The sequence below is a fragment of the Callithrix jacchus genome, chromosome 5 (genome assembly GCF_049354715.1).
Source record: "Callithrix jacchus isolate 240 chromosome 5, calJac240_pri, whole genome shotgun sequence".
NCBI lineage: Eukaryota > Metazoa > Chordata > Mammalia > Primates > Cebidae > Callithrix > Callithrix jacchus.
The window spans coordinates 9,166,567-9,237,946 of record NC_133506.1 but is presented as its reverse complement, the minus strand read 5'-3'; the positions used below and the strand labels follow the sequence as shown (position 1 = coordinate 9,237,946).

General features: G+C 44.0%; 2 protein-coding genes across 4 annotated transcripts; both read left to right on the top strand.

Moving 5' to 3' along the window:
• The first annotated feature begins 23,482 nt into the window (after positions 1-23,482).
• Positions 23,483-37,506, top strand: SIRPB2 (signal regulatory protein beta 2). 2 transcript variants are annotated; one of them, XM_003732800.6, is made up of 5 exons: positions 23,483-23,628; positions 31,348-31,713; positions 32,798-33,139; positions 34,001-34,066; positions 35,049-37,506. In XM_003732800.6, exons 1-5 carry the CDS (start codon positions 23,544-23,546, stop codon positions 35,183-35,185), a joined length of 996 nt encoding a protein of 331 aa, XP_003732848.5. In that variant the 5' UTR covers positions 23,483-23,543; the 3' UTR covers positions 35,186-37,506. The 2 variants fall into 2 exon arrangements, with proteins under 2 accessions (XP_003732848.5, XP_008993878.4); XM_008995630.5 differs by having other exon boundaries at positions 34,001-35,187.
• Positions 37,507-43,629: 6,123 nt separating this feature from the next.
• On the top strand, positions 43,630-66,385 carry NSFL1C (NSFL1 cofactor). 2 transcript variants are annotated; one of them, XM_035298231.3, is made up of 10 exons: positions 43,630-43,754; positions 46,045-46,142; positions 50,578-50,652; positions 53,097-53,129; positions 53,706-53,871; positions 54,515-54,607; positions 55,663-55,772; positions 56,162-56,299; positions 62,731-62,895; positions 64,646-66,385. In XM_035298231.3, exons 1-10 carry the CDS (start codon positions 43,650-43,652, stop codon positions 64,806-64,808), a joined length of 1,146 nt encoding a protein of 381 aa, XP_035154122.1. In that variant the 5' UTR covers positions 43,630-43,649; the 3' UTR covers positions 64,809-66,385. The 2 variants fall into 2 exon arrangements, with proteins under 2 accessions (XP_035154122.1, XP_002747486.1); XM_002747440.6 differs by lacking the exon at positions 53,097-53,129.
• The last annotated feature ends 4,995 nt before the right edge of the window (positions 66,386-71,380 follow it).

Here is a 71,380-nt window from a genome sequence, read left to right as displayed (position 1 = left end):
TCAAGTCTTCAAACTATGCATTTTATATGCATGAGTTATATCTCAACAAAGTTAGAAAAGAAAAAAGATGTTTGCATTAACCACACAAAACACACCAATTCCCCGTGTGACTTATCCCTATACATTTCTAATACTCTTCCATTAGTAAAATGTAGGATGAGAGAAAAGAACGTTTCATGAAAACCGTTTGGAACTCTCATTTTTCTCCCGGAGTCCGCGATGGAATTGCTCTCAGACTTGGCAAGAAAAAGCAAAAAAGTCATACAGAGGCAAAGTTCGGACTTACTTATTATTTACTTACCTGGTTCTCAGAACCCAAAGCTCAAAATCCCATCTTGTAGTTTCTATGATGCTTTATTAAAGGTAGTATTGGACTCATCCCTATACAAGAGTTTTTTGTTTATTTTTGTTTGTTTTACCATATTCATTCTCTGTGCACAGAGTGTGAGCTAGTGGATATTTTTTTCTCCAGAAGCCTCCAGCCAAATTCCCTACACATCTGATTGCCCAGACTCTCAAGATGTGTCCCAGCCTCAACCAATCATTGGCCAGGGTATTGGTTGCCATAACTGTCTTGGACCAATGAAGATTCATCTCCTGAGGCTGAGGGAGGGCCTAGGTTTCCCTGAAACCATTGCTGGGTAGAATGGCTATTCTGTTAGCAAGGCAGGAGGTGCATTTGGCTGTGCAGAGACCCAGGCAAGGGTATCTTCCACAGTGGGTGGTGAATTCAGTGAGCTATGGAAAACTGCACCCTACTAGGATGCAAAGCTCTAGACATTTCCAGGCCTGCAAGGTGCTGAATTCATGCCAGAGAAGTTTTGGCTTCAGGAACTAGAGCTTTGGGAGCCTCATAAAATATTCCGAAGAAAGAGCTTGTCATAAAGAGACTGGAGCAGGCAGCAGAACCAGCCAACTTCAAATGGCCCAGTTAGGCTTGGACAGAAAGCAATGGCCATAGTGACCCATAAACACTGAGAACCAGAAGTCATGCCATTTGTCTTGAAAGGCAATAGCCCCGGTGCCCTGATCCAACCTAAGAGTGGAGTGGGGAGCTAGGGAAAATAGCTACTATTAACTTTCTCTCTAACCATGGTAGGGGCACCTGCTCGAATTGGATTTAATAGGATTAAGAAAAAAATCTTGGTTGGGCATGGTGGCTCACACCTGTAATCCCAGCACTTTGGGAAGCCAAGACAGGCAGATCACCTGAGGTTGGGAGTTCAAGACCATCTTGGCCAACATGGTGAAACTCCGTCTCTACTGAAAATACAAAAATTAGCCGGGCATAGTGGCATGCGCCTGTAGTCCCAGTTATTCAGGAGGCTGAGGCAGGAGCATAGCTTGAACCCGGGAGGCAGATGTTGCAGTGAGCAGAGATAGTGCCACTGTACACCAGCCTGGGCGAGAGAGTGATTCTCCATCTCAGAAGAAAAGAAAAGAAAAGAAAAAATTTTAAGATTACATACTTATTACAAAGGAAAAAAGAACATGTTGGAAATGCCTGGAAGACACCCTAGGTAATCAAAGTGATCATGATTAGTAATGGGACCAATTGTGAGCCTTCTGATTGGAAGCAATGAGAACACAGCATCACCTGTAGAGATATTCCTGCCGAAGATGCCAAAACCTGACTCTCATCATGCATGAGGAAGCATCAGAAAAATTCAAAATGAGGGACATTTTGCAGAATAACTGGCCTATATTTTTAAAAAGTGTCAGAGTCATCAAATAAAGGAAAGGGGATTTTTTTCTATATGAAAGAAAATGAGAGAGATATGGCAAATAAGTGGAACTAGATTCTATAAAAGCACCTTATTGAGACAAGTAGCAAAACTTGTAGGGAATCTGAAGATAGGATGGTAATAATATATCTATGTAAGTTTCTGATTTTGATGGTCTGGTGGTCATGCAGGAAAATGTCCTTATTTGTAGAAAATACGCACTGAGATATTCAGGGGTGTCTTAGTCCATTTGGGCTGCTATAACAAAATGCCATTGGCTGTGTAATTTATAAACAACAAAAGCTCATTCTCACATTTCTGGAGGCTGGGAAGTCCGAGATTAAGGCACCAGCAGCTTCACTGTCTGATGAGGGTTTGCTCTCTCTTCTAAGATGCCACCTTGCTCTGTGTCCTCACATGGCAGAGAGGATAAACGCTATGTCCTCACATGGCCAAAGATGGCTAAGGAGCTCTCTTGAGCCTTTTTTTTAAGGGTACTAATCCCATCCATGAGGTGGCGCTCTCATGAGGTAATCACTTTCCAAAGGCCCTACCTCTTCATACCATCACATTGGATATTAGATGCTAACACATGGATTTGGGGAGATACTGACATCCAAGCCATAACAAGGGACAATAAAACAATATGTCAGCAATTTATTCACAGATGTTTCTGAAAAGAAGTTTTTTATTCCCGTACTTGTAACTTTTCTATAAGATGGAGATTGTTTCAAAAAATTTTAATTAAGTAATATTCAGGTATGATGGAGCAATTCATATCGTTGCAAAGCAGATAGACAGCTAACACACTGAAAGCTTGCTGTGTGCCAGACTGTTCTGAGTACTTTCCGTGTTATAAACTGCTTTACTTTCATAGCAACAGAGGAGGTATAACCTATAATTACCTTAATTTTGCAAATGAGAAAAATGAGACACAAAATTTTGTTGACTTGTCCAACGTTGCACAGCTCCTGGCTGGGATTTGAACCCAGGCAGTCTGGTTCAAACTCCCTTGTTCCTAACTACCACACACTCTCTTCTGATCTTTTGTCCACTTCAATAGCCTTATATACCATTGAAATATAGCTCAAGGACCTAAATTTATTTCTCCAGCTGGGACCTCCCTCATAAATTTCATGTCCATCTGTCTACTCAATAGCTCCATTTGTCTGCCCAATAATATCTCAAAGGTTACATCCCAAAATCTGGCCTTCTGCTTATCCCCCAGAAATCTGCTTCACCCACAGACTCCGCCATTCTGGTTCATAAGAACTCCATCTCTCCAGCTGATAAAGCCAAAAACTTAGGAGGCATCCTTGATTCCTCTCCTCTCTCATCCCATACGCTTTATGTCAGGAAATTATGTTAGCTTTAAAATATATTCAAAATTTGACCTTTTCACCATCCCCATTGCCAAAATTCACCCTGAGTCCTCTCGCTCCTGGATTGCTGCAATTAGCCCTTCACTGGTCTCCCTATAGCCAGCAAAGGAATCCTTTCAAACAAAGGCCAAATCGTGTGCCTCCTCTTCTAAAAACCTTGCTCTAGCTGCTCATCTCACTGAGAATAAAAGCCAAAATTCTTACCTTGGCCCCCACAGCTCCTTGCCACCTTTATACCCCAACCCCCTTTCCCTGCTCTATGTTTTTTTCTATAGGCCTTATCACTTTCTAAGATACTATATCATTTACTCATTTGCTTTCTTTATTATTGGGTATTACCTGCCTCTCCCATTGGCATGTATACTTCAGTTAACAAAGACAGTGAGTTTTGTCTGTCTTATTCACTGATGTATCCTAAGCACCAAGAATAGTGGTGCTATTCAATATTTGTTGAATGAATGAATGACTACACCCTACAATCTCTCATATTGGGGTGAGAGAGGAAATGAAGAGAAGAATGAATGGAGAGCAGGAGACAGAGGGGAAGGAAGAAGAGAGAGCCCCTAGGTCGAGGGCTGCAGAGAAAACTCCTTAGTCCTGCCAGCTCTAATGGCTGCCCCCATGATCTGTGGCTAGAAGTTATCACAATATTTATGAAAACCATTCTTTGGGAAATTAGCGATGAATACTGGATAGGAAGGAGGAGTCATGCGATTGTTCTGACCTCAAACTCGGGGCTAATCAATGTCTGTCATTTCCCTAACTCCTGAAAGATGCATTCTCTGACGTCACATGCCATTACCGGGTTCGAGGGAGGGAACGTGAAGAAAGAGTTGCCCTTTGCTTCACCTGTTCTGAGGAACAGGGTTGAAATTCTCTGTCTTCTCTCTGGCTCCAAGCACTCTCCTGCCCTCCTATCCCTTCTTAGGATAAATCTAGTTATTAGAGTCTGCGGCCCCAGACAACTTGACTGGCCATATCCAGTCCACCCACCTCAGTGGCCCCTGGCCACCTCTACTGCCGACCTTACTCTTGGAACCCTCCTGTGTGTATAAAGCACACAGAATAAGGTGCTGGGAGGCTCAACCCAAAGGCCACTAACATGGCAGACCAAGACAAGAGGGAGAAAGGAAAACCCTATCAAAAGTATACAATCTCTCCCAGTTTCTAGGCAAGTTTACCCAATCCTATTGAACAATCTCCCTGTGTGTTCCTGTCTCTGTTGCCAGTTTATTGAACACGCTGGACCCCGTAGGATTCAAGCAGAAAGCTGCTTCATTCTTCCTCAACGCTGCCCTTTCAAATCTGTTGAATTATTTCTCCTAAGAGGCAATATGGTACCTATTGTTCAGGTAGTAAAAATTGCAATCTCTCATTCAATACAAGTGATGGTGGGCTTCTTGGCTATTTTCCACCTCGCTCTTCCATTCTCCCTTTCTCTCACTGCCACCTCTGGAGCAGAGGAAAGGGGAAACTAAGGACTAAGGCTGGGGTAATTGATGACTTGCCCATATTCTTGCTACCTCATGAGGCCAAGGACAGGATTTAAACCCAGATCCACCTGACGAGAAGCAGAGGTCTTTCTGCTCCACAGCAGCTATAACATGCTTATCTCTCTTGCCCTCTCTATAACACACACTTACCATAACACACTTCTCTCTCTCTCTCTCTCTCTCTCTCACACACACACACACACACACACACACAGGGTGGGTGGGTGTTTAGGTCCTTCCTAGCTAGATATTCTGCTGCCAAAATAATGATGCCTGAATATTTGATGAGAACAAAAGCATTATATACACAGGCATGTCAAAGGGAAGGCTAAAAATATTTAATCTGGCCAGCCCAGTTCTATAACAGACAAAAAAGAAATAGTTGGAATCCAGGTGTTCTGGGCGCTTTAGGGAAGTGTTGCTTCCCAGGATGATGGGAGGCTACCAGATCAATGCCCATGAAACAACACAGCTCAAGTCAATAACATCATGTGGAAAATTGGACAGAAGAGGACTTGCTTCCTTACTGATAAGAGACCTAAGACTAAGGCCAACCTTGACCAAGGGATACAACCAGGGTGATTGAAAAAAGTCCAACTGCCAGAGGAGCCAGGCTATGTAAGACCTGGGGTGGAAGACAGGTCCCTGGAGCAAGACAGAGAGATCTAGTTCCAATTTCTAGTCCTGACAAGGGGAATCTGTGTCACTGTGCTGAGCAGCTGGGAACTGCTCAGCTACGTTGAGTAGTGAAGTAAGAAGTGAAGTCTTTTTTTTTATTGCATTTTAGGTTTTGGGGTACATGTGCAGAACATGCAAGATAGTTGCATAGGTACACACATGGCAGTGTGTTTTGCTGCCTTCCTCCCCTTCACCTACATTTGGCATTTCTCCCCAGACTATCCCTCTCCAGCTCCCCTCCCCACTGTCCCTCCCCTATTCCCCCCAATAGACCCCAATGTGTAGTACTCCCTTCCCTGTGTCCATGTGTTCTCATTTTTCATCACCTGCCTATGAGTGAGAATATGCAGTATTTCATTTTCTGTTCTTGTGTCAGATGATGTTCTCCAGATTCATCCATGTCCCTACAAAGGACACGGACTCATCATTTTTGATTGCTGCATAATATTCCATGGTGTATATGTGCCACATTTTCCCAGTCCAGTCTATCATCAATGGGCATTTGGGTTGGTTCCAGGTCTTTGCTATTGTAAACAGTGCTGCAATGAACGTTCGTGTGCATGTGTCCTTATAGTAGAATGATTTATAGTCCTTTGGATATATACCCAGTAATGGGATTGCTGGGTCAAATGGAATTTCTATTTCTAAGGCCTTGAGGAATCGCCACACTGTCTTCCACAATGGTTGAACTAATTTACACTCCCACCATCAGTGTAAAAGTGTTCCTATTTCTCCACATCCTCTCCGGCATCTGTTGTCTCCAGATTTTTTAATGATCGCCATTCTAACTGGCGTGAGATGGTATCTCAATGTGGTTTTGATTTGCATCTCTCTAATGACCAGTGATGATGATCATTTTTTCATATGTTTGTTGGCCTCATGTATGTCTTCTTTTGTAAAGTGTCTGTTCATATCCTTTGCCCATTTTTTAATGGGCTTGTTTATTTTTTTCCTGTAGATCTGTTTGAGTTCTTTGTAAATTCTGGATATCAGCCCTTTGTCAGATGGGTAAACTGCAAAAATTTTTTCCCATTCTGTTGGTTGCCGATTCACTCTAGTGACTGTTTCTTTTGCCGTGCAGAAGCTGTGGAGTTTGATTAGGTCCCATTTGTCTATTTTGGCTTTTGTTGCCAATGCTTTTGGTGTTTTGGTCATGAAGTCCTTGCCTACTCCTATGTCCTGAATAGTTTTGCCTAGATTTCCTTCTGGGGTTTTTATGGTGCCAGGTCTTATGTTTAAGTCTTTAATCCAACTGGAGTTAATTTTAGTGTAAGGTGTCAGGAAGGAGTCCAGTTTCTGCTTTCTGCACATGGCTAGCCAGTTTTCCCAACACAATTTATTAAATAGGGAGTCCTTTCCCCATTGCTTGTTTTTGTCAGGTTTATCAAAGATTGTATGGTTGTAGATATTTTGTGTTGCGTCTGATGCCTCTGTTCTGTTCCATTGGTCTATATCTCTGTTTTGGTACCAGTACCATGCAGTTGTGATTACTGTAGCCTTGTAGTATAGTTTGAAGTCCGGTAGTGTGATGCCTCCCGCTGTGTTCTTTTTGCTTAGAATTGACTGGGCTATGTGGGCTCTCTTTTGGTTCCATATGAAGTTCATGGTGGTTTTTTCCAGTTCTGTGAAGAAAGTCAATGGTAGCTTGATGGGGATAGCATTGAGTCTGTAAATTACTTTGGGCAGTATAGCCATTTTCACAATATTGATTCTTCCTAACCATGAACATGGAATGTTTCTCCATCTGTTTGTGTTCTCTCTTATTTCGTTGAGCAGTGGTTTGTAGTTTTCCTTGAAGAGGTCCCTTACGTTCCTTTTGAGTTGTATTCCAAGGTATTTTATTCTTTTTGTAGCAATTGTGAATGGCAGTTCGTTCTTGATTTGGCTCTCTTTAAGTCTGTTATTGGTGTATAGGAATGCTTGTGATTTGTGCACATTGATTTTATATCCTGAGACTTTGCTGAAGTTGCTTATCAGTTTCAGGAGTTTTTGGGCTGAGGCGATGGGGTCTTTAGGTATACCATCATGTCGTCTGCAAATAGAGACAATTTGGCTTCCACCTTTCCTATTTGAATACCCTTTATTTCTTTTTCTTGCCTGATTGCTCTGGCTAGAACTTCCAGTACTATACTGAATAGGAGTGGTGAAAGAGGGCATCCTTGTCTAGTGCCAGATTTCAAAGGGAATGCTTCCAGTTTTTGCCCATTCAGTATGATATTGGCTGTTGCTTTGTCGTAAATAGCTTTTATTACTTTGAGATACATTCCATCAATACCGAGTTTATTGAGGGTTTTTAGCATAAAGGGCTGTTGAATTTTGTCAAAGGCCTTCTCTGCGTCAATTGAGATAATCATGTGGTTTTTGTTTTTGGTTTTGTTTATGTGGTGAATTACGTTGATAGACTTGCGTATGTTGAACCAGCCTTGCATCCCTGGGATGAATCCTACTTGATCATGATGGATAAGTTTTTTGATGTGCTGTTGCAATCGGCTTGCTAGTATTTTATTGAAGATTTTTGCATCTATGTTCATCATGGATATTGGCCTGAAGTTTTCTTTTATTGTTGGGTCTCTGCCGGGTTTTGGTATCAGGATGATATTAGTCTCATAAAATGATTTGGGAAGGATTCCCTCTTTTTGGATTATTTGGAATAGTTTCAGAAGGAATGGTACCAGCTCCTCTTTGTGTGTCTGGTAGAATTCGGCTGTGAACCCATCTGGACCTGGACTTTTTTTGTGAGGTAGGCTCTTAATTGCTGCCTCGACTTCTGACCTTGTTATTGGTCTATTCATAGTTTCAGCTTCCTCCTGGTTTAGGCTTGGGAGGACACAGGTGTCCAGGAATTTGTCCATTTCTTCCAGCTTTACTAGTTTATGTGCATAGAGTTGTTTGTAATATTCTCTGATGATGGTTTGAATTTCTGTGGAATCTGTGGTGATTTTCCCTTTATTGTTTTTTATTGCATCTATTTGGTTGTTCTCTTTTCTTTTTTATCAGTCTGGCTAGTGGTCTGTCTACTTTGTTGATCTTTTCAAAAAACCAGCTCTTGGATTTATTGATTTTTTGAAGGGTTTTTCGTGTCTCTGTCTCCTTCATTTCAGCTCTGATCTTAGTTATTTCTTGTCTTCTGCTAGGTTTTGAGTTTTTTTTATCTTGCTCCTCTAGCTCTTTCAATCTTGACAATAGGGTGTCAGTTTTGGATCTCTCCACTCTTCTCATGTGGGCACTTATTGCTATATATTTTCCTCTGGAGACTGCTTTAAATGTGTCCCAGAGATTCTGGTATGCTGTGTCTTCGTTCTCGTTGGTTTCTAAGAACTTCTTTATTTTTGCCTTCATTTCATTGTTTATCCAGTCAACATTCAAGAGCCAGTTGTTCAGTTTCCATGAAGCTGTGCGGTTCTGAGTTAGTTTCTGAATTTTGAGTTCTAACTTGATTGCACCATGGTCTGAGAGGCTGTTTGTTATTATGTCAGTTGTTTTGCATTTGCTGAGGAGTGCTTTACTTCCAATTATGTGGTCAGTTTTAGAGTAGGTGTGATGTGGTGCTGAGAAGAATGTATATTCTGTGGATTTGGGCTGGAGAGTTCTGTAAATGTCTATCAGGTTTGCTTGTTCCAGGTCTGAGTTCAAGTCCTGGATATCCTTGTTAATTTTCTGTCTGGTTGATCTGTCTAATATTGACAGTGGAGTGTTAAAGTCTCCCACTATTATTGTGTGGGAGTCTAAGTCTCTTTATAAGTCATTACGAACTTGTCTTATATATCTGGGTGCTCCTGTACTGGGTCCATATATATTTAGAATTGTTATCTCTTCTTGTTGTATCAATCCTTTTACCATTATGTAATGATCTTCTTTATCTCTTTTGATCTTTGTTGCTTTAAAGTCTATTTTATCAGAGACGAAAATTGTAACTTCTGCTTTTTTTTAATCTCCATTTGCTTGGTAAATCTTCCTCCATCCGTTTATTTTGAGCCTGTGTGTATCCTTGCATGTTAGATGGGTTTCCTGGATACAGCACACCGATGGGTTTTGGTTTTTTATCCAATTTGCCAGTCTGTGTCTTTTGACTGGTGCATTTAGCCCATTTACATTTAGGGTTAATATTGTTATGTGTGAATTTGATACTGCCATTTTGATGCTAGCTGGCTGTTTTGCCCATTAGTTGATGAAGATTCTTCATTTTGTTGATGCTCTTTAGCATTCAGCATGTTTTTGGAATGGCTGGTACTGGTTGTCCCTTTCTATGTGTAGTGCCTCTTTCAGGAGCTTTTGTAAAGCAGGCCTGGTGGTGACAAACTCTCTGAGTGCTTGCTTGTTTGCAAAGGATTTTATTTTTCCTTCACTTATGAAGCTCAGTTTGGCTGGATATGAAATTCTGGGTTGAAAGTTCTTTTCTTTAAGGATGTTGAATATTGGCCCCCACTCTCTTCTGGCTTGTAGAGTTTTTGCTGAGAGATCTGCTGTGAGTCTGATGGGCTTTTCTTTGTGGTTGATCTGACCTTTCTCTCTGGCTGCCCTTAGCATTTTCTCCTTCATTTCAACCCTGGTGAATCTGACGATCATGTGCCTTGGGGTTGCTCTTTTTGCGGAATATCTTTGTGGTGTTCTCTGTATTTCCTGGACTTGAATATTGGCCTGCCTTGCTAGGTTGGGGAAATTTTCCTAGATAATATCCTGAAGAGTATTTTCCAGCTTGGATTCATTCTCTTCGTCACATTCTGGTATACCTGTCAAACGTAGGTTAGGTCTCTTCACACAGTCCCACATTTTTTGGAGACTCTGTTCATTCCTTTTTGCGTTTTTTTCTCTAATCTTGGTTTTCCATTTTATTTCATTGAGTTGATCTTCGACTTCTGATATTCTTTCTTCTGCTTGGTCAATTCGGCTGTTGAAACTTGTGCATGCTTCGTGAAGTTCTCGTGTTGTGTTTTTCAGCTCCTTCAATTCATTCATATTCCTCTCTAAGCTGTCCATTCTTATCATTTCCTCCAATCTTTTTTCAAATCTTTTTTCAAGGTTCTTAGTTTCTTTACATTGATTTAGAACATGTTCTTTTAGCTCACAGAAGTTTCTCATTATCCACCTTCTGAAGTCTGATTCTGTCATTTAGTCACACTCATTCTCCGTCCAGCTTTGTTCCCTTGCTGGTGAGGAGTTTTGGTCCTTCGTAGGAGGCGAGGTATTTTGGTTTCGGGTGTTTTCCTCCTTTTTGCACTGGTTTCTTCCCGTTTCTTCTTCCACTATCTTTGTCCCAGAATGATGCCCAAATGTCAGTCTGATCAGTCCTCTTTGAGGTGACTCTTTGGATATACAGGGGTCAGGGAGCTGCTTGAGGAGATGGTCTGTACTGTATAGGAGCTCAAGTGCTGAGCTGTGAGCCCTGTTGTTCATTCAGGGCTGTTAGGCAGGTATGTTTAAGTCTGCTGCAGCAGAACTTATAAAACCCCTTTTTTTCCTCAGATGCTGTCTCAGGGAGTTAGGGCTTTCTTTATATGTATCCGTTGTACTGTCCTGCCCAGCTAGGAGGCACTCTAGTCACTATTTGCCTGCTGAGGCTCTGCCCTGCTACCATGGGGTCTGCCCTGTTGCCGTGGGCTCCTCCCTGTTGCCATGGGCTCCACCTTGCTGCCGTGGGCTCCGCCCTGCTGTTGTGGGCTCCGCCCTGTTGCCATGGGCTCCGCTGCACCACAAATTACACAAATTACAGGAAGTGTAATTCCCTGTAGTCCTGTTTATAGGGGTGTGGTTAAAACTGTTGTAGTGATGGTGGCCCGCCTCTGTATTGGCGGAGTCTCTCTTATGGCGGGTTGCCTCGGCAACGGCAGGCTGTGTCAGCAATGGGAGTGTACCTCAGCAGTGGCGGAATGCCTTGGTAATGGCAGATGCCCCTCACCCACTGAGCTGCACTGTCCTGGGTTCAGCTGTGCCCGCATTGAAACTCTCAACCCTGAGCATTTTGAATCACTGTTTTATTTGTCCCTGTGGGGGTGGGACCCGCCGAGCCTGATTACCTGGCTCCCTGCCTCAGAGGCCTTTTTTTTTTTTTGAAGTTGAACCATTGACTCTCTCCCAGGTGTTTCAGTCGCCTGCTGATAGGGCACTGGGATCTGTGTGATATCCCATGCAGCAACCCATTCCACCAGCTCAAATGTCATTTCCCGGGAATCTCCTGGTCTGGCTCACTGTCCAAGTCCCATTTAATCAGATGGATATGCTAATCTGCCCTCCCAAATCTCGGATTGCCGGTTTAACAGGGCGCCCAGACCAGTGCGTTTTGTGCTGAGTGCCATTGCACTGCGGCACTGGCCAAAATGGCCGCACCAGCCGAAACAGCTGTGCTGGTGTCCCATGTCTCTCCTACACCTGGGAATTTCCCTGTTCTGTGGGCAACAAAGATCCATCTGGAAATGTGGCTTGGACTCACCCTGTGCGTCTTCACTGAGAGCTACAATCCTGAGTTGCTCCTACCATGCCATCTTCTTTTTCTCCTCTCAGAAGTGAAGTCTTCATTTAATAAAAGTACCCAGCATGGCCCTGAGAAAGTGCAGTATTTTGTTGGGAAAAAAAATACTTTGGTAAATATTATAAGGTTTTCAATATCAATAATAATCATGCAAATTGGGAAGAAACCCCAACTCCTGACTTCTCCTTGGGAAGAAAAAGGAGTGGAACATTGATCCAATGTTTTGACTTTGTGGGGTGCTGCCCAAGGACTAGTTTCCATCTTGCCTGAATCTAAATACTGACAGGAATGAGGGCCAGGTTTGAGCCACTGAAAACGAAGATTATCAGCATGGCTTGGTCCAACACCAAAATATGCAGTATTACAGATGAATAATAGGTGGCGCTATTGGTTTGGTCTAGCACCAGTCTGCAGTATCACAGACAGAAACTAGGTGAACTTCAGCACCATGGCTTACCACAGCACCAGCCAGCCCACAGCATCATAGGCAGACACTAGAGGGAGCTCCTGAATGAAAAAAAAAAACCTCTTCAGTTAGCTGAGTACACACCGAACGGGTACATTCCCAGAAGAGGCCTGACAGGTCTCCAGATTCTCTAGCCAAGATGATTGGAGAAAGTCCTCCCTGTAGAAACAGACCACAAAGACTGGGAGAGGTAGCTGAGTTTTCAAATGCCAAAGTACCAAGAGAAGATAAGAGGACATATAAAGGAACAGGAAAACCCTATTCAAAGAAATACATTACATCTCTAGAAACTGACACTGAAGAAATACATGAATTATCTGACAAAAAATGCAAAATAATTGTCAAAAGAATGTCCAAGAATTAAAAGAGAGTACAGACAACTAAATGAAATCAGGAAAACAATGAATGAACTAAAGGAAAACATCCAAAAAGAGATAGAAACTATGAAGAAGAACCACACAGAAGTTCTGGAACTGAAGACTACAATAACTAAATTTGAAGATCCACTAGAGGCACTGAACAACAGATGTTACCAAGCAGAAGAAAGAATAACAAATTCAAAGACAGGACTTTTGAAATTACTGAGAAAGAGAAGAAAAAAAGGAACTAAGAAAAGTAAATGGAGCATAAGAAACTTATGGGACACTATGTGGAACATTATGGAATGACATACACATTACCAGAATCTAAGAGAGATAAGAAAATGAGAAGGCACCACAGAGGCTATTCAAAAATATAATGGCTGAAAACTTTCCAAATCTGAGGGGAAAACAATAGACATATAAATTCAAAAAGCTCAACAAACTCCAGCTAGGATAAATCTAAAAGCATTTACACCAAGACACAATTAAACTGTCAAAAATGAAAAAGAGGCTGAAGTGGGAGGATAGCTTGAGCCCAGGAATTTGTGGTTACAGCAAGATGTGATCACACCACTGCACTCCAGCCTGGGTAACAGAGGGAAACTTTGTTTCAAAAAAAAAGTGACAAAGAGAGAATCTTGAAAGCACCAAGAGAAAAGCAACTTGTCACATACAAAGGAGCTCCTATTAAATAATCAGCTAAATAAAGTACCCTTGTAGGCTCGAAGGAGTGGGATATGAGGAGAAAAAAAACCTGCCAACGAAGAATACTATGTAGGCCTAAACTGCCTTCAAAATGAAGAAGAAATTAAGACTTTCTCAGATAAACAAGGCTGAGGGAATTCATCACTATTAGACCTGCCCTGAAAGAAATGCTGAAAGGAGTCCTTCACGTTGAAGTGAAAACAAGACGAACAGCAACACAAAGCCATACAAAAGTATCAATCTACCAGGTAAAGGTAAACATAGAGACAAATATAAAATCTGGAAGTATTGTAACAGGTATATAAATGATTTTTGAATTTGGTATAGAATTTTAAAAGCAAAAGCATAGGAAGTAACTAAAAATCTATGCTGATGAAAATACAATATAAAAAGAGGGAATTTCTTTTATCATAGTAACATAAAGGGGGCAGAGATGTAAAAAATTAGAGTTTTTATATGCAATTTAAGTCAAGTTGTTAACAGTTTAAAATAGCTTGATAAAGCTTTAAGACTCTGTGTAGTTGCAATGGTTATGACAAATAAAATATGCACAGAATGCCAATGCTCTTCAACTTATAATGGGGTAACATACCAATAAACCCATCAGAAATTAAAAATGTTATAAGTCGAAATTGCATTTAATGCCGACTGCACAGCTCACAAAAGAGACCTCTTCCCTCAACTTGAGAGGACAGGGAAGAATGAGGAGTGCTTTGTCTTGCATCTTGGATATCAGCTCAGCCACAGCAGGACAGGGCACCGTGAGGCCCCCTTTTCAAGTCCTAGCTACAGGATGATATTTCTTGACACACTCTGGGCCACAAGGGAACCCACTGCCTTAAAGGAAAGAACCCAGCCCTGGCAACATGTATTACTTGCTAACTGAAGAGACGTTTTTCCTGAATAATCAGCAGCAATACCCAGGTACTATGTTGAGGGACTCGGGTGAGACTTTCTGGCTTCAGGTGAGACTCAGCACGTTCCCAGCTGTGGTGGCTATGAGGCAAGTTTCCTTCCACTTGAGAAAAACAGAAGGAAAAAACATGGGGGACTTAGTCTTGTACCTTAGATACCAGTACAGCCACAGTGGAGTGAAACATTAAGTGGGTTCTTGGAGTCCCCAATTCCAGGACTTCACTAATGAATGGCATTTCTGGACCTGTCCTGAGCCAGAGGGAAGCCCACTGCCTTGAAGGCTGAGTTCCAGACCAGGCAGCATTCACTACAAGCTGACTGAAGAGCCCTTGGGCTTTAAAGGAACATTGGTGGTAGTCTGGAAATACTCCCTATAGGCTTGTGGAGGTGTTAGTCAAGGGATGAGACTCCTCTGCATGGAAAAGAGAAAAGACTGGGAGTGATTGCATCTTGTGGTTTGGGTGCTAGCTCAGCCACAGTACAATAGAATACCAGGTAAATGTCTAAGGTTTCTGACTCTAGTTCTTGGATCCCAGATGGTACCTCTGGACATGCCCAGAGCCCAAGGGGAACTTGCCATTCTGAAAGAAAGAACACAAGTCTGGCTGGCTTTGCCACCTTCTGATTATAGAGCCCCAACGCATTGAATGAACATAGGGCCATAGCTAGGGAGTGGTTTCAGCAGACCTTGAGACTCAATACTGTTCTGGCTTCAGGTCTGACCCAGCACAGTCCTAGTGGTAGCGGTCACAACCTGCTTGTGTCACTCCACTCCCAGCTCCAGGTGACCCAAAATAGAAATAGAGAGACATCATTCATTTGGGAGAAGTAAGGGAAGAGAACTATAGTCTCTGCCTGATAATCCAGAGAATTCATTTAGATCTTGTTGAAAATAAGTCATCAAGACAGTATCTCTATGGATCTGCAAGAACCAGAGTGTTACTGGGCTTGGAGTGCCTCTTAAAACAGAAATAGATGAGATCACAACACCAGGTCTTTTTGAATATCTGGAAAGCCTTCCCGAGAAGGATGAATACAAACAAGCTCAGACTGAGAAGACTATAATAAATACCCAACTCTTCAATGCCCAGACACCGAAGATGCATCTGCCAGGATCAACACCATCCAGGAAAACGTGACCTCACCAAATGAACTAAATAAGGAAATAGGGACCAATCCTGGAGAAAGGAGAAACATGACCTTTCTGACGGATAATCAAAATAGCTGTTTCGGAGAAACTCAGAGAAATTCAAGACAACACAGAGAATGAGTTCAGAATTCTGTTGATAAATTTAACAGAGACTGAAATAGTTAAAAAGAATCAAGCAGAAATCTGGAGCTGAAAAATGCCATTAGCATATCGAAGAATGCATCTGTGTCTTTTAATAGCAGAATTGATCGAGTAGAAGAAGACATGCTATTTGAAAATAAACTGTCAGAAGAGAACAAAAAAAAAAAAAGAATAGAAAATAATAATAAAGCATGCCTACATGACCTAGAATATAGCATCCAAAGGGAACATATAAGAGTTATTGGCCCTAAAGAGGAGGTAAAGAAGGAGATAAGGTAGAAACATTGTTCAAAGGGTTAATAACAGAGAACACCCCAAACCTAGAGAAAAACATCAATATACAAGTACAAGAAGGTGACAGAACACCAAGAAGATTTAACCCAAAGAAGAATACCTCATCTTCTTTTAATAAATTATTTAATAATCAAACTCCCAAAGACAGTTTTGGATAAATTATCAATCAAATTTATCCAAAGATAAAGAAAGGATCCTAAAAGCAGCAAGAGAAAAGAAACAAATGGCATTCAATAGAACTCCAATAGATCCAGCACCAGACTTTTCAGGAGAAACCTAACAGGCTGGGAGGCAGTGACATGACATATTTAAAGTGCTGAAGGAAAAAAAAAAACTTTTACTCTAGAATAGTACGTCTGGTAACAATATCCTTCAAATATGAAGGAGAAATAAAGACTTTCCCAGACAAAAAGAAGCTGAGGGAATTCATCAATACCACCCCTGTCCTACAAGAAATGCTAAAAGAGTATTTCAACCAGAAAGAAAAGGATGTTCATGATCAATAAGGAATCATCTGAAAGTACAGATCTCAGTGGCAATAGTAAGTACACAGAAAACACTGAAAATCATAGCACTGTAACTGTGGTATATACCTAACTCTTCAATGTCCAGACACTGAAGATTGCTTAAGATCTACTTAAGATTGTTCTCTGATCTTAAGTAGAAAGACTAAATGATTAACCAATTAAAAATAATAAGTACAACAACTTTTCAAGACACAGTAAAACAAAATGTAATTAGAAGCAACAAAAAGTTAAAAATAAGGTGGGGCAAGTTAAGGCACAAAGTCTTGATTAGTTTCTTTCTGTTTGTTTATGCAAATAGTGTTGTTATTAACTTTAAAAATGGGTTGTAAAATGGTATTTACAAGCCTCATGGAAACCTCAAATCAAAAAAATACAACAGATGCACAAAAAATAAAAAGCAAGAAACTAAACCATATAACCAGAGAAAATCATCTTCACTTAAGAAAAGACAGGAAGGAAAGAAGAAAGAGAAAACTGCAAAATAACCAGAAAACAAATAACAAAATGGCAGGAGTAAGTCCTTACTTATCAATAATAGCATTTAATGTAAATGGACTTAACTCTCCAATCAAAAGATACGGAGTGGCTGAATGGATTTAAAAAAAAAAAAAAAAGGCCTGCCAGGCATGGTGGCTCATGCCTGTAATCCCAGAACTTTGGGAGGCCAAAGCAGATGCATCACTTGAGACCAGTCTGGCCAACATGGTGAAACCCCATTTCTACTAAAAATGCAAAATTAGCCAGGTGTGGTGGCAGGCACCTGTAATCCCAGCTACTCAAGAGCTGATTATAGAGCCCCAAGGCATTGAGGCAGGAGAATTGCTTGAACCTAGAAGGCAGAGGTTGCAGTGAGCCAAGATCACACCACTGCACTCCAGCCTGCTGGATGACGGAGTGAGACAATGCCTCAAAAAAAAAAAAAAAAAAAAAAAAAAGCCCAATGATTTGTTGCCTACAAGAAACCCATTTCACCTATAAAGACATGTGTAGACTTAAAAGACGAAGAATGTCACTATGTAATGATAAAGGGGTCAATACAACAAGAAGATATAACAAATTTTAAATGCATGTACACCCAACACTGGAGCACCCAGATATATAAAGCAAATATTACTAAAGCTAAAGATGGAGATAGGCCCCTATGCAATAATAGCTGAAGACACGAAAACCACACTTTCAGCACTGGACAGATTTTCCAGACAAAAAATCAGCAATGAAACATCAGACATAATGTACACTATAAGACAAAATGTCTATAAGACAAAATGGATTTAATAGATATTTACAGAGCATTCTATCCAACAGCTGCAGAATACTCTTTTTTTTTCCTCAACACACGGGTCATTCTCAAGAATGGACCACATGTTAGGTCACAACACAAGTCTTAAAACATTCAAAAAATTGAAATAATATCAAGTAGCTTTTCTGACCACAATGGAGCAAAACTAGAAATTAATAACAGAGGAATATTGGAAACTATACAAATACATGGAAGTTAAATAATATGCTCCAGAATAACCAGTGAGTCAATGAAGAAATTAAGAAGGGAATTGAAAAATGCATTGAAACAAATGATAATTGAAACATAACATACAAAAATTTGATACGGCAAAAGCAGTATTAAGAGGAAAGTTTCACACCTGTAATCCCAGCACTTTGAGAGGCCAAGACTAGTGAATCACGAGGCCAGGAGATCAAGACCATCCTGGCAAACATGGTGAAACCTGTCTCTACTAAAAATACAAAAATTACCTGGGTGTGGTGGCATATGCCTGCAATTCCAGCTACTCAGGAGTCTGAGGCAGAAGAATCGCTTGAACCAGGGAGTTGGAGGTTGCAGTGAGCCAAGATCCTGCCACTGCACTCCAACCTGGTGACAGAGTGAGACTCCATCAAAAAAAAACAAAAAAGAGGAAAGTTTATAGCTATTAGTACCTACATCAAAAAAGAAGAAAAGCTTCAAATAAGCAACCTAATGATGCATCTCAAAGAACTGAAAAAGCAAGAGCAAACCAAACCCAAAATCAGTAGAAGAAAAGATCACAGAAGAAACAAATGAAATGGAAATAAAACAACACAAAGGACCAATGAAACAAAAAGTTGGCTTTTTGAAGTTAAACAAAATTTACAAACCTTTATCCAGACTGAGAAAAAAAAAGAGAGAAGATCCAAATAAATAAAATCAGAGATGAAAAAGGAGACATCAAAACTGATACAGCAGAAATTCCAGGGATCATTAGGGTCTTCTACGAGCGACTTTATGCCAATAAATTGAAAAATCTGCAAAGAATAAACAAATTCCTAGACACATACAACCTACCAAGATTGAACTATGAAGAAATTCAAGACCTGAACAGACCAATAGCAAGTGACGAGATTGAAGCTGTAATAAAAAGTCTCCCAGTAAAGAAAAGCTCAGGACCCAGGGGCTTCACTGCTGAATTTTACCAATCATTTAAAAGAGAACTTATTCCAATTCTACTGAAACTATTCCAGAAAATAGAGGAGGAGGGAATACTTCCAAACTCATTCTATGAGAACAGTATTACCCTGATACCAAAAACACATAGAAAAAGGAAAACTGAAGGCCAATATCTCCAATGAATATTGCTGTAAAAATTCTCAACAAAATATTAGCAAACTGAATTCAACAATACATTAAAAAGTTAATTCATCATGACGGAGTGGGATTTATCCCTGGGATGCAAGGATCAAGGATAGTTTACCATACACAAATCAATAAATGTGATACATTGTATCAACGAAATGAAGGACAAAACCATATGATCATTTCAATTGATGCTGAAAAAGCATTTGATGAAATTCAACATCCCTTCATGATAAAAATCCTGAAAAAATAGATTTAGGAGGACTATCCCTCAACATCGTAAAACTCATATATGACAGATGCACAGCTACTACTGTACTAAATGAGGGAAACTGAAAGCTTATCCTCTAAGACCTGGAACATGACAAGGATGCTTTCTTTCACCACTATTATTCAGTGTAGTAATGAAAGTCCTAGCTAGAGCAATCAGACAAGAGAAAGAAAAACAAAAGGCATCCAAATTATAAAGGAAGAAGCCAGAGTTTCCTTGTTTGCAGATGATATGATCTTATATTTGGAAAAGCCTCAAGACTCCAAGAACGAACAAAACCAACCTATGGTAATAAAAATCAGAGGTGGTTGCCTCTGGGGTCAGAGACAGAATGGAAAGAAACAAGAAGAAACTTTCTATATCCTGGGGTGGTTATTACACAGATGTATACAGATGCAAAAGCCTAAAAATTCACCAAATTGCACATTTAATGTTTGTGCCTTTTTCTGTACGTAAGTCAGGCCTCAAAAAAATTTAAAACAAAAACACCAAAAAGCATGTCATGGGATTTGACATGAAATAGGAAAAGGGAGCAAGAAAGGCAAACTAAGCCACAAGGCAAGACAAATTGCCAGTAACAGAAAATCAAGTTCAAGGACCTTAGAGGCTTTAGTACTGAAACACCAAACACTTCCTCCTAAATGAAAAGAAGGGAGGACATGAGGCTGGATGACTTCCAAGGTTAGGTCATAAAAAGCCATGCTTTGTTCTCATGGGACTTGTGGCATTTGATGCTTACAGACCATTGGAAATTCTCACTGCTTCATCTCCCAAGTTTGCTGGGAGCTCTTAGAAAATTAGGAACGTGAGAGACTCACAGACACTGCTACTAATGATCCCAGCTGCCTGTGCTTTAGAGGTGATTTATAGAAGACAGGGAGCACTGCAAAACCTCGCATTTGAATAAATTAAATCCACCAATGCTCACGTATCTGCCTCCTTTTCATGGCTAGAGAAGCAAGCATGCCTCTACTTTTACCTTCCAAATCTAAGCAAGCACCTCTCCTTGGTAGAACCTACTCTAGAATAACAATGACAAGGAGTTACAGAAAATGTTGCTCCCAGGCTTTTAGAGCCTCCAAGAAAGAAGAGAGTGGAGAAAGAAGTGGGGAAAGAAGGCTGATTGCAAAGACACTAATTGCTCTTTTTAAAATTGGTATTTACTTGATTGCTGCTAAGGCTAAACATTTTCCCAATGCTTGCTTAGTATGTTTTCCATTTTATGGTAAACAGTGAAAAAGCTGTTGTTTTAGCCAAGTTCCATTTTTGTAGTGGAAGGAAAAAAGCTTTATGTGTAGAGTTCTGTTCTATATATATATACCTTGGGTGCCCTTGTTGAGGATAACTGAATTCAGGCTAGTAACGGACACTACAGTTCGTGTGATACCCAAGCACACTGACCACAGGGAATATCATTGTTCCTAGTTATTGAGCAATTACTGTGAGCCAGTGCTTCATGCACAATCGCATTTCATGAGTTTCATAGATGATGTGACAGATAGAACGTTTTTAAGTATTTCCTTTTGTATTTTTCACCTCACAGTAGTTTAATTCTTCTGTGGAAGCTCTTTTTCCATTTCTTTTCTTTTTTTCTTTTTTTTTTTTTTTTTTGAGACTGAGTTTTGCTCTTGTTACCCAGGCTGGAGTGCAATGGCGTGATCTCGGCTCACCGCAACCTCCGCCTCCTGGGTTCAGGCAATTCTCCCGCCTCAGCCTCCTGAGTAGCTGGGATTACAGGCACGTGCCACCGTGCCCAGCTAATTTTTTGTATTTTTAGTAGAGACGGGGTTTCACCATGTTGATCAGGATGGTCTCGATCTGTTGACCTCATGATCCACCCACCTCAGCCTCCCAGAGTGCTGGGATTACAGGCTTGAGCCACTGCGCCCGGCCTGCTCTTTTTCCATTTCTAAAGCTGGATTGTGAGGCTTGTTGTCTTGAGGAAGGAGCGGGAGGGATTCCAGCTAAAACAAAGACAAGCAGCTGTTAGGAAGAGGACTGAGGTTAGGAAAGTCCCTTCCAGAAGGAAAAGAAGGGAACTCCTCCCCTTATGACTTGGTGAGGTAGTGAGAAAAAGAAGGAGAAGACAGTGGTTCAGATGCTAGAGTCCTGCCAACCCCACACTCCTGAGGTCCAAATGCTGGGGTGGGAACGGAATTTAGGGATTCCTACAGCATAAGAGACCATGGCCTGGCTTCCCAGGGTGTTCACAGGTCACAGCATCACAAAGAAACCACGTCCAACCTGGCTCCTGAGCACTAGATCAGAAACAGCAGAGGAACTGAATGTCCTCCAATACTGGTGATTGTGGTTAACCCTAAGGAAAATAATGTCTATAAAGGAGACACTGAATCCTCTGAATTTTGTACTCTGTGGATGCCCATGGCAGATAAATGACAAAAATGTCCACAATTCTACATCCCCTCTTTGTATCCACACCTTTTGCAATAAGACTTTGCAGCTCCTCCTAACAAGAGGCAAAGTCTATTTTCCATTCCTTGAATCTTGTCTGGTCTCACAACTTGCTCTGGCCAAAAGAATATGGCAGAAGTTACCTTGTACCTTGCACTGTCTCTCAAAACTTCTCCTTTCATGTGAACAAGTCTAAGCTAGTGTCCTGGAGGAAGAGAGACCACATAGAGGAGACCTGAGGTACCTGGGTTAACAATCAGCCAACTTCAGTAACAAAGCCACCTAGACAACCTGCAGCTGACCTCACGTGCATGAACACTCCCAGCCAATATCAGCTGAGATGAGAGGAACCAACCACCAAACTGAGCTTAAACTAAATTGTCAACCCACAGAATCATGAATTAACTCAATGGTTAGTTTTTAAGCTTCTAAATTTTGGGGTGGTTTGTTATGCAGCAATAGCTAACCAATACAATGCCTTGTCTATTAAAATAAATAAAATTATTTGTAAATAAAACCTTAGGGGAAAAAAGTAAGTAGCTGAGAAAGAAATGTGCATAAATGAGCAGGTGATGCAGAAGTTCCTATGTAAGAATGACAGGGAGGTACTGAGGGTCTGGTGGAGTCATCTAGGCTTGTGGTCCTTTCAAAGAAGCTTCAATGTATGGGTCTAATTGACAAGAAAACAAGTAGAGGGAGTAACGGAATTGAGCAGGGGTATCAATGCAAGGCCTGAAAAGACCAGTCACAGACCCAGTGCAATGACCTTGGGGACCAGGCCAGACTAACCCCCCTCACGGTAGACACTAGGCTCCTAGGACCCAGGAGACATACTCAGATCCAAGGCCTGCCACCATGCTGCAGGGAGAATCTTCAGCTTCCTCTGCACCCAGGACCTTCTGAACCACGAGGGAGGAAGTGAAATACTGAAAGGCCAAGTTGTTTCTGTATTTTTTCCTGGAAAAGACTGAGTTAACCTAAAAGACAATGGTGAAATACTGACTCCACCCCATACATATATTCCTGTTTTACAGATCAGGAAACTGAGACAGAAATTGCTCAGATGATTGGCCTAAGGTCACACAGCCATACTGAGTGAAGCCACGTTTTGAACCCAAACAGTGTGGCTGAAGAGACTGCCTGGATTGCATTAATCGGCAAGGTTAATCTTTTCCTTCTTGACAGGCAGCACCAGGAGGCTCCTGAGGAAGTTCAGATCAGTTACAGGAAATGAAGATGCCACAGACACAAATGTTTGCACAATCTGAGTACGTTTCACGTGGACCCCAGGAAAGGGGGGCTGAGAGAGCTGCCCATGATTATACCTTTAGGAGTTAGTCTTGTGCCCTCTATGCAGTGCCAGAAGGAGGCCCCCATGGGGCTTGCTTTATGATAAATCCTTCTTCTGAAGGAATGTTACTTCCTCTATCTTCTGCACATCATGAATAATGATAGTTAACATGTTTAGCATTTACACCGTTCTGTGCCCTTGCACATATTATTTCTTATAATCTCACCAAAACTTTTCTGAGGAGGGGATTGCTGCCGTTCCTATGCTGCAAATGAAGAAACGAAGACTCAGAAATGTAAGTGACTTTAAAATCTTGCACAGCCAAGAAGAGGAAGATCCAATGCTTGCTCCAAAGTCCAGCTGATTCCAGAGTGCATCCTATGACCTCAGTGCCCATCTCCATCCTGGGCACCTTGGACAGAGCCTATGGCAAGGGGTCATCAAGGTTTTAGCACAGTGATTACAGGAACCACAGCTCAGGCACAAAAGCAGGAACTACTTTCCTCACCAGCAGCCTTGTGTTGCTACAGCAAAAACACTTCCCCAAGCAGCTGTGGCCAAGGGACACAGAAACTGCCTTGTCTATGGCCCCACCTCAGACTTCAACACTCAACAGAGAGCAGAGGAGCCCCAAGTCCTGGGGACCACAGGAGGTGCCATGCGCTCCATGATGCCCGCCCCCACCTGCCTGGTCCACTTGCTTCCCTGCTTCCTGCTACTTGCTCTGGTCCTTGTCTTCTCAGGTAAGTGGGATCTAGGACAGAACAGGGTCCACCCCTCGCTGGTCGGTCCCTAGAGGGGTGCCAAGTGCTCCAGCTTGCCTGCAGAAGCTTGACCCCACGAAGATAAAGAGGGAGATGCTGAAAATTTGCCTGACCCCAGCAGAGAGCAGACCCAGTGTCTCAAGAAGCAGCATAGTGAAGTGATAAGCCTGCAGGCTCTGCGCTCACACCCGCTGCCTTCCAGCTTGGATGCTCCTATGCCCATGTCGGATGCTGCAGCTCTGTTGGCCCCAGGAGCCTTTTCTATAAAACAGGGACATTCTTGGGACCTTTCTCTAGGGCTGCTGTTAATATTAAATAGAAAAGTGGTAAGGCTCAGCCTTGGGCCAGCTACATAGTTTTTGAGACCCAATGCAAAATAAAACCCAGGATCTTTTGCCCAAAAACTATTGAGCCACACAGCAGAGCACTAAACCAAGCATGGGATCCTTCTAAGCACGGGGCCCTGTGTGACTATATAGATGGCACAGCCATGAACCAGCCCTGGCTCAGCTTATGACGCAATAGGCTCAAACCTCACCACTAACTGGTTTAAGTTTACTTTTTTCTGAGCCTTAGTTTTTCCATCTGTAAAATGGAGCTAAAAATAGGACTCACCTGTGACTTTCTTAGGAGAATTCAAGAAGATAATACCTGTAAGTACCTAACATAACAAAGATTTAGTAACTTTGGCCATTAATATTATCATTCCCACGTCTCGCCTAACTCAGGGGCAGGCCAAGTTAGCTCCTGAGTCTGGACTGAGGCCCCTGGATATAGCTCAGCCTCTGAGTCCAGAACTCTCTGATCTACCAGGTGACAATACTTGGCTCTCAGTGGGCTCATTCCATCTCCTAACCATCTGAGCCCCTGCTCCGGCCCTACTGAAATCTAGATTCTGTCCATCACCCCTTTGGTCCTCCAGAGTGTCCACCCCCAGGAGAGCTCCTGGCGGAACCCAGGTGTGGGGTCAGACCTGGATGCTCCCGCACTCATTGGCCATATGACTCATGACACCACTTCACTTCTCGGAGCTGATTTCCTCAATTGTGAGATGTGAATCGTAATTCCTAGATCTCATTCCACAAGTACTTTTGAGGGTCTGCTATGTTTTAGGCACTAGACTAAGAAATCAGAAATCTAAACTACCCAGAATAAAAAATGTTCTGAATGACTGTTGGAACTGAATAGATGGAAAATAAGAGAAGTTGCTTAAACCAGTCAGCTGGAAGGTTTCAGTCCAGCTGCATCTCAAGCTGAGTCAGGGCTGGTTCATGGGTGTGCCCTCTATACAGTGGCACAGGGCCCCCGCTTTGAAGGGCCCCATGCTTGATTTAATGCTCTTCTGTGTTGCTCAGAAAGGGACTTGCATTTCCATTTTGCACTTGGCCTCACAAATTATGTAGCTGGCCCAGGGTTGAGCCTCACCACTTTTTTTATTTACTACAGCAGCCCTAGAGAAAGATCTTATGAGTGCCCTGTTTTGTAGTAGAGGAGACTGGGGCTAACAGACCTTCTATAAGGCTTTTAAATGAAGCCCCTGTACAGGAACCATGAAAGGCTGAGAATGCAAATGGAAAATAGATGAGAAGGAAGCCCAGGGCTGGTCCAGCTCCACCGACAAAGCAGAGGCAAACCTCCTAGGACACCTTCTAAAGTCTATGTGACAACACGGAAGGAGACTCAGAACAGAGGGAGGGGAGGGGTGTGGGCACCAGGACTGAGTCCAGGTTCCAGCCCTGGTGTTCACTTCTCCAGACTCACCCCCAGCTGGGATAATTGTAATTGACGTACATTAAACCATACATATGTAAAGTACTCAATTTGATAACTTTTGTCTGTGAGCATTGGGTATATTTCACACTTGTGAAATCATCAGCAAAATCAGCATTTTGAATGTATCCAGCATCCGAAAGTTTCCTTGTGATTTGTCCTTGTCACTCCTTTTTGTCTCCAAAGCAACCATGGATCTGTGTTCTGTCACTATAGATTACATTTTCTAGAATTTTATACAACAAGGATCATGCAGTTGTACTCCGTTTTGGCTGGTTTCTTTTACTCAGCATAATTATTTTGAGATTCATTCACGGTGTTACATTGTCAGTAGTTCATTTCTTCTCATGTCTATCCATTGTAAGGACAAACCCTTTCCCATTCACCTGTTGACAGACATTTGGGTTGTTTGCAGTTTAGAGCTATTGTAAATAAAGTGTCTATGAATATTCATGTACAAGTCTCTGTGTCGACATATCTTTTGATTTTTTTTTTTTTTTTTTTGAGACGGAGTTTCGGTGTTGGTACCCAGGCTGGAGTGCAATGGCGCGATCTCGGCTCACCGCAACCTCCGCCTCCTGGGTTCAGGCAATTCTCCTTCCTCAGCCTCCTGAGTAGCTGGGATTACATGCACGCGCCACCATGCCCAGCTAATTTTTTGTATCTTTAGTAGAGACGGGGTTTCACCATGTTGACCAGGATGGTCTCGATATCTTGACCTCGTGATCCACCCGCCTCGGCCTCCCAAAGTGCTGGGATTACAGGCTTGATCCTTTGATTTATCTTAGGGAAATGAATTTGATTTTATCTCTCTGTGTGTGATACCACATTGCCTTGATTACTGTAGCATTCTCTAGGTCTTAAAATCAGGTGGTATCAGTTTTCCAATTTTATTCTTTTTCAAATTGTTTAACTACTCTAGAAATTTTAGATTTAGTTTATCAATTTCTAAAGTGAAGGCTGCTGGGATTTGAATGGGAAGAGCAGTGAATTTGTAAATCAACTTGAGAATAATTGACATCTTAGCAATATTGAATCTTCCAACATATGAACAGTGTATATCTCTATTTATTTAGGCATGATTTTTTTTTCTCTTAGCGATGTCTTGTAAGTTTTCAGTTTGCAATGCCTTCACATTTTTTGGCTAAATATTTTCTATTTTTTTATAATATTAATGACTGGAATTTTTAAATTCAAATATCAAATTCTTTATTGCTAGTATATAGTAATACAGATAATTTTGTATATAGATCTTTTATCGTCATTGTTGCTAAACTCATTTGTTAGGTATAGTAGCCTTTTTAAGAAATTTTCATTGCAATTTTAATTATGTCATCTGCACATAAAGATAGTTTCCTTTTTTCTTTCAAATCTGGAGGTCTTCTATTTCCTATTACCTTTTTGCATGGTTAGTACCTATCCTACAATATTGAATAGAAATAGTAGAAACAGGCATCCTTGTCTAGTTCCTAATCTGCAGGGAAAACATTCATTTGTGCACTACTAAGCATGATATTTGTTGTAGGGTTTTCACAGATGCCCCTTATCAACTTGAAAGGCGTCCTTCTATTCCTAGTTCGCTGAGGTTATTATTAGAAATGCATGTTCAATTTTGAAAAGTGCTTTTTCTGCATCTGTTGAGATGATTATATGAGTGCATGTATATGCATGTGTGTGTTAGTTTAGTAATATGGTAAATTACATTGATTGATTTTTGAATGTTAAATCAACTTTACATTCCAGGGATAAACTCAACTTGATCATAATGTATTATACTTTCTACATATTGCTGATTGCTGAATTTAGTTTACTAAAATTTTGTTTAAAATTTTTTTATTTATGTTCATGAGGGATATTGTTTTTTTTTCTTATAAGGACTTTGGGTTTGGTTTCAAGATAACACTGGGACTCATAGAATAATTAGAAAAGCATGCCCCTTTTTTCAATTTTCTAAAAGTATTCATATAAAATTGGTATTATTTATTTCTTAAAAATATGAAAAATTCGGCCATGCATGGTGGCTCATGCCTGTAATCCCTGCACTTTGGGAAGCTGAGTCAAGTAGATCACTTGAGACCAGGAGTTCGAGACCAGCCTAGCCAACATGGCGAAACCATGCCTCTACCAAAAATGTAAAAATTAACCAGGTATGATGGCGCATGCCTGTAATGTCAGCTACCCGGGAGGCTGAAGCAGGAGAACTGCTTGAACCTGGGAGGCAGAGGTTGGAGCGAGCCCAGATTGTGCCACTGCACTCCAGCCTGGGTGGTAGAGTGAGGACTTGATATGAAAATTTACGAATGAAACTATCTAGGATTTGGGAAGATTTTTAATATCAGATTAAATTTTTTGATAGCTAATAGGGCTATCCAGGTTATCTTTTTCTTCTTGAGATAGCTTTGACAGTGGATCTTTTTCAAGGAATTTGTTCATGTTACCTAATTTGTCAAATATACATAACTTGAAGTTTTTCATAATATTCCCTTATATTAATATGAGTAAAATATGTAGTAGTATCACCAATCTTTTTCCTGATTTTCACAATTTAGGTTCTCTCTGTGTGTGTCTCCTCTGTTCAATCTCACTAGAGATTTATCAATTTTAATGATCTTCTCAAAGATTTTCTTCTTCTCATTGATCTCTCTCTCTCTCTCTCTCTCTCTCGTGTGTGTGTGTGTGTGTGTGTGTGTGTGTGTGTGTGTTTCTACTGTATTAAGTTTCATTTAGAGCTTGATCTCAGCATTTTGGGAGGCCAAGGCGGCAGATCACCTGAGTTCAGTTGTTTAAGACCAGCCTGCCTGGCCAACATGGTGAAACTCCATCTCTACTAAAAATACAAAAATTAGGCCAGCATAGTGGCATGCATCTGTAATCCCAGCTACTCAGGAGGCTGAGGCAGGCGAATCACTTGAACCCAGGAGGCAGAAGTTGCAGTGAGCTGAGATCGCACCACTGCACTCCAGCCTGGGTCACAGAGCAAGACTCTGTCTCCAAAAAAAAAAAGATGATGAGGATGAGGAGGAGAAAAGGGAACACTATTGGTGGGAATGTAAATTAGTACAGTCACTGTGAAAAACAGCATGGAGCTTTCTCAAAAATCCAAAAATAGCACTACCATATGATCCAGCAATCCTAGAATGGGGCATTTATCCACAGGAAAAGAAATCGATATATCAAAGGAGTGCATGGATTTCTATGTTTATTACATCACCATTCACAATTGCAAATGTATGGAATCAATCTAAGTGTCAATCAATGGATGGATGAATAAAGAAAATACATATATTTTGGGTGTCCCCAAGCACACCCACAGTGGAATACTATTCCACCATAAAAAAAAAATAATGAAATGATGTCGTCATTCAGAGCACATGAATGGAGCTGGAGATTATCTTATTAAGTGAAATAAGCCCTACTTGGGAGGCTGAGGCCAGAAAATCACTTGAGCCTGGGAGGTGGAGTTTGCAGTAAGCCAAGATCACAAAAGAAAAAGAGAGAAAAAAAAAGAAAGAAAGAAAAGAAAGAGAGAGAAAAAGCCAGACACAGAAAGACAAATATGAGGGTGCTAAAAATGATCTCATGGAAGTAGAGAGTGTAATGATAGATACCAAAGACTAGGAAAGGTGATGGGTCTGAGAGAAAGGGATTAAGAGTGAGGTTGGTGAATGGGTACAAACACACAGTTAGATAAAAGAATAAATTCTAATGTTTGATAGCAGAGTAGGGTGGCTATAATTCACAACAATGTGTTATATTTTTCAAAATAGCTAGAAAAGAGGAATTGAAATGTACCCAACACATAGAAATAATAAATACTCAGGTAATGGAAAGAAAAAAAAAACTTGCAATAGTAAACTCACATTTCTCCACTCCCAGTCTTTATTCTATTGATGTCACAACTTCTACTTATGCATGTGTTAGAAGCCTCACAGTAGAACGTTATTGTTTAAAATCCGTTTGGAGCCTTTTAAGATTTGTTGGGTGGACCAGAACACTTCCTTCTGGGCTGCATACTCTCTTCTATGGATTCTCCCCAGTGCCTGGACAATCATGAGGTTTGCCAGTGTGGCTGGTAAGAACAGGCACCATTCTTAGCTCTGTAGTGAGTGATGGGCACAGTTCTGTGCATGTGTGTGAGGAAACTTCCTGACGCAAGGGAAAGAACCAACAGGAAGGATTAGTGATAACAGATCTGACTGGCTCAAATAATGTTTGAGAGCGGATGTTGCTGAATGTCTCAGAACTGAGGACATCAAGGACAAAAGCAGTCCCTAGGATTCAACGGTGGTTACCACTTGGTTGCAATTGTGAGAAAGCTTTCTTGGTGGTTAATAGCACATGCCCAACTGAAGACAGGTAGAAATAAAATTTAGAATTTCATAACTTTTTCTTAGATCCTCTTAGAAGGCAATGTTTGCTTCATCTTCTTACTGTCCTTCCCTCATTCACAACTGAGAAACACCATAATACACTGCAAACAAATGTGTGGAGTGAGACTGAGCTCTTCACAAAGCTGATGGGAATACAGATAAAAAGGAAACTCAGGGCACAAATCTGGTGACCTTGAGTTGAGCAGAATCTTAAGTCACCTGATCTGAGTTCAAATCCTGGCCATGATATCTACTGAATGCAAGGTTCACTTCATGTTTCTTTACCACTATGAGCATTTGTTTTCTTTCTCATCTCAAAAATGGAGATAATAGGCTGGGCACAGTGGCTCACACCTGTAATCCCAGCACTTTGGGAAGCCAAGGTGAAGGAATCACTGAAGTACAGGAGTTGAGCCCAGCCTACACAGTGAGACCCCATCACTACCAAAAAAAAATTATAAATAAGTAATAAACTGAAAAGTTTTTAAACTTGAGATTATAACAGCATCTAGCTCACGGAATTCTTAGAAGGAGTACATGTGATGATGTCTGTAACCCAGAACTTCCATGGGCGGCCTCAGCCCTCTTTCTCTGTATCCACTTTGAGGACAAAATCAACAGTTCAACCTATCTTCACAACACATTAACAAGAACTGCAGTCTGCTGAAAAATTCGCAGGCGGCAGGAAGGGTATTTACACTGAACACTACAACACGCAAACCTACATCTCCGCAGCGTGGCATTTGTGGATTAACAGCCAGAGCTCCAGAAACAGGCTGAGAGGGCTTGAATCAAGCTTGTCACCCTCCTACGGGGTGAATGTAAGAATCTGCCAGAGCTTCCATAGCAAAGTACTGAGCCTGGGTGGCTTGAACATCTCAATGTAATTTCTCACAATTCTGGAGGCTGGAAACCCGCGATCAAGGTGTCTGCAGGGCTCGTTTGTCTGAGGCCTCTCCCCTCAGCCTATAAACGGCTGCCTTCTCCCTGTATCATCACATGGTCTTCCCCTCATATGTGTGTGTCTCAATTCCCTCTCCTTCTAAGGACATCAGTTGGATTAGATTAAGGCCCACCCCTAATGTCCTCATTTTAACTGAATTAACCTCCTGAAAGACCCTACCTCCAAATACAGTCACATTTTGAGGTGCTGGAGGTTGGGATATCAACATGTGCATTTGGGAGACACAATCCTAGCAGATGATCCTGGGACCACTGCCTAACCTTTCTGGGCCCTCTGTTTCCTCTGTGGAAAAATGGGAATAACACAGTTTACCTTAGAGGAGTATTGTGAAGAATAAGTGACATAATGCTTGCAGGGCCCAGCACATGGTGAGTAACTTGAGTGTTATTTATTTGTAGGTTTTCCATTGCATAGCTCAGTTCTCTCTCTGCAGCCAGCCACCTCATCCCCTCTTTCCCTTCCCTCTCGAATAACACTCCTGTCTTGTCCTGGGCCGTTGTTCTTGGCCAGATAATGGTTTGATTGTTCTAAGCCTGCCTTTTAGGGCTCCAAGTCCTTCCTGCCCAGTGCAAGGTCTTTCTTTCTCTTTCGTAGAAGCCTCTGAGCAAAGCAGCTGGAATGAGTGGCAGGTGCTACAGCCCGAGGGCCCCATGCTGGTGGCAGAAGGCGAGACACTCCTACTGAGGTGTATGGTGGTTGGCTCCTACACCAATGGCATGATAAAATGGGTCAAGGTGAGCACTCAGGACCAACAAGAAATTTATAACTTTAAACGTGGCTCCTTCCCCGGGGTGATGCCTATGATTCAACGGACATCAGAACCACTGAATTGCGATTATTCCATCTATATCCACAATGTCACCAGGGAGCACACTGGCACCTACCACTGTGTGAGGTTTGATGGTTTGAGTGAACACTCAGAAATGAAATCAGATGAGGGCACCTCAGTGCTTGTGAAGGGTGAGTATCAGGCCCTGCAGGTCACATGTTTGCTCAGTCTGTTTCCCTGCACAGTCACTTTTATCCACTGTTTCATGCTGTGTCACACAAAATTTCAGTGGCATACAACAATACATATTTGTATCTCACATGCACATTTCCATGTGGCTGGGTGGTTCCACTTCTCATGTCTCATGCCAGAGTCCAGGCTGGAGAGGTAGCAGCTACGTGGGGCATGATTTTCTCATGGAAATGGCAGAAGTAGAAGCCCAGTCACAATTCTTCAAGTACACCTCAAGGATCTAGTCACATTATGTCTGCTAACAGCCCATTGGCTAAAGCAAGTCACATGGCTCAGCTCCAAGACAAGGGACAAGAAAGAATAGCCTTCCACCATGCAGCCAAGGTAAGAATGTGGATGTTCCCTATTACTAGCACAGAGTCAAAACCTGAGGCTGAGTATGTCAACTACCACACTCCCCAGGTAATCAATCATGGTATCTGTAAGTCCACCTATGGTGACCTGAATACCCAAATCCCAGGATTCTCATAGAATAGCAGTGCATTCTTAAGTCAGTTACCCTGACTCTACATGCCTCAAGTGCTTTGCTTGTAAAACAGGCAACACAATTTGCACTTCAAGGGTCATTCAGGTGACTAAATAGAACAGGTGCCTATGGAACCACCCTGTAAACTGGTGACATGGAGAGTATCTGTGCATGGGAGTTCATTTTCACTTAATGCCAGATTCAGGAAGGCTTCCCTGGCTTCTTCCAAGCTATGATGACACCTCCTTTGTAGTTCTGCCATCTTCTGGATTTCCAGTCTCTTGTCAATTTTTCGACCATGTTCACTAGCAGACAGAGAATAGCTTCAGGGCAGGGCACTTATGTGCCTTCCTGAGCTTCATATTCCCCAATTCTACCATTGGCATGTAGTAGGTACTCAGAGCCTCTTTACTGAATGAGTCAACTAATGAGTAATAAAGAAAGCAGAAGGGAGTGGCTGAGAAGAAATCTGGAAAGAAGGAAGGGAGGGAAAGCACCAGGGAGGAAATGATGGAAGAGGAGAGGGAATTCAACGAGGACCTCTTCTTTGGCTTCAGGAGCTGGGGACCCTGAACCAGACCTGCGGATCATACAGCCCCAAGAACTGGTGTTGGCATCCACTGGAGACACTGTCTTTCTGAACTGCACCGTGCATGGAGACGGTCCCCCGGGACCCATCAGGTGGTTCCGGGGAGCTGGTCTGAGCCGGGAGGCCATTTACAACTTTGGAGGCATCTCCCATCCCAAGGCGACAGCGGTGCGGTCCTCCAACAATGACTTCAGCATTCTTCTGCAAAGCGTCTCCAATGAGGATGCAGGCACCTATTACTGTGTGAAGTTTCAGAGGAAACCCAACAGGCAATACCTGTCTGGACAGGGCACCTGGCTGAAAGTGAAAGGTGAGACAATTGGTTTGGAGTTGTCGGGGGAGAGGAGCAGGTTTCATGAGGAATTTTTCTACATGTCCCAAACAAGCCAGCTCTTCCCAGCCTCCATGTCTTTACATAAGCTGTTCCCTCTACCTGGAATGCTTTATTCTTTTCTCTGAAAACTCCTACTCATCCTTCAAGGCCCAGAACAAATGGCCCCTCCTCTGTAAAACCTTCTTCTCCTGTCAAGCAGAGTAATTTCTCCCGATTTGGGTTTCTACAGAATTCTATATGGATCATTAATAAATCAACAAACATTGGCCAGGCACCATGGCTCACTCCTGTAATTCCAGCATTTTGGGAGGCCAAGGTGGGTGGATCACCTGAGTCAGGAGTTCAAGACCAGCCTGACCAACATAGTGAAACCCCATCTCTACTAAAAATGCAAAATTAGCCAGGCGTGGTGGCACATGCCTGTAATCCCAGAAATTTGGGAAGCAGAGGCAGGACAATCGCTCGAACCCAGGAGGCAGAGGTTGCAGTGAGCTAAAATCACACCATTGCACTCCAGCCTGGGCAACAAGAGTGAAACTCTGTCTCAAAAAATAATAGTAACAACAATAATAATTCAACCAACATCTACTACATGCCTGTTGAGTGTCCTGCACTGTACTAAGTACTAGAGATACTGCAATGAATTAGACATGTCCATACCCCAAAGGCACTCTAGCAGAAAATCTAATTTTGTCCTTCATAGCTGCAGGGTTTGACTTCTAGCCCCCAACTTCAAGAAACTGACAGACTCATCCCAGAGACCCCAGCGTCTGGGACTCAGGAAGTGGTGGGAGATTAAGATAAAGGGAAGTATGGGAAAACCTCTCTCCCTTGCAGCAAAATCTACCTCTTCCCAAGAGGCAGAATTCACCAGGGGACGGGCAACTGAGATGTCTCCAACAGGTGAGTATACCTACCTCAGTGGAGTTAATGAGGCTACCATAGGCAAGGGGGCCATGAATGGCTGGGTCATGGGAAGGGAGCAGTCCCACACTCCTGGGGTTCATCTGCCACCAGGAAAGCTCCCAGGATCTCATCTCAATTGCAGCGCTGGGACCCCAGAGAACCATGTTACAACAGCTCAGTTGTAACAAACTTTCTCATAGCCAAGGCTATGTTTGTGGAGAATTTTGCTTGAGCTCCCTGGGATTCTGAGTGTAGGGACACACTGTGAGGTTGTGCACAACAACACTGGAGAACATGGCTTTGTAGCTAAGTCTCCTGGATGGAGCCTCTTCATAGTGTGATTGGCAGGTTCTCGCACCTGGAATCTGGTATCTGACTATATGAACTAGACGGGAGGGGACAAGCATCAGAGAGCTACTTCATGGGATTGTGTGTGGATTTAATGAGATCACACGTGCCAAGTGTCCAGAATGATGCCTGGCACATCTCCTGTTAACATTCGGGGACGCTCAGTATCTGGTGGGAGCTTGTGGTAGAGGTGGTCAGATTTGCCTACGTGATGCTCGGCCCTGCTCCTGCCATTCAAGGGGTCCAGACTGCCTGGGTCCCATGACTTCTTTAATGCATGTGGCCCTGAGAATATCATTTCTGCACTCTAGGTCTGTCTACTTATCTATAAAAATTGGATCACAATCTTATGCTCTAAAATTACCTTGAGGATTGCTTTAGGCAATTAGGAAGAGCAGAGGTTAGGGATGCGACTGAGATGATTACGGTGCAGGTACAATATTGGGCAACCCTTCTCTGGGCCCAGGGCAGAGGAAAGGGTGGCCTTTGATCACCTCTGTCACTGTAGAAAGGATACAGCTCCGGAGGTTATACAGCAGCAGGAAGCGACCTTGCCCATGAGCAGCACTGAGGTGTGAGCTGTGGGGCCCTTGCCATGGGTCCTGCCTGAGCTCTCTCCTGTGTCTCCCAGGCCTCCTGGTTGTGTTCACGCCTGTGGTCCTGGGGCTGAAGGCGATGGTCTTGGCTGCAGTTCTACTGGCCCTGGCTACCTGTCGGAGGAGACCTGGGCAAGAAGATTTCAAGACCACAGGCCCAGCAGAGCCATGAACACCTTAGCATGGAGCAAGGTTCAAAAGTGAGGGGTCAGCCCCAGAATGGGGATCTCCTGAGTCAGAGAGGAGCCAGGGCTCCTCAACCACTTCCCTGCCTCCAGTCCCAGCCTCCAGATGCCCCCAGGGCTCATGACAAACTCCGAGATCTGTACATCTGCTTTTGGTTCACCTAGTGAAATTTCCCTCTTTGCACCAGGCTTCCCTCTGAAGTGTCTCCCTTTCTCTTTTTGGCCTGTTCAGGACCTCCTTGTTTTTCAGACCCTGGCTAAGTCTCTCAACACCCTTGCCCCTGCTGCAGCCCTTTCTGATGTGACCTTCCCCTTTTCCCACCTCCCGCATCCTTCTTGGCCTCCAACATCCAACTCAGAGTCATCTTCCCGGGAGGTGTCTCTAAGCATCTCTGAGTTCAACCAGTCAGACAAACTCTGCCCCTCTATCGACAGCCTTCTCCCCACCCCTCCTGCCTTCCTCCCATCCCCTTCATGGCTGGCTTGGGTGGGTGTCATATTAGGATGCAGGTTCAGCAACTGTAACAAAGCTCTTAAATAACAATGGCTTAACCCAGTAGAAATCAACCAGAACATTGACCATCAGCAGGCCACGCAATACAGAGACTCCCTGGTATTGAGACCCGGGACTCACTGCTCTCATTGCTACCAGGTCTGCTTTCCAGCCCGTTAGACTGGGGAAGAAGACAGGGAAGGGGAGCAGGACCCTCCCCCTTAAGGGCACAGTCAGGAACTTGGCCACCTCACTTACCTCTACTTGGCTGGAATGTGGTCACTTGGTCATACCTAGCTGCAAGAAAGGCTGGGAAATGTAGTCTTTACTTCTGGCAGCAATGTGCCCAGCTGCAAGTTTTCACTAGAGAACCAGATGGTAGGTATCAGGGGATAACCAGTTATCTTCACCACAGCGGCAGACAGGCAGTCTCTCACCTGCCCTGAGTTTAAACCTAAGTTTAATGCCCAGCTAGCTGGCCAGCACTTCTTCCCACCATCACCTCCCCTGGGGTAGCATGATGTGGGGCAGTAGTTCCCAGGAAGAGTGATTTTGCCCCCATGGGACCTTTGGCAATGTCTGATGTTTTTGGTTGGCACAACTTGGGATGCTACCACCATCTAGTGGAATGAGAAAACCTGACGTAGGGAAAAGTGTGCGTGCCAGAGAGTCAGACACACCTGCCTTGAACCCCGAGGCCTCTGCCCTGCACTGTGCACCCTCAGTGACTAATCAGAGGCCCTTCATATCACAGAACGTCGAGGATACTAATATGGACTTCTCTGCATTGTGTAAGAACCAATTCAAGGTCAGGCGTGGTGGCTCATGCCTGTAATCCCGGCACTTTGGGACGCCGAGGCAGCGGATCATCTAAGGTCAGGAGTTCAAGACCCGCCTGGCCAACATGGAGAAACCCCATCTCTACTAAAAATACAAAAAATTAGCCAGGCATAGTGGCAAATGCCTGTAATCCCTGTAATGGGAGTATGAGGCAGGAGAATCACTTGAACTGGTGAGGTGGAGGTTGCAGTGAGCCGAGATTGCACCACTGCACTCCAGCCTGAGCAACAACAGTGAAACTCCATCTCGAGAAAAACAAAAACAAAGAACCAATTCCATTTTTGCATTTACTGAGGGCCTCCTGTGTGCTGTGTGCACTGCATGCACTCAATACATGTAAATTCCCTGTTCTCTTTCCAGGCAAACATTTATTAGCACTCACCATAGGGGGAAGTGGATGAGTCTAGATGTTTTTCATTATAACAAACAGAAAAACAGCTTGAACTAAGCCAGAGAGGAAAGTCTGAGAATGAAATAAATCACTGAATCCCAGACATTGGAGAGGGCAGGTAAGTCAGGCTAAATAGTAGCCCCCATCCCAAAGATATTTATGTCCTAATCTCTGGAACCTGTGACTGTGTTACCTTGTATGGCAAAAAAAAAAGAAAAAGAAAAAAAAAAGACTATGCAGACATGATTAAATTAAAAATCTTGAGAGGGGGGCTGGGGTTTATCCTGGATTATATAAGTGGGCCCTAAAAGAGATTCTAAAAAGGATGATAAGTATCCTTACAAGAAAGTCACACAAGGAGCTTCGATGTAGAAGAGAAAGCAATGTGACCACAGAGGCAGAATTTGGAGCGATGTGACCACAGGTGAAAGAATGCCAGCAGCCACCAGAAGCTGGAAGAAGAAAGGGGCAAATTCTCCCCCTGGAGCCTCTGGAGCAAGCATGGCCCTGCGGATACAATACCTTGATTTCAGACTTCGGGACTTCAGAACTATGAGAAAATAAATTTCTGTTATTTTAAATAATCAGGTTTGCAGTGATCTGTGACAGCAGCCATGGGAAGCTAAAACAGCAGGGAAGCATGGAGCTTGTCCTCCAATAACTGGAGGTGGGTGCCATCTGCCCCTACAAACCCCCTCACCCTGTAGGCCCTGCATGAGCTGCCACCCCCTCTGACCTCATCTCCCCCGATCCCGTAAGCTGACTCTGCTCTAGCACTCCACTGGGCTTTGACCACACAAAGCTTTTTAATTTATTCAAGTCTCTGCTTAAGTCTTACCTTCAAGAGGCCTCTCTGGACCACTCTATCCATAAAGGCACCTCCGTCATTCTCATTTCCTCCATGCCACTTAAGTTTTCTTCATATACTTATTGCTACTTGAAAATTTGTTGTGTGTGTGTGTGAGTGCATGCACATGTGTGCGTGCACGTGTGTGTCTGTGGATGTGGATGTGTGTGCCTATGTGTGCACATGTACATGTCTGTGTGTGCACGTGTGTGAGTTTGTGTGTCTGCTTCCTTGATGGTTGTGAGTTGTCCCCACTAGAATTTGAGCTTTGTGGGGACCGGAACCTAACATTCCACTATCGCAGCCATTCTCATTCAGTCCTGAAGCGTAGTTGAAGGCTAACTCTGCGTCAGGCCCTAATCGGTGTGCTGTGAATAAAACAGAAGCCTGCTGTCTCAGAGCTTACCTCCTCCTGAGAGAAGACAGACACCGAGCAAGCAGCCCCAGGTGAATAACAAGCCCCACCATACTGAGCGCTGAGGGCATTTACACTGCAGGGGGAGGGGGAAGGAAGTTGCCAGAGCAAAGAGGAGGTGACATTATTTTATGCAGGGTGGACAGAAGAGGCCTCCTGATAAAGTGACATTGGAGCCGACACCTGGAGGAAGTGAGGAAGAGTGCCCTGTAGATACCTCGGGCCAGAGCTGAAAAGTACAAGGAATAGCGAATGCAAAGGTCCTGAGGCAGGAGAGGGCTTGACTTGGCACAAGAACAGCAAACACCAAGCAGAATGCTTGACCTGTGTTAGACCCCTGTAAACATCTGAACCACATACATGCCAGAGGTGAATTTCACAATCTCGGAAGTCTGGCTGTGCAGGTTCAAATTCCAGTTCTCCTCCTTATCCCTTGGGTGAGTTTGTTTCTTTCAGTTTCCTTGTCTTTAAACTGATAGTAACATGCGCGTCTCCCTTATTAGGTAGTTTTGGGGCTAAAATGCATTGGTGTATGTGCAGCATTAACTGCACCTGGCACATGAAAAGCACTAAGCAATGATTAGGGTTACATTATCTGACTCTAAACTGTAGTCCCCATCCTCCCCATGAGGAGGAGCATGGAGCCCACAGCGCCTGGGCCCCTCATTGTGCAACTGCCGACACCAGACAGCCCTACTCACCTCAGCTCAGTTAGAAAATACTACAGAAAGTTGGCCCTGCTTGGGTCCAGAGACTCACAGGGACATGGCAAGGCAGTAAGGTTAGGGAAGTCCACTAAAGAAGACAAATAAAACAAAAGATGAATAATTTAAGGCCCTTGGTGGAGATTCTGTGAAACTTGCTGACCACAGATGGGAAGGGTAGGGAATGGATGGGAGACAGAACTCCTCAGTCCAGTCCTTCTACTGCTTTGGGGCCCCAGGCATGGCACAGGTGAGATGACCTACCAAAGACAGAACAGGGGGCATGCCACAGGGAAGCTGTAGCCCCCACTAAGGCCCAACAGGCCACTATTTTACATGTCCTGCCCAGGCCTCCCCATCCGACCCCAGGATGTCAGTGGCTACACTCCAAGCTCCCTGAATCAGGGCATCTGTTTCTCTCCCTCCCCTTCTGTTTGCTCCTTCCTGCAACTCTTCTTTAGCTCTTTCCTTCCCTTCCTATGGTTCTTGTCCCATGCTTCTCCTGCCCCAAGGAACCCCCATCAAGGCTGCCAAAGGCCCAGCCTCTGCGATAGGTCCTCCTGAAAGATGGGTCCATTCATGTCACTCTCCTCAGGCCTTGAGGAGCCTCCATTTCCCCCCGCAGGTGAGACCTACAGCTGGAAGAAGAGGAGCAAACACCATTTGGCAGGGGCTTCTTACACCCTGGCAACCCCAGAATGGCAGCCTTGCTGCAGTATTGGGGTGGCAGTATTGGTGTCGGGTGAGAGGAGGCGCCAGCCTGGACAAGAATAGTCCTTCCTCCCCACAAGACACACTGCTCGGAGTGCATCTATATGTCATCGGGCTAGGGAAGTGGGGGATGCCAAGCCTAGCCAAGCACGTTTCTAAACTCTATCTAGATGGTACTGTATAATGGCACTTTGCTACACAGATCATTCTCAACCTTGCTTTTTGGCTCAATATTTGAGGTATATCCCGGTTGGTTACCTGTAACTCTAATTCATTCATCTTCAGAGCTGTATAGTATTCCATTTTCAATACATTACATTTGTGATTTCTATGAATGGATGGAGACCTTAGTTGTTCCTGTCTCTCACTATCCTAAACAGAGACAGTTTCATTGTGTCTCCTGATGCAGGCACCAGTGCACACACCCACAAGTAGAACTGGAGGGTTCTACGGGTTCTGTGCTTCTTCAACTCCACTGGATTTGCCAAATCGTGCCCCAGTGCCATTAAACGAACATATACTACTGCCAGACACAAGAAAATTCCTGTCGTTTCATGCTTATGCCAATATTTCCTATGGTCATGCTACAGGGAAGTACAGGACTCCTCAGTTCTTGTCTGCTTGAAAGAAAGATCTTAGCCAAGAGACACACAGCAAAGGTTAAGTAGCAGACTTTACTGAAGAAAGGTAAAGTACATTCCTAGAGAGGAGTGGGCTGACCTGGCTGGAGAACAGCAGCAGGTGAAAAATCACAGTAGCAGTGTTTATTTAAAGAGACAGTACACCCTGAAAGAACAAGCCAGCAGCAGCTAGTGCCGGGGGTCCCTCTTTATGAGAATCTTATGTGATTATTCATGAAGGGACATGAGGGGTTCCACTTACAATCATGTTTTAGGTGGTCCCCTTGGCCATGAATGTTCTGTGGTTGTACATGTTAGCACACACATTGCATGTCTCATTACCATTTAAAATCGCCACCCAGGGGTGTGTTTTGTTTTTATTATCATGAGCAGAAGGCTACTTTAGGGCTCATTACTGTAGGAGTGTGCATGCTCATCAGTGGGACAGTCCCTACCATGGTTATCTCCAAGTAGGGCCTCATAAGTCCCCTTTTGGGTCAGAGGAGCCCAACCACAAGGCCAGAAGTAGCCAGTATAGCCACTGGCTTTTTGCTGACTGTCAGTGGGTGACGCTGACTATCAATGTACAGAGCTTCCGGGACTTCTTTTCCCGAAGGCTGCCTTGTCTGCTTCTTTCTGGCTACCTGCCTATCCTCACAGACTTGTCAATTTCTTACCAGTCGGATAGGGCAAAAGGGCATGTCATTGCAGTTTTAATTGGGTCTCACTGCTGCCTAATGCAGCCAAGCATCTTTCCATACACAGGCTGGCAGTACTGTTATTTTGTTATTATTGTCATTAGTTAAAGATGTTGTGACAAGAGAGACAAATAGTCCCAACTTCACTGAGGCAGTGGTAGTAAAGAAGAGTGAGTGGTATCAGCAGCTTCCAGGTGTAGGGGCCACTGGAAGGTCTGAATGTCAGTTAAGGAATCAGTCATTTGCTCCACCTAGCAGCTCCCCTGGGCCACTAAGCTATAGAGGGTCTAGTCCTTAGGGTACTGGAGTAGGGAGTCAGAGGAGACACCAGTCCTGGGTACACACAGCTCCTGCCCAAAGTGAGGTCACCACCAATGAGGACACAGCAGAGGGAGTGCCAAAGGAAGGCTGGGGTGAGGCTGGAGTGGGAAGGAAGATGGAGCTGAGCCTGGACGGGGTTGGGCTGAAATGGAGTGAAAGTGGGCTTTGGAGGGTGGGGGTGCATTTAGTACTGAGGGCGGAGTTAGAAAGGAAAGTGCGGCTGGGTGGATCAGGTGCTGATGGCGGGTTTGTGAGGTTGAGGTGAGGCTGGAGGTGGGAGTGGTGGCAGAATTTGGGGATGGGTTGGGGCAGGATGGGCTGGAGGTTGGAGGGTGGTGTGGTTGGTCATAGGAGGTACCTTCTTACCCAGTTTTGTTAAGAACACTTAGATAACTGTTATGTAAATATAGTTTCAAGTTCATGTTCTTACATCCCCTGCCCTAAACTCCAGTCGGGTCATCTGGAGCTGCCTCCAGAAACCACATGGCAAGTGACCAGCACAGTCCTGCAGGCTACGGAGTGACAGTGTGGTGTAGTGGTTAGGAGCACAGACTCAGGAGCTGCACAATATCTGGACTCAAAACTCTTTAGAAGTCTAGGTTTCCCCATTTGTAAATCGGAAGTGGTAACAATAGAACTCACTTCATAGGATGCATGACTTAGTGTATTTAAGGTTCTTTGTAGAATGTCTGGGGGCATAGTAAGTGCTCAATAAACACTAGCTGCCAGGTAGCGTTATAGGGAAGGATGCCCCCTAGGCCTCCAGAGGAGGGGTCAGGGATCCTCTGGCCCAACAAAGAGCTTTCCCTGATGGCACAGAAATGAAGAGGGGAGTGACAGTGAGTTTCAACACTAGCAGGGGAACTGGACCTTGAGGAGCTGATCACCCGCAGATCTTTCTGTTAGGGTAAGTCATTGTCAGTTTCCAGGGTAGAAAGACCTTGCTGCTTGCCAATCATGAGGTCCAGAGTGAGCCTCTAGCTTCTTAAACTTCCTGGAAAATTGGGGTACATTTTGGGTTGACACAATGATAAAGGAGGTAAGGCCTAGGGACAGGAGCTGGTGCTGGGTGGCCTTGCAGTAGAAAGGGGAGTCTCACACCACTAAGAAAGGACCCTCCTCCCACACCTCCTGCCAGAGCCTACTGCGGCTGCAACCACACTCCCAATAACCTAACCCAAACCTTAACTCATTTGTCATATAAACTTAAAGGATTTCTTGTACAGTGTTAATAATATACCAAATTTTCCAGGAAAGAAACTATTGTGTCAATTGAGGGAAGACCAGACTTTGTGCTGTCCATAACCTGATGAAGAGGGATTTTGACTAAGCCTGGGGACCTTCTTAAGGTCTCCTTGAGGCAAGAGGGCAAAGAAGCTGAGGACCCAGAAGACAGGATTGTGCCTGAGAAGGTGGCCTTGGAGGAATGACGGAGGAAAGGGGAGAGAGCACCTTGCCCATTGGCAAGGGAAAGGGGCTCCAGGCACAGAAGCACTAATGCAATGACCCTGAGGCAAATACATCATACCTGGCAGGTTCCAGGAACAGCAAGGAGCCTGGAGCAGAGGAAGCTGGGGGATATCCTAGATGAGATGGAGGAACTGGCCCATTTCTCATGGGCCTTGTGAGACTGTCTTTTATGCGGGGTGAGATAGTGAGGCATGGACGGGTTGTGAGCAGAGGCCTAGCCTGTTCAAAGTCTGGATTTTTTTTTTTTTTGAGACAGTCTCTCTCTGGCCTCAGGCTGGAGTGCAGTGGTGCAATCTCGGCTCACTGCAACCTCCGCCTCCCAGATTTAAGCGATGCTCCTGTCTCAGCCTTCCGCGTACCTGGGGTTATAGGCACACACCACCATGCCCAGCTAATTTTTGTGTTTTTAGTGGAAACGGGGTTTCACCATGTTGGCCAGGATGATCTCGATGTCTTGACCTTGTGATCCGTCTGCCTTTTCACTCCCAGAATGTAAGAAGCAAGAAAGCAGAGACTTTGTTTTGCTCCTTGCCATATCCACAGCCCTAGAACAACATCGGACCATTGCTTGACAAGTAAGTGAATGAATGAATGCATAAATTAATGACATGAATTTCATTTCTGTGTCAATTAATAATCGGGAATCTGACTTCTGCAAGGATCCTTTAGCCCACAGGTATGTGTAAGACCCGCCCCGCCTCTCATCCATCGGCCTCCCACCCCCGCTGTTAGGCTGCGGTGAGCGCCACGGTCGCCAGAGGGCGCGGAGCGGCGGCGCTTCCCGCACGGAGGGCTTTGCGTGAGGCACCGCGTGGGGCGGGGCTGCGGGCCGGCTCCCATCTGCTGAGCCGGGTGGACCAACAAGCGGAACGCGGCAGCGGGGCTGGCGCTCCGGCTGTGCGGCGGCGGCCGGAGCGCTTTGGGAGGTGCACGGGACGAAGATGGCGGCGGAGCGACAGGAGGCGCTGAGGGAGTTCGTGGCGGTGACGGGCGCCGAGGAGGACCGAGCCCGCTTCTTCCTCGAGTCGGCAGGCTGGGATTTGCAGGTAGTGCTGCGAGGAGGGCTGCGTCTGGTGGGCAGGGGGCTGCTGGGAGCGGGCGCCTGGTGCCTTAAGCCCGCGGCGGCCGAAGCGCACAGTCATCCCAGCTCTACCGCGGCCCGACCCAGGCCTCATGGTCCCGGGACCGCTTGTCACGCGTCACCGGCTCGGCTTGGGGGTGAAGGAACGCAGGGCAGCCCCGGCCAGCTCTGCCGTGCCACAGTTTAACTCTTTGCCTCGCCCGCTTGCGGCGTCAGCGAGACTTCGGGCACTGCAGCAGCTAGCGAGGAGACTGGGCGCCCGGGGGCGTGGCTGCCGCGCCGAGTGCCTGCTGGAGGTCGGGCTGGTCCGAGTGAGCAGCTCTTGGGTGAAGCCCTAGTTCTAGACGGCCGCTCATGTCTGTTTCCGAAGCCCAGCTCGGGAATTGACCGACGCCCGCCTTCCTAATTGCTTGGAGGATACCTCTGGGGTGTTGGCGCAAGGTTGGAGCGTCTTCACCTTTCTTAACTTATCCGTAAAATGGGAGTCTCGTGGAAATTACTGTGTAGTTCATTGGCACGTACTAAGTATTCACTAAATACTTGGTAAGAAGACTTAAGCTTCGCGAGGCAGGGATTTTTGTACACCTATGAATTCCCAGTGCCTAGATCAATGCCTGGCACATAATAAGCATTCGGTAATTAACTGTAGAAAGAATTGCATAAATATTCTTGGCCAGCCTACGTCTTAGGTAGATGATGATGATGATGACTGATATTTATTGAGTACCTGCCACGAGCCAGGCGCTGTTCTAACTGCTTTGTATGTCTTTTGGCATTTAATCTTCGCATTTTGCAGCTGAGGTTACAGAAGTTGAGTAACTTGCTCAAGTCCTCACTAGCTACTGGGCAGAAGAGGTAGAATTGGAACTCAGTTCTCTCTGATTCCAAGCTGACAGAGCCCAAGCTCTAAACCACCATGTGCCAAGCACTTTACATAATATGATTCGTTTAATCCTAGCAACACTGTGAGGTAAAAGATAGGCCCATTTTACGGATGAGGCATTGGAAGCTCAGAAGGCAAGGAATTTGCTCCAGGTCACACAGCCAGTAAGTAGTGGGGTTGGGATTTGAATTGAGTCTGCTACATAAACTGCTTCCCAAACATAAGAATTAAGCAAAGCATCACACCTGTACAGACACAGTGGGAAGCTCCTGTGTCTGTGGGAAGTTTTTTTTTTTTTAAGTTTCTACCTGAAAGACCTAAAAGCACACAGTGTTGTGGTCAACAGGTCTTCTCCCCTCACATTCCCATTCCCCTCACAGTGTCGTGGGGAAACTGAGGCTCATGCATGTGACTTGCCTGGCAGGAACAGGACTTGAATGTAGGCTCCCTGAGAGTGCCAGTTCAGTGCATGTCCTGAGACAGCACACTGCCTCCCAGCAGATTGGTTTTATCCCCTGACAGCTCATTTCCTCCTATAAAGATGGTGACTCTGAGGGCAGGAGCCATGTCTGTTTCATCTCTGTGACCTCAGTGCTTTCTTAGGTGTTCGTGCAAAGCAAGTGATTAATAAATGCCTGTCCGTTGAGTTGGTGAGATGTCACAAATGACCAAAGGACTCCTGTATTCCTTCTGTATGTATAGACCTAAGATCCGAGTGTTCATAAATCTTGATTATCTCATCCAGTGTGCAGGTTGGTGAGACAGGTACCCCCATTTCACAAATTAGGAAACAACTTGAAAAAAAGGAAAAGTAGCAACCTGGACTAACTCCACAGTTCCTGACTCCTGGCTATAATAGAAGCACTTAAGAGTGAGGGCCTGAGCACATTGTCTGGGATCAAACCTGGCTCCACTCTTTACCAGCTGTGTAAACTTGGGCAATTTTTTTTAACTTCCCAGTGCTCTGTATCAACTTTAAAATGAAATGATAATGGTACTGATACCACAGAGTTCTGTGAGGATTAAACAAACTAATGTATGTAGAACGCTCAGTACAACCTGGCATATAAATGCTCACTAAATGTGTGCTACTTTTACTAGATCACATTTCTTCATAAAATGAGAATGAGGAGTGTCTTCCACCCCAGCCATTCTTACTGACTTCTTTTCATCTTAGTGTGTGGAATTTGTTTCAGGTGACTTAAAGACGCACAGTTGAGCTGTTAACCTTCTAATCTAATTTTCTTTGGGCCAACACTTACAAAGCTACCTTGTAAGTGTTGGACATGTCTGTATTCCTTTGTGCTCAAAGGAGATATATGTTAGGTGAAGACCTGTTTAAGAGTTCCAAGGTACTACCTCTCTGTTTCAGATCGCACTAGCAAGCTTTTATGAGGACGGAGGGGATGAAGACATTGTGACCATTTCGCAGGCAACCCCCAGTTCAGTGTCCAGAGGCACAGCCCCCAGGTAAGGGCCAATTTCAATTATTGCTACATGAGTGTTTCCAGCAGTGAAGAGGAGCTATTTTTCTGACCAGAGGGTTCAGGCCTGACTGTGTGGACCAGATCTGAAAGAGAAGGTTAGACTGAGTGATGGGCGGTGATTCCCAGTGAGCCTCAGTCATTTCCTATACAGAGATGCATGACTTTTACCTGAGTGTGGTTTATCATTCAATCCTGGGGGAAACCAAAAACCTACTTTTAAGACTTTTGAAGGTCTTTTACTTATGTAATTTGAGGAACAATCACTCCAACTCTAAAGTTTTTAAGTAAAAGCCAAAAAACTTCCTTTCATGGGTACTATAGATGTGAAAGATTTGACCAAATGACTTTAGGAAGGCATAAAGTCTACATATGTTTGATATTTTAGGCTACCCATTACCTTATTAAGAAGTCTTTTACAAAATGAACTTGTGTAACCCACCCTTTCCCAAGTTGATTAAGGAGACCTTGTCTTACTAGATAAAACAGTGTTAACCTTTGCAATCCCCTTTGCATCCCCTGTCACAGCCTCCCTGGCTCCCACAACAGATCACTCCTGTGCTCAGCAGAGTGAAACAATGCTGGTCTTCCAGGAGACAAGCAGGGGCGCTTCCTGTAAAGCTGTCTGAACCATACCCCCACCCCCTCCACTTTAGCCAGATTGCTTCTACTCTCTGGTATATGTTTTAGCTAGGAAATTCTATTTGGGTTTGAATTCAACCCCAGAATATAAATAATAGTGTTTTTTTGCCACGAAGTGGTAAATTATGTTTCTCTCTAAAGGCAACTGAGGTTTAAGATATATTTCCTCCCTTTGAAGAAGGAACACTAACCCCACATCTCATTGCTTTCTTAATTTCTTTCCCTAACTCCCATCCAGAGAAAAGGGATGGTAGGAAAGTGATCTTTTAACTGTTTGTACCTCCTAACCTGTGAGATGTTGGTGATGGCACATCCGGGTATTGCTGCTTAGGACATGTTGTTAGGGTAAGTGCCGTTCTTGCAGCTGCTAGTAGAGATGGCTGATTTTCTGAGGTATGAGTCTTTTGACAGCCACCTGAGGGTTTTGTTGGGATGTTGGCATGTCAGAATTACAGAGGGGGAGAAATTACAACTTAATTTCTAATGCCAGTTACATGTTTACTCCTCTCTCTTCTCCAGTAGTCCCAAAGTTCTATTAAGGCAGTGATTTATTAGCATGGGCCCAGGAGCCTGACCGCCTGTTCAAATCCCAGCTCTGCCACTTAAGTAAAAGCTTTGTGACCTTGGGCAGGTTACTTAACATACCAGTTCCTCATTTTCCTCACCTGTCAAATAGGAATGATAGTGCCTACCACATGGGAAATTGAATGAGTTAATGCTTACAAAGCACATAAAACACAATATGTGTAATTATTTTAATTTTAGTATCATCATTTTAGCATTCAATCTCAACTTACTTGTTTTGTTTACCCTGCTATTCCCCAACTAGTATGTACATTTAAGAATAGGCATAAAATAAAAGAATCAAGGACATAGAGATTAGCATTAGAACTGAAGTGAGTAAAAAGACTAGACACACATTCAGTCCAAGAGGCATTGTTTTATTGCTCTGGTTAAGGCTCAGACTTGGTAGTGGGCTTAGAAAAAGGAACTGAAGCCCAGAAAAAGGGAGGGAGGAAGGCACAGTCTGTCACATGGTTGTCTTTGTTGAGGAGGAAAGCGAATGCTAGGACTACATTCTCAGGAGAAGCCAAACCTGTGCTAGCACCTCAGAGGAGTTCTGTGTGGGGCCTGCCTCTGCTTCTACCTGGCTGTTGCAGGACACTTAGCCAGCTGCTGCCCTGTCTCCTTTCCCCACTTTCAACTTCTCACATACCCTTTTATGTTGTCACTGCGGCCTCAGCAACACCGCGCTCTAGAATAGGGCTGCTTAATGGGAAGCTTCTGAACCCTAGGAGGAATCTATCGAATGGGCGTGAGAAAGTCTCTAAATCGTTAATACCTGAAATTGTAGGCAAAAGTTTGTGTACACGTTGGAGGTATCTTTTTGTGGCAGGAGAGTCCATGGCTTTTATGAGATTCTTAAAGGGGCTGAGAGACATAAAAACGTTAACCGTTGCTATAGGGAGAAAGTTTAAACTCCTCAATAACAGCCGCCATTTATTGAGTATTTAGGAGTCAGGCACTGGGTTAAGTTTGTACATGAACATCTTTTTAGTCCTCACAGCAACCCTGCGAGGTTAGTACTATTAGTACTGAGGTTAGTACTATTCCTATTTTATAGATGAGGACACTGAAGTTGGGTATCTTCCAAGATCACAGAGCTAGTAAAACATGGGTTTAAAGTAGGGCTATTTCTGCATTCAGCATTTCAGCTCTCAGCCCCAACAATGTTATGCCTCTTACGGACATTTGAAGTCCTCTAGAGTTTACCCTGGACCCACTTTCCTAATCTGATTCCCTTTTTCTTATTTCTGAAATCCTTTGTTCCAACCAAACTGATTTCTTTGGTGTTCCAGCTTTTCCTTTCTTTTTTTGAGATGGATTTTCGCGCTTGTTACACAGGCTAGAGTGCAATGGCGCGTTCTCGGCTCACCACAGTCTCCGCCTCCTGGGTTCAGGCAATTCTCCTGCCTCAGCCTCCTGAGTAGCTGGGATTACAGGCACGTGCCACCATGCCCAGCTGATTTTCTGTATTTTTTTTTAGTAGAGACGGGGTTTCACCATGTTGACCAGGATAGTCTCAATCTCTTGACCTTGTGATCCACCCGCCTCGGCCTCCCAAAGTGCTGGGATTATAGGTGTGAGCCACCGTGCCCAGCCCAGTTTTTCCTTTCATAGATGCTCATCGTAGCCCAGTCATTGGAAGAAACTTTAAGCTAAATATGTCTGGAAAATTCCCTTTAGGAAGATGAATAAGCGGAACTAGTACTCTTCGGGTACTAGTACAGATCTCATCATTTGGATCCTTTTGAACCATGTCATATTGAGCATCAAGGAATGCCCAGGAGGCTGTTCTCAGGAGCCAGCTCATGCAGGGAGCTTATTTGCTACATTGATTGGTTTTTGTCCTCTCACTTCTAGTTGTTGGAACCTTAAAACTCTTCTGTCCCCTGATTGCTTCCTTGAAATCTTCAAGACTGAACTGGAGCTTTCTTCCTAGTAAACCACTCATTAAAGCCTCACTAAACCTGTATTACTCTCTATATTAGTCTGTTCTCACACGGCTATAAAGAACTACCTGAATAGGGTAGTTGATGAAGAAGAGAGATTTAATTGACTCCCAGTTCCACAGCTATACAGGAAGCATAGCTGGAAGGCCTTAGGAAACTTAGAATCATGGCAGATGGCGAAGGGGAAGCAAGCACATCTTCACACGGTGACAAGAGAGAGCATGCATGAAGAGGGAAGTGCCACACATTTTTTCACTGTCAGATCTCATGAGAACTCACTGTGACGAGAACAGCATGGGGGAAATCCACCATGATCCAGATCCCTTCTCCAACATTGAAAATTACAGTTTAACATGACGTTTGGGTGGGGACACAGAGCCAAAACCTTATCACTTCTTTTTCTCATATTATATGGAAGTTGCCTTTTCCCCTAAGAAATACAGAAATTTTTTTGTCTTTATAAAATTTGTATCTCATAATTATCAAAAAAGTAAGCTTGTTCCTTGAAGGCAGATCTAAACTAGGCGGAAAGTGGCAGTAGAAGACACTGTCAGAGGGAATTAACCCTTCTCACACTCAGTTTTAGTTGTGCCCATCCCATATAACACTGCTTCTTTTCTAAAAATAAATACTACTTCTTGACTAACCTGCAGCAGAAACAGACTGGGGCTTTCTTTCCTCCAGTGCAGTCACCCACGTATTCATTCATTCCTACTTCTTAACTATCCGTCTTTCCTTCAACTCCCTCTGATCTCTGTGCACTTGTGTATGCTGCTTTCCTGTAAGACTACACCAAGCCCTTTCCCCCAGCAGCCCCATCAGCATGACTGTCCACTAGTTCTTTGGCACTTGGTTCAAATATTCCATTTTTCTGGGAAGACTTTCTTATGTTCCCGTATTCCCTGCTGTCTGTACTACTTAACCCTCCCTTGCACTCATTTTTAGTTGTGCCCATCCCATACAACACTGCTTTTTTCCCCTAAATATTAATAAGTACTTTCTAGTTTTTATTAAAGCCAGGACAGCTTAAATTGGGATTCCATTTTACCTCATGGTAGGACTTTTATACTCAATCTGTGTGACCTTAAAAAACTAAATGCCACATTATTTTATGTGTAATCTTAGGGGATTAACCTTTCTCCACATACGTCTTCCTCTTGCCCACCAAAAATCTAACCTGAGTGTCTTCACCTTCTTAGCAGTGGTGATGAGGGTTACCTTCCTTAATCTTCCCTGAGATCATTTTGCTTTTTTATGTGTCTCCAGTGATAATAGAGTGACATCCTTCAGAGACCTCATTCATGACCAAGATGAGGATGAGGAGGAGGAGGAAGGCCAGAGGTGAGTCTTTTATAGGGGATCAGGGGGACAGTTCATAGGGAAGTCCAGGGTAATGTGTAAATCACCTAGAACAGGACCTGGTAAACACGATCAGTTATTTGTTAGCCATTGCTACTGTGGGCTGGTCTGCGTGGGTTATATCCTAGGAACAGTCTCTTCTGCTCCCTGTAGCTTAGAAGTGACCCCGTCCCCTGTTACTTAATGTATTTATTGAAGAATATTAGGGGGAGGGGAACAAGGAAAAGATCTAGCAGTCCACTCTTTGGTATTGACTCAAGATTTGGAATCAGTTTATAAAGAGATTTCTACGTTCGAATGCTCATTGCAGTGCTCTTCACTGTAGCAAAGTTATGGATCAGCATAAGTGTCTTACCAACAGATGCATGGATAAAGCAAATGTGATATATATACACAGTGTAATACTACTCAGTCTTTAAGAAGGAAATTGTCATTTCCTTCTTCTTTTCCTTAACAACATGGATAGAGAACATTTTAGTAACTAAAATAAACCAGGCACAGAAACACAAATACGGCATGTTCTCACATGTGGAATGTAGAACAATCGAGCTCATGGAGGCAGAGTTTGTATAGAGACAGAGGTGAGGGGATAATGGGGAGGTGATGGTCAAGGGTATAAAAATCTTAGGAGAGATATGGTTTGGAGCTTTTTAATTTTTTTAGATCTCTTGCACAGCATGATGAGTATATTTAATAAAAGAGCATTATACACTTCAAAATTACTAAAAGTTAATCTCAAATGTTCTTACCACAAAAATATTCAGTATTTGAGGTAATGAATATATTAACTAGCCTGATTTAATCCACTTCATATTCATAAAGCATAACACTTTGTATGCCATAAGTAAATACAATTATAAATTGTCAATTTACAATTTTAAAAAATAAGGAAAAGAAAAAGTTATTCATTATGTTATAATCCATATGAATCCAGATATCCATTTTTGGGGTATATTTCCTTCCACCTTTTTCTTTTTAATTAAAAAAAAAAATCACGTAAAAAAAACCAGAATATTATGCTTATAAGTGTATATTCCCCCAATAGACATGCACACATCTGTTTTTAACCTTTAGGAACATTATATAAAAATATCCATTGTGGAAACTACAGACTAGTATAATGAAAAAGTCTTAAACTTATCTACCCTTTGGTAACTACAGATAATATTTTGGCATATTTCCATCCATTCTTTGTTCTGTAAGTCAATATGATTTTGTTGGATTAATGCTACATCTCAAACACTTCTGCATGTCATTAAAATCCTTCATATGCCTTTTCATACGCTGTAATAGTAATCTGTTAGGTGGAATGCCTGATATTTAGGTTATTTCCAATGTTTTTCTACTGTAAATATCAGTGCTGTGAATGTCTTTGTGGATTAATTAACCACGTTTCAGGTTTTTTTTTTATAGTTTTTAAAAATGGAAATACCAGGTCAAGGGCATGCGTATTTTAGGGGTATTGATCACAGGCTCCTAGTTCTGAAGCCAGGGCTTTGAGATCCCTTAATAAAGACCTTATAGTCCATTTAGCAGAATTTCATCTACCGAGAATGAACAAGAATGAACTGGCTACAGCCTCATTTCATGGGTTTTGGTTCTTCACAAGATCTGCCTCGGTCTGTCAGATGTTCCTAAGGAAAATTGTATAATAACTATTATGGGAATGCAGTTATCTCATCATGGGCAGTCTTTAGGGAAGCAGGCTGAGAAATTTCATGTGTTCTGTTCTCTATTTTTATTCCTATTGTGACCTTCACACTGCCTCAAAACCTTTTAGATACTCCCAGATACAGGAATATATGTTAATTTTAGGGTTTTACACTACTGAGTGAAAGGCAATGTCATCAAGTATGTGCATGCCCAGCTCCTAAATGATTTCCTCATTCTCCTCCCACCCAGTCTCATCCTCCAGGTGGGTGATGACCTTCCTTTAATTCACATTCCCCTTTCTTCCTTGACCCTTTAGCATTTCCAACCTGAAAGGACACTGGTACTGTTGTCCTTGTCAGGGCCTGTGGCTTTGCTTCTCATTCCCTGGTGAATATCAGGAAGTAGAGGGCTAAGACTAATTTTTATAGGTTCTCGATTTTCCCCACTTGGGGACAAGCTGTTGATTTAGCTCTGAATAGGAGTAATGAGGCTATAGGCCAGGCTCAATGACAACATGTTTTCAGACCCATATAAAAAAGTACTAACTTTATCTCAAGCCATGCCTGGCCTATGGCAAAGCCCACTGTGGGTGTCTTGGGGTTTGTATTTGAGATTAGTGCTTCTCTGACCTCCAGTACCCTTTCCTCAGGGCCCCCAGTGTATGTCACATGAATGGCAAGGTGAGGTGAGGTTTGGGGGAGCTCTTGGTGCTGTGTCACACCACCTTACCTGTGTGCATTACTCTGTGCTTGTTCTTTTGCATACATCTGCTGATTTGAACCTCACGGCTCTGACTTAAGGAGCAGGTAGGTAGGGCATGTGGTCCTTCCCTCCCATTTCAAAGACAAGGAAAGTGAGTAACAGAGTAGTGCACTGGTTTACCCAGAACACAGTGGCAGAGCCCAGACTAGAGCCTTGCTGCTTGTACTAACTATGCCAGTGCCACTGTTAACCCAAGTCACTTGATAGCTACTTCTGACTATGACTGCAGTCACTGTCTCCTGGAGAGGAGCCTGGCCACTAGATTGATATTTCCTAGCTGAGACTCTCTCCTGAGCTGATAAGCTGTTGTGCATGCCTGGAATGCCTTTCCCCAATTTGTCCACCTGATAAATTCATCCTCATCCTCAAGACTCAGCCCTGAAGACACCCTTGTAGGAAGCCTTGGCTATCCTTCCCAGCTCAGTGTTCCCAGAAACCCCTCACTGACTTCTGTTGCTGCTCATACTGCATTGTACCTGCTTGCCTCCTTCCACGTGTTCCCAGCTAGCCAGTAAGCTCTTTAAAGAGAAGCATTGTACCCTTTGCCTCAGTGTGCCTGGCACACGCTCTATTCATGTTTTCCATGAGTGTTTCATGTTATAGGTGTATTTTGTACACAGGTTTTATGCTGGGGGCTCAGAGAGAAGTGGACAGCAGATTGTTGGCCCTCCCAGGAAGAAAAGTCCCAACGAGCTGGTGGATGATCTCTTTAAAGGTGCCAAAGAACATGGAGCTGTAGCTGTGGAGCGAGTGACCAAGAGCCCTGGAGAGACCAGTAAACCGAGAGTGAGTATAAGGGTCATTGTGCCCACAGGACTGAGATTCCAGATCTGGGAATGCCACTTTCTTCACCCCAGTAGTGACTGATTTTTTTTCTTTCTTTCATTTGCTTACGTGGTCTTCTGTGCAGAACACAAGTGTAGTTTCTCTCACCCTTTAACGTGAAACCAAGATTTGGGCAAGAGTTTTCAAACCTATAGCCTGTGGTCTAGATTGGGTTCTACATAATTGTTTTGTTTGGCCTATCCTATTTGACTTACTTGTTGCTTTATTTTGTTTTACTTGAATTAATAGTCATCTGTTATATATAAAATCTGGTTTTCTGTCTCCCTTGGGAAAATCAAAAAGTCTCTGATACTATCCTGTACCCAAATTCCTACATGGCCATGGTTAATGAGAGTTTCCTTTAGCCAGGCACTGCCACTTCCAGCTCTTACCCCAATTCTGGCCACCTAATTCATTTACTATACTACCTGGCCATGTAGGCACTGAGTCTGATACCAGAGAAAGTACATCTAGTAGCTAACAAGCTTGATCAGGAACCTTGTCCTCTTTCTTTCTCTTACCTAAGATAGATATATCATCGTATCTGAATAACCCCTGTACCACAGACCAACCCCTCAAATGTGTGTGAACTTGTCCCTTATAGCCATTTGCAGGAGGTGGCTACCGCCTTGGGGCAGCACCAGAGGAAGAGTCTGCCTATGTGGCAGGAGAAAGGAGGCAGCATTCCAGCCAAGATGTGAGTGTGCATCTACCTTCTCATGAGGGAAGCTTCTGCCATTTTTCTGAAGGGATTGGTTACATATTGTGCATGAACCAGCAGCCTCTGAAGGGGAAGCTAACAGAAACAGTGCCCTTGCTGTGGTTCACGAACAGAGAGGCTTACTGGAAAATCAAAGGCAGCTTTCATGGGTGCTGGGTGAGAGAGCTGGTGAGAACAGGTGGAGAAAGACGATAGGCAAATGAGTTTTTGGAGCAGCCGATGGATCTCAGGCAGAGGTACAGTGTATCGGGTTCTCTGGTGATATGAGTATAGCTGAAGAACTTGGTCTTCAGACCCCACTAGACAAGGCGTGAAACACCAATTTTTTTTTTTTTTTTAAAGTTTTGTCCACTACTTTTTAGCCCTGTGCAAAGGGGCCTCATCCCCACAAGTGTAATCAGACAGACAATTTTCAGTCTTTTTAATTCATTATTATATCACAAATATTTTCTTGTAGTTTTGTGATTATTAATTTCTATAATATGTTTTAAATCATTTTGGGTTTTGTTCCAAAATAAAGTCAAACAAGAAAATAAAAATTTTATCCTCCAAGGCAGCAGCTGCTAATGCATTGGTTTTTAGCCTTCTAGACCCTTTGCTGTGCATATGTGCAGGAGTTGTTAACAGAACTGGTAGATAACGTTTTTAATGACTGTAGAATAGTCCACGAACAAGATTTGCCATGGTAGTGTAGTCAAACACGTACTGCACACCAAGCACAAGCACAGTGTTGATTGAGTCACCTGCCCGGAGCCATCTAGCTAGTGAGTGGTACAGGCAAGATGCAACCCCAGGTCTCCTAAAACAGAACCCCTGCCCTTAGTCTGTGCTAGATCACCTTCCTATTCTAGGTTAATGCTTATTTAGTTGTTTGTTGAGTTGCTTGTGCACACATGTATATATGTGTGTTTTTGTGTGTTTTAATAGTAGCAACACTGTGAAATAGTAAAAATCCGCTAATTTGCGGTTTCAAATTGGTATGCTTGCCAGAACCCTGACAATGTATTAACTGCTTTCTTCTGTCATCACAGGTTCATGTAGTATTGAAACTCTGGAAGAGTGGATTCAGCCTAGATAATGGAGAACTCAGAAGCTACCAAGACCCATCCAATGCCCAGTTTCTAGAGTCTATCCGCAGAGGGTGAGTGAAAAAGCCCTCCTCCAGGTCCCAAATCAGTGAATGGATAGCAGTTAGGAAAGGAAGAGGCAGAATGTTTATTATTTGAGAAGTAAATTGTTTGGAGCAGATTCCACATAGTTGAGATACAGATTCCGAGATCTGTTCCAAATACCTGTGTGTCCATTTTTCCCCTTTGGGCCTGAGGGCAAACCCAAGTGGCCAAATAAGAAATAGGTGTCTTCCATGGCTGAACAGACAAGAGAAAAGGTGGAGGCAGGCAGGTAGCCTGCTCCCTGTGGAGTTCCAGCAATTTTCACCATTGGGACTCAGAGGTTTCTTCTCCCCTTTTCCCCATCACTGTCATTTCCATCTTCTCTCTGTGGACTCCAGCATGGCCTTTTCTCCCACAGGGAGGTGCCAGCAGAGCTGCGGAGGCTAGCTCATGGTGGACAGGTGAATTTGGATATGGAGGACCATCGGGATGAGGACTTTGTGAAGCCCAAAGGAGCCTTCAAAGCCTTCACTGGCGAGGGTCAGAAACTGGGCAGGTAAGGAGCAGCACAGGTAAGAGCCAGACTGTCAGTCACACCTGCCAAGCCCAGCACACCCTGTGTATCACTCACTTTGGTTATTAGCTATTAACTGTTTACAAATTACTTCAAGTTTTATTTGTATTGGAAATAGAATATGGAGAACATGGGCTCTAGAGTTAACAGACCTGAGTTTATGTCTCTGCTTCTTCACTTTCTAGCAGTGTGACCTTGAACTGTTTATCCTCAGTTTCCTCAACTATAAATTGGTACTAATAAGAGTCTACATCTCCTAGGATTATTGTTGCAAGCAATAAGTGAGCTGATGCATGTAGAACACTATTCCATAGGGAGCAGTCAGTGTAAGCAGAAAGTGTAACATAATTACTGCTATGGCTCAGTAATCTAGGGTGTTCAGGGAAAGTGTGATCTCCTCGATGGCATAAGGCTGACATGGGGATTCCAAGGGGAATAAGGAATTTCAGACTCTCTCGCCCAGCCAGGCCTTGCAGAGGGTTGCCCAGGATGCAAGGACGCTCAAGAACCTTGCTGCCCTTTTGCAGGCTGGTGTGCCATGATTATGGCAGCTCAGCAGCTCTTATTTCTACTTATTTGGCCCTTTCTGACACTCACTCTGCCACCTGTGACTTTTTCTGCCTTGTGTCCTTCTCACTCCTATACCCTCTACTAACAGACATTCTCTATCTTCCGTTCAAACCCTCTGATGATATCTCATTGGCTAATAGTCACTGTTATCCTTCATAGTTCTCCCACCAGACCCTTAGCCAGCCCATAGGTGGGCTGCCTTCTCTCAGGATGCACTTAGCTTTGGCCATGGCCATGGGATCACCTGATTAGTATTCTTCAGAGGGAACTGCGCACATGATAGGCATTCAGAGCATAGTGATCCTCCTTCTCAATATGATTCTTCTTTTACAAAGAGAAAGCTGATACTCTTGGACATTAGGGTTTGTCTTTGGGCACATGGCTGGTGTGTGGTAGAGCCAAGACCCCAGGCCTTCTATTGGTTTTCCTTCCTGCACTCCTGCACAATGAGACATCCTCTCTAACCTAGATCTGGCAGTTGTCAAAGTAGCTACTGCCCTTGCTCATCTATCTTCAGAGATCAAAGCTTGGTCTTCCAGCAACCATGCCCTCTGAACTTCTGGCTAACCCTCTCCTAGAACCCTTAACCTCCCTATTGGCCATTCATGCCTCATCAGGAGCACGGGTCAGAGTTCAGGGTATGAGATTTACCAAGCCCAAAATAGTTTAAGTCATCCCTGTTCTCATCATTTCATCTATTGTGTCAAGAGCTGTGGACTAGCCCAGAACAGCTGTTCTCACAACTGAGTGTCCCTGTCAGTTGTGATGAGCCTTGTAGGGCACCCAGTTTTCTTTGATTATTAAAGTAATGCATGTTTATCTTAATAGAAAGTGCAGGTAAAAACGATCCTAAACCTAACACCCTGAAATATTCAGTTACTATCTGGCAAGTATATCTTTGTACTCTTACTTACATGGGTTTGTAAATATGCTGTTTTATCACCTGCTTTTTGCTTTATCAGTGAAGTATGGCTATCATCCTATATCAGAAAGTGTATTTCTACACTTTTAATTATAATGCTTATGTAATTTTCTCTCCTATAATTGTGCTATAATTTAACCAGTCCCTACTGTAAAACATTTAGGCAGATGCCAGAATTACAACATTGTAGTTAATATTTCTGTAATTAAATCTTTGTATACTCTTTAATCTTGGACTAGAAATACGATTTTTGTCTCAAAATGGCTTCACATTTTTAAGATGTCAAATTGCCCTTCAAAAAGATTATATTTTTTACCCCCACCATCAGTTAGTTACAAGGGAGGGTCCAGAACTTCAGGACACCATACAGTTTGGGTTTGATTTTATAATACTAACAAGAAATGCTTCTACTATTGGAAAGTCTAACAACTATATTATGTGTGTGTAACTCTGCATCTCAGAAAATTGAAGTATCTCTGAAGTCTTTTAGCACGATAGGAATAAATATTAGTGTGGAGGATAAGCACAAGATAGAACTTGATATCAGCATGATGTTTATCAGCAAAGTAAGTGTTCACTTGCATTTTTTTTTTTCAGTTCTGGCTCTTTATGAAAACTTATTAAAAAAAGCAGCCACAGTTTTATATAGCTAAGTGAGATGGGACTTTAGCTTTTCAATCTAAATTGGGATAGCTGCTTTAGTTTTTCCCATAAATTTTACTACATTTTTCATTGTCTTGTGAACCAAAATGATCAGAAGCCAAAAGAACAACAAAATTTTCTCAGATTTGCTTCAAAAATCAGTCAGTACTGAGTTTTTTCTCTTAATTATCTGGGCAGATACTTCAAAGTAAATGAATATGTTGTCCCAGTTCAAAGATTTTGAGAAAATTCAGTTGTATTACATTTTTATTGTTGTTTTAGGTTTTACATTAGTTTGTTTGGGTTGGGAGCTGATCTGAAGGTTCGAATTGGAGACAGCAAGAATGCACTTGGGAGTAGGAGTCACTGCTGCTGGAAGTGAGCTTTAGCTGCTCCCATGCCTTCTTTAGTGGTTATTTTTGTGGAGAAGATGGCTGGTGTCAGGATTTGTAACTGTGGCAAGAAAGTACCTAGTGCCAGTTTATTCTCACTATAAAGCTAGAAGGTGTTGGGTGATTCGTGCTCTTGAATTGAGACTCATTTTGTAGCCTAGCTGTTGGCAGTTCTTAGGAAGAGCCAACAGGCCGGCTCCTTTGAACAGATGCATGTGGCTGCCCTGCAGGATGATTAGAGCACTATGGAACTCATGTTCTTTGAATGATTTGCTCTTATTATTTGAAGAGTCAGGAGGCCTGGTCTTGAGCTTTCTCTTCCTCTTCCACTCCCCATCCTTGAGAGCAGCACAGGCTGGGAATGCCTGTCAGGTGACCTTCCATTTACAGCCCATGGACAGCTGATAGCATTTCCAATTGATTTTGATCCAGAATTGAGGTAAATATAAGGGGCAGGACCTTGAAGAATGATAGTAATTGACTAGTTTTTATGTGGTTAGCTAAGCACTGTGCTAAGTGTTTCACGTTTTATCTTCTTTAATCCTGTTTTGATCCCCATTCTACAAATAAGGGAATGAGGTCCATATTGCTGGCCAGTGCAGAACTCTGTCCCTACAGTCTCTGCCTTTATCTACCAACCTGCGTAGTATCCTGGATATTCTTGCATAGCATAGTCACGTAGATATTTGTTTGTGCTTTTAGTATCTGCTGGGTACAGTGAGTATTTTTAGCTGTTTTCTCAACTATCTGGGAAGTTTAACTCTTTTATTGATAAGGAAACTGGTCTTAAAATCCAGGCCTATATCTATCTGACTGTAAGTTTCAGCAGGAGAGTGTGATAGTGTGAAGAGCACAGGATGGAGAGCCAGACAGCTCGAATTGTATGCTGCCTCCATGGTGAACCAACATGGGGATTTTGGGCAAGTTGCTTAATCCTGCTGTCGCTCAGTTTCCTTATCTGTAAAGTGGAGATGATGAATCACTACCTCATAGGCTGGGGGTTAAGCCTGTGGGTTAAGTAGGTTAATACATGTGAAATACTCAGCACAGGGCCTGACTCAGGAATGGTGCCTAAACAGTTACCATGTTTATCAGGCTACCCTGCCTCACCTAATTTTTAGGGAGTGTGTAAGAGAAACAGCCAGTCAGAAGCAACACAGCCAAGTCCAGGCATCAGGCTTTTCTCATCCTTCCAGTGATGAGTACCAGCCCTCTGCAACAGAACATGCTGGCAAGCAGACCCAAACAGCAGCTGCTTCCTTGTGCTGAGGATTTCCTAAATATCAGGTCCTGCATGCACATTATCTCATCTCATTCTCACAATGGAACAGCTCCTCGTTTTACACATGGAGACACAGAAGCCCTGGGAAGTTGTGACTTGCTTAAAGCCACACTGCTTGTTTAGTTCAGAGGCAGAGCTGAGGCCAAATGGTAGGTGGCACAGCTCAAAAGCTTGTGCCGTTTCTCCAGCATCGCACCAACTCTCCTTGATAATGGGGACAGTAGAGACTGCTTCCCCTAAAAGGTATGGAGGTGTGGTGGGGAGAGGATCTCCATTTTATCGAAAAGGAAATTGAGGTGCCAAGCTGCTCAGTAACTTGCTGAGGGTCATCAGCTCATAAGTGAGGAATGAGACTCTAGGAGAAGGGGAGAAGTTTGAGAAATCATTTTCATGTATTATTTTTCTAAAATAAATTATACTGAGTAAAGCTTGACAAAGTCCTAACTGGTGGGAATGTACAGAATATAGAGAGAAAGCAAGCTTATTTGTTGCATGAGCTTTTAAAAATTTTGAAACTGGCCCATAGCATGTGTGTCTATTTTCTTATCTATAAAATGGAGATAACACCCATCTACACCCATCTCCAAGGATGGTTGTGGTGATTTGGTGAGGTCATGGCTATGAAAGCACCTTTAGGCAGTACCTGCACAAAGTTGGTGTAAATGTCACTCCTATTTTTTCTACTCCCACCCCTTGCCTGTATAGATATCAGCTATTTTGGCTTAACAGGCCTAATTTTAGGCCTGACTGAAAATGTTATAGTTCCCTTTCTGGCATGCAGTGGTTTCAATGAGTAGATATACTTTGAATTATTATAAATAGGCGAGGGACAGGCTGCCTAAAGTCTAACTGGAGAGTTGACCTAATGTCTGTGAAACTAATGAACAAAACAAGAGAGTATAGATCAGGAATGTCCAGTCTTTTGGCTTCCCTGGGCCACACTTAAAATACACTAACACTAATGATAGCTGATGAGCTAACAACAGCACAAAAAAAGCGAGGAAAAAAAAAAAAAAAAAAACCTCGTGTTTAAAGAAAGTTTACGAATTTGTGTTGGGTTGCATTCAAAGCCGTCCTGAGCCGCATTCGGTGGTTGGATAAGCTTGGTGTAGAGCTTAGGCATTTACAGGTATATAAGATTTACCTTTTCACTGTTTCCAGGCAACTCTTGTGGCCTGTGGTGGTGTGATTTAAACTGTGTTTCCAGGCCAGTCTTTTTGAGTCCCTCATGCTGTGAGGCTGATGCACAGAAGCAGCTCCTCTAGTGCTAGTAATTTGGGTGACATTCTCCTCTGAGTTCTACTTTGTAATCCTCTAGGCCCATATTTTTCATGTTCACAGAAAAGAATAAGTTTACTTTTCAGTCATTCTTTGTTATTGCTTCAGGGAAATATTTAACTGTGCAGTCTCAAAACCTTTAATATGCCTATGGCTTCTGAAGCTGCTGGTGTATTGTGTGGCCTTTTCCATGCCACCTGGAGGTATCTCAAGGGACTGAGGTCCTATGGAACACACTCTGGAAAGCACTTTCAGTTGGATTTGCTCTGAGTACCATTTTTTGGACTGTGAAGGGGGAAGGGTAAGGTACAAGAACTGATCTCATTAGAGGCTTTGAGGGGAAGCAAACGCTCATCTAATGGCCGAAACCTTTGCACAGGTCTAGGTCAGGTCATCTGCTAAGAGAAAGACTGAGAGTGAAGTGGACTGGTAGTTTAGAGGAGAGAAGTCGGCTCCATACAGTTGTGGAGAATTGGGAGTCCTGTGTGCATTTTGTGTTTGTCAGCCATCCTGAGTACAGTAGGCAGTTTTCCCCTGTAATCCTCGCAAAAACTGAGCAAGGCCTATAGCCTTAACCCTTTAAAAATCTAATTACTACCTTTGTTGAAACTAAGGATGCTTGAGTAATTCAAACCCTGGTCCATGTGATTCTGAGATATGAAATCTAACACTGTGGCAGACACCATGTTCTGTTCATTGTGTGATGAATCCCAGCCGTTCCCAGCACTTCGCTGGCTTTTCAGTGCCCTTCAGAACTCTCTTCCCTGCCCTCAATAGTGGATGTATGAGTACAGATACGCATGTGAGTGAGGTGCACTAGATAATGCAGGCCTGAAAATTCCATCACAGAGGAAGAATCTGGATTGCTTCCCTTGCATCCTGCCACTCACCTGCCAGGCTGTGCCAGGGCTTCCTCAGCTGCAGATTCAGAACATTCCCCTCCACCGCTCCATTGAGGCTAAAACTGACCCTGGTCTATTGTGTCTTCCAGCCTCATGACCCTGTCTGTTCTACCCTAGGCTGTCCTTTCCTCCCTTCAAGCCCTTGTTCAGGTGAAGACACCAAAGAGGAAAAAAGGCTGAATAACTTCCCCACATTACTCAGGAGCGAGAGAGCTAGCAATAACGTATGACTCAGGGTTTGAGGTGAATTCTGCTGAACCTGTAAGTTCCATAAGGGCACGATTCTACCTGTTTGGGTCAACACATCAGCAGCACCAAACAATGCCAGGCACATAGCACATGTTCAGTAACAGTCCAAGAAGGGATTCCCTTCTTCCCAGGGGCCTTGTTTCTGTTTGTGTCCTGATGCCATCCTCTCTTCTCAGCACTGCCCCCCAGGTGTTGAGTACCAGTTCTCCAGCCCAACAGGCAGAAAATGAAGCCAAAGCCAGCTCTTCCATTTTAATCGACGAATCAGAGCCTACCACAAACATCCAAATTCGGCTTGCAGACGGCGGAAGGCTGGTGCAGAAATTTAACCACAGCCACAGGTACCTTATATTGTGTGGCCTAGCGTATTCTAGGAGTGTCCTCTGGGACTTACGCAAATGTGTGGGAAGTAGAGAGCCCTTCTTCCTCCTAAACACCAGCAGGCCCTCCGTGCTTTACCCAAAGGAGACACGAGGGTGGGAAGGACTGCAAGTCTGAAGCCTTAGTCTGGTCCCCACTCTTCCATTAGTGTGGCCAGTGACTGTTCAGTTCTCCCCTGTGTGTCTCATTTCTCATCTGCAAAATTAGGGTATTGGATTTCTCAGGGACATTTTTTAGCTACCAGACTGTTCAGAGGAAGTCTTATGCTAAAGTCCTATGACAAGATCAAATTAGGACTATAATTGGTGGAGGGGTGAGTGGTGCAGTGCCAGCATCCCACTCACCTGGCTTCCGCCACCTCCCTCCTTACAAGGGGCCTGTGAAAACCACAGGGCCAGGAAGATCTCCTCTAGATCTGGCTGTTGAGAATTCTGGGAATACCTGCTCTACATCTCAGACCATGTGGGATGGATTAGTACCTCCTTCATTTTAAAGATGGAGAAACTGAGGCACAGCAAAGTGAAGAGACTAGTGGGAGGGGTGCTAGAAGACTGTTGCCAGTAAATACATTTGGCATCTCCTTTCTGTATAACAGAAGTGTCTAAATTTTATTGCTCATGAGCCATCTAAGCCAGCACCCACATGTTGGGTCAGTGAATGCTTTGACAGTCATTGAGTATTGACTGGGCTCACCTGTGGTTAGAAGCAGGCTACAAGCCCCAGCTGTGAGCCAGGACCATCTGGAGGCCTGTTCAGACCTCCTTCGTCAGGACCCTTCACTCAAGTGCCTGGTGATTAAGGGAGTAACCCATCCCACTGATGTGAGTTATTTGCCTCAGTTTCATTTCACTTATTAAGCTCAGCACACTTCTGCCCACTCCCAGGGTGAACAGCCCATGCAGAGGGCTTTGCTGGGTGAAAAAGCTTGGTTTGCTAAAAGGTAAAAGTCACAGTCAGAATCCTGCAGATCCTTGCTCTTAGATGTGCCAAATTATAAGTTGCATAGATTTTAGGGGTTTGGGGCAAAAGGAAACTTTTGTTAAAGTGCTCTGGGGAAGGAGGCATTGTTTCCATGTGGTTTAATTCTCATATGATCTCCAGGTTCAGGAGACAGGCAGTGTCTGGAGAAATGATTCCTGGCCCTGAGAAGTTGACCATTAATTTCTGATAAACAGTTTGATTGCCTCTTGTGACATACAAAAGAGACATGTTCAGCCCTGTGGAACTGCTGAGCTACAGGAGGAGGCACTAATCAGATCATCCCAGAAATGTGGAATGAGGGTCAGGGTGGAGACAAGGAGCTGAAGAAGGCTGTCCTGAGGAAATGGCATTTGATCTGAGGCCTGAACTGTGATTAGGATTGCAGGAAGGGGATCAGGCAGGGGAGCCTCTGGAAAGAAGGGCCCAAATATGGAAAGAGTATGACCTGATGAACTAAAAGTGAGAAGAGAACGAGGGGAAAGAGGGTGGTATAAAATTAGTCAGGCCTTGGGAACACAGCAAGGTTGTTGGTGTTTATCCCAAGAAAAATGGAAACAACAGTGAAGGACTCTCAGCAGGAAAAGGACACAGTCGCGTGTGCCTCAACATAGCTTTCGCTGTTCTGTGGAGAAGGTCAGGGAATGGGATTTGTGAGATGTTTAGCTTTCCGCGGGGCAGGGTGTGGACGGCAGAGGAGGGCACTGCTCACTACTTCCCCAACTCCTGCAGGATCAGCGACATCCGACTCTTCATCGTGGATGCCCGGCCGGCCATGGCTGCCACCAGCTTTATCCTCATGACTACTTTCCCGAACAAAGAGCTGGCTGACGAGAGCCAGACCCTGAAGGAAGCCAACCTGCTCAATGCTGTCATCGTGCAGCGGTTAACATAACCACCCAGCCAGCTGCCTGGCCTCCCTCCTGTGTTTCCCACGGCCAGTGGCCATGGTCCATGGGGATTGCCCCTCCTGCCCCCTTGTGCACACCCAGCAGTCGAGTGCGACATCTCCATAGCTCTGGGTTCTTAGACCTTGGTTGGACATTTGTTTTCTCCTTAGTTGCATTTTCCTGGGTTTTTGTGACGATCAATGGACTTTAATGAAAAAAAAAAATAAAAACTACCAAAAAAATTGAAGGAATATCACCAGCATGTTGTACAGAAACTCTCCCACTGAAGCAGGCTTTAATTGCTTTAAAATTATTTTTATCTTGGGGCCTGTGGGACGAAACTTCCTTCCATCCTGTGCATAAAAACTTGTGGCACACTGTTTATTCACTAGTGTGTCCCACCCACCAGCCCCAAAGATGACTGGAGGAAGGAGTAGAAACGTTTAGAAAGAGGCTTTGCCGCCACTTGTTCCTACAGGAACATATCACTTGCCCAGATAAAACTGAGCAGCAGCCAGAGTACCCTAAAGTGGGAGGTCAGAGCTGCATGCACATGGTGTCTTCAGAAACCGAAAATATATTTTTCCCTATGCTCTTTTTACCCAACCCCTGGGAAATCCAATCTTGCCAGGCCGTGGCCAGTTGAGATTCTGTTTCACTTGCCTGCCTGGCCCTTTCCTCCGTCACCATCCAGACTGCTCGCCTTCTGGGAATTCTCATGGGCTCCATTATGGCTTTATTTATTCCACGTGCAGAAGTCTAAGTGTACCTAGGAGGGAGGTGGGGTATTCTTTTTAGTAGGATGCAGCTCATGCCAACCCAACCCAAGTGAGTTCAGAATCAGGGTATCTTGCCCTAAAAGGTAAACAGTCAGAATGCCACCAAGCTGTTCACTAGTGATGTGTGGCAAGTCAAGTCAACTGTTGAAGAAGGGGTGAGTTTCCTGTGCTACAAGCACCTGTCACTGTTGGTACTTAGAGGATGCTTCTGCTGGTACATCTTGGAAGTGAGTGTAACATCACTAGTTGGCTTTGCTTAGCAGGTTCTGCTTCACAGTTGTTCTTTGACCTGCTGACTTGTGACTTGCAGAAACTTAGGCAGTAGTCCTGACCTGGTAAAGACCCTCCCCCACCCCTATAAGTTTGCTTTCTATGCAGGTTTGGGAGAGGAGGGCCGTTGGGCTCTTAGATGGAACCCTTTCCCCATTAAACAAACCAGAGACTTAGAATCCATGCTGACTCAGGATCTCCTGGTTTGGAATCGTAATGTGCCTCGATCCTCTTTCCAAGCAGGCCTCACCAGTCTCTCTTTCCTGCTTCACCCCTGCAATGAGCCAAGAACCAACACTACATCCACCTAGAACTGCAGAAGGGCTTGTGGTTTCAACCAAGACCCATCCTGAGAAAGGGACTTGGCTTGGTGCTTTTGATCCCAAAGTTCCCACACTGGCAGTGGCCTGCTGGGACAATGGCATCTGTCATGGTGTTTCCTCCAGCAGGTGGAGATTACGGTGGAACCTACATATGGGTCTGGAAAAACTGTACACTGTTGTCACCTTGACCATTAAAAACCAGAATGAGGACAATGGAGTTTTGTACTTTCTAATGGGTTGCTTTGACAGAAACTACAGCAGCTAGAAGTACTTCACTGCTTCACAAAGGCCCATTTTACAGTGCAAAACCTTGGGCCCAGGTCACACTAGTTCTAAGTGGTAAACTACTGTCTGTTCCCATCCAGAGCCCGTGCTCAGCCACTATGAAGTACAGTATATACTCCATCCCTAACTGCCAGGCCCATATACGTATACCTGACCTCCCCCCACCTCCTCACAGTGACTGCTTAATTAGTACATGCCAGAAGAGATTGTAAAAACACCCACTTAAAACCCGAATCATCTACAGTAGTTTGCAAAGGGCCCCCAGCACCTCTGGGCAGTAAGTGAGGCAGGTGATCTAAGTCTTAACCTATTGCTGATGCAGCCACCACAGTTGAGAGACAGTCCCTCTGGCCTTGGACCAGGGATTACACTGGTCTGGTTCCAGGCTGGGGAAGGATGTTCCCAGCCCTAGTTTTTTGGTTTGGGCAGTCCAGATAGAAAGGTCCATCCACCCAGATAGGCTTTCATGGGTTTAAAAGGAAAAGGTTACTCTGCCACTGGTTCTGGTGCTTCTGAATTCAAGGCAGTTCTCTGGGACATTTTGGTCTCCCCAAAAATGATGGTAAGAGAACCTCTTGGCATTAAATGGGTCAGGTCAATTCATTGGACATGCCTTGATGGAAAGATACCCAAAGTTTTTCAAAATGAAAAGGCAAGGTAATTGTCATGATGCCCTTTCTAAAAGTGCAGTTTTAATTAGTCTGCTGTGGGATGTGGGTTGGTTGGTTGATCTTGTTAACAGTCATGCCCAGCAACCCTGTAGGTAGAGTCTTGCACAGATCTGGCTGCTTCCTCAGCAGAAGGCCAGGGAAGAAGCAGGCATGTGGGGCAAGAGCTGGGCATGGCTTTAATGGCAATGCCAAAATGCCTTCCAGTGGGGCAGTGGCCCTTTTCATGCCCATCCATAGGACGAAACATGCCGTTCCCTACCAGGAGCTTAAAGGTGACTAGAGTTCATTCAGGGGGAGGCAGCTGGTGCAGAAATAAGGGTTCCCTGCTGCTCCCTGTCTCCTAACTCCTCGAGTTTCAGAGAGAACTGCCAACTCCGGACTCCCAGGCCCAAATAAAAGGAGGTCTTCCTTTAAATGGGTTTGACTCCTGTGTTTTAGGGTCTGTGGCTGGGGATCCCAGTCCCCCTCTTCCAGGCCATACTTTTTCTCCCAGGCCAGGACAGGGAAAACAGTAGAAAACACACATTCTTGACTTGTAGCATCTGACCCAGGTCCCAGTCTGAGCCAGCTCCTGCACTGTGTGACTGCACCTCTCTCTGTTTCAGTGGCCTCATCTCATGCTATGTCCAGTCCATCAGCAAGCGTCTAGGTGCCCCTTGTCACCCCTCCCTATGATCACCTGGGCCAGCCTTCATAGTCACTCACCTATGACGAGAATCTCATTAGTCCCTCAGCTTCTGCCCTTGCCCACCCAAGCAGGGGGCTTCTTTTGCAACATTAACCACAGCCTGTCACTCCTATCCTTTAACATCCTTGGGTGCTTTCCATTACCCCTGGGAACTTCTAAGACCCGCCCATAGGCTCTGGCCCCTTCCCACCACCCTCCATTCCTTTGACCTCCTTCATTTTTCTTGTCTCTGCTCCATCTGATATATACTCTATTTACGTGCTTGTTTCCTTGGTCTCTCACTAGATCATAGACTCCATGAGGGCAGATATGCCTTTTCCTCACTCTTGTATCCGGAGCAAGTGGCATGGTGCTTGACACATAGTAGATCTTCCACAAGTAAGTGCTTGGATGAACCTGTGGAGTGGAGGCCAGACCTTATATAAAAAGATGGAAGGCAAGAAGGCTTAAAGCACCTACATGTGGTGCATGCTTGGCAACTGCAGTCCCTCCTCCCAAAGCAGGCTCTCAGCTACAAGGGGGCATCCTAAGGGCACTTGGAGCCACAGGTGCTGAGAAGGTGTGTCAGGTGGGAAGTAGGTGTAACAGGAATGTCCCTCAGTCTGTTCCTTCCCTGTCTCAGCTGGACTAGGAGGTTTATTAAGGGCCAATTACCCTCCACGTTGAGCACCTGAGTACCTCGATGCCAGAACTCGGACTTGCTACTGCTAATCATAATAGCAGCTGCCATTATTTGAGCACTCACTTTGTGCCAGGCCAATAGTGAGCCCACTATGGAAGAAGTTACTGAGCCTTAGACCAGCGATGGCACTTGTCCGAAGTCACAGGCAGAGAAAGAGGCATTTGAATCCCAACTGCCTGAATGCAAAGCCACGGCCCTTGACCATGAGGCTCTACTGCTGTGAAAAAGGCAGGCCCAAGGGCAGTGGCAGGAGGGATGATTGGGTTGGGCAGGGAGGAACAGAGAAAACAGAAGAAAGTATCCTTGAGCTGGGTTATGAAGGGTGACTAGAGATTGATTCTTTGATTAAAAGGCAAAAAGGTTTTCCTTAAGAGACAAACTCAAAGGGCATGTGGAGGCTTGGGGCAAGCTTTGAACTTAGGTTCCATCTTTTTACCAGGTATGACCTTAGACGAGTCACCTAAGCTCTGAGCCTTGGCTTCCTCATTCAGAAAACAGGGATAATGGTTCCTACGTCTTATACTGTGGGGATTGATGATGTCTGAGAAGCACTTGACACATAGTAGGAACTTTATGAATGGCAATGATGGGTGCTGCTATGGAGCTCTTACCATGTGCCAGGCACTATGTTAAATGCCTAAGCATGATCTCATAAATACTCAACACTTCTGTGAGGCAGATGTTTTTATTATTCACATCTTGACAGAATGAAATTGAGTGCCTTACGCAGAGTAGACAACCTGTTCATTAAACATATATTGGTTAAGTGATTGAAGAATCAGGAGAAAGCTGTCAAGGACACACTACTCATAAATGACAGCTGAGATTTGAACCAAGGGCCATCTGACTCCATCCTCCTGGCCTCTGTACCATTAGCTGATTTTAAATCAGCTTCTGGGTGAACCACCTGCAGCAGGAAACGCTCAGGCTTAGAAGTCAGCCTGCTGGGTATCAGCTGTGTACTAGCTGTGGGGCCTCCGTAGGTTCCTCAGTTTGATCGGTAAGTTCCTTAGTTTGATCCCAATTTGGCTGGGTTCCTGGGGCAATAGGGGGCCTAGCCACTCCACCTCCCAGGGCAAATTGCTGCCCACACACAGGGTTACAAAGAGATGGTCAAAAACTAGCTGTGTGACTCCTTGCTTCTCTCCTACACCAAAGATGTTAAAGGTTCAACTTGGAGCTCTGAGAAGGGTTTTATTTAAAGGAACTTGCTCCAAGGCTTTGAGTCCACAGGGGATGGGGGGCTTTCCTCCTCCCTCAGCCTAGGGAATGGGGTCTCAACTCGAGCTTGGGGATGATGAAGGTGCCAGGCACCTGCCTCACACCTCAGTGATCTTGAAAGCAAAAGGCTGATAGAATGAAGAGAACTTGGTGCCAAGGGAGCTTGTACCCCAAGAGCCTGAGGGGCCAACGGGTGCTGTATTTCCCATCAGCCAGATGTGAATCCATGAGGCACCCAAACTGGACTCTCCTGGGTCTTGCTCTGGAAGGACAGGGAAACCTCAGTGCAAGATAGACCTTGGATTCCAGGAGGAGGTGCAAGTAGCCAGCCAGAGAGAGTCTATTGGCTTACTCAAGGGAAGTGAACCACGATCTGAAGAACCAACAAATGCACCCTAGAGGGAAGCCGAGAGCATCTGCACTGGCCACAGGAAACCAGTAGGCGCTTCCTGCACCTCCATCTCCCTTGTGACCCTGCCCCTGAGAGAGGGGAGAAGCCGTACCTCTAAATGAAGTTCAAGATCTTGACTATGACCCAGGAATGTCCTTTTTAAAAAAATTACTTTTAAACAGGTAATATATTTACATGGTGCCAAAAAATGTCTTAGATAGCTCCCTTCTTACCCATGCCATTTGCCCAGTTCCCCTCCTTCCCCACCGTGAGTTTCTTAGGTGTCCTTCCAGAGTTCCTAAATACAATCCAGTACTCCCTGTCTATTCTAAGGCATCTGCTGTTTCTCTTATTTTAACAACTCTGAAATCAGAATGCATCATACAATCAGGCATTCCTGGTGTCCCTGAATACCTTAACATATTTATTTTGCCTATATGTTTCCTTTTTATTTGTGCCCAAAGTTGATATGATACAAATTCATATCTAAGTCTGAACGAGTTCTCAAATATAAAATTGTAAGCATTATGCCAGTTTAATCAGCAGTGGTCTATCTTCTTTAGCAGCATACAAATTAATGGTGCCTTTGTCACTTCTGGCATCTTAGAGCCAATAGAACTGCAGCGATTCTTATTCACAAGTATGTCAGCCAGCCCACCACTGTCAACATCTTGTTCCATTTCACAGTAGATTTTGGAGATTATTTGTTGTGAAGGACATGTGGGTGTCTCCAGGGTTTTGCTGTTACAAACAGTACTGCAGTGGGACAGCATGTCCATGCAAATGTATAAAGAGTAAATTCCTAGATGCACAAGTGCAATTTACTCTTGCACCCGCAGTGGACGTGAGAACCTGTTTTCCCACAGATTTACCAGCAGAGTGCGCTGTAAGCATTTGCCTATCAGGTAAGTGAGCACTAGATTCCCAGTGCGGTTTTCTTTGCATTAATACCATTTGTTGTTGTTGTTGTTGTTGTTGTTGTTTGTGACAGAGTCTTGCTCTGTTGCCCAGGCTGGAGGGCAGTGATGTGATCTCAGCTCACTGCAACCTCTGCCTCCTGGGTTCAAGAGATGCTCCTGGCTCAGCCTCTCAAGTAGCTGGGATTACAAACACGTGCCACCACTCCCAGCTAATTTTGTATTTTTAATAGAGAGGGGGTTTCACCATGTTGGCCAGGCTGGTCTCAAACTCCTGACCTCAGGTGTTTGACCTTGGCCTCCCAAAGTGCTGGGACTACAGGCACGAGCAACTGCACCCAACCTGTGAA

Bases quoted from the DNA above. Each gene is read 5' to 3' on its own strand.
- SIRPB2 (XM_008995630.5), top strand. From the start codon at position 23,544: ATGCGCTCCATGATGCCCGCCCCCACCTGCCTGGTCCACTTGCTTCCC. The intron at 23,629-31,347 runs GTAAGTGGGATC...TCTCTTTCGTAG, and splicing joins TCTGGTCCTTGTCTTCTCAG to AAGCCTCTGAGCAAAGCAGC. The intron at 31,714-32,797 runs GTGAGTATCAGG...CTTTGGCTTCAG, and splicing joins CACCTCAGTGCTTGTGAAGG to GAGCTGGGGACCCTGAACCA.
- NSFL1C (XM_035298231.3), top strand. From the start codon at position 43,650: ATGGCGGCGGAGCGACAGGAGGCGCTGAGGGAGTTCGTGGCGGTGACG. The intron at 43,755-46,044 runs GTAGTGCTGCGA...TCTCTGTTTCAG, and splicing joins CGGCAGGCTGGGATTTGCAG to ATCGCACTAGCAAGCTTTTA. The intron at 46,143-50,577 runs GTAAGGGCCAAT...ATGTGTCTCCAG, and splicing joins TCCAGAGGCACAGCCCCCAG to TGATAATAGAGTGACATCCT.